Source organism: Capricornis sumatraensis, chromosome 20 (assembly GCF_032405125.1).
Source record: "Capricornis sumatraensis isolate serow.1 chromosome 20, serow.2, whole genome shotgun sequence".
NCBI classification, from domain to species: domain Eukaryota; kingdom Metazoa; phylum Chordata; class Mammalia; order Artiodactyla; family Bovidae; genus Capricornis; species Capricornis sumatraensis.
Genome location: NC_091088.1, coordinates 27,272,325 through 27,344,413, shown reverse-complemented (window position 1 = coordinate 27,344,413; position 72,089 = coordinate 27,272,325). Strand labels below are relative to the sequence as shown.

Genomic DNA, 72,089 nt, shown 5'->3' with positions numbered 1-72,089 from the left:
TCAGTTTTTTTTTTTCTTTAAAAAAAACTATTATGGGTTTCCTTTCCAAAGTGGAAATGCAGGGATAGAAAAATGAGTTTCGGTTGCCATGGAAATAGGAGTTGGCTGGGGCCTGCAGGAGCAGCAGCTGGAGCAGGGCTAGTGGCCAGGAGCCTGGCCCCATGACAGAGGGGGCTTCCGGCTGGGGATAAGACAACAACAGGCTTTAGCAGGAAGGAGAAGGAGGAAAGAGGACAGAAGAGGGGAGAGAGATTGTGTCTCCAGACACCACAGCCTATAAATTCTGCAGACATGTGGAGGGCTACAGAACAGGGGGTGGGGGGTGTGCATGCGTGTGTGGCTGTGCTGTACGCGTGTCTTCACAGGCCACAAAAATGAGAAGCAAAATAAATCCAGTGCCTGAAAAAGGACGGCTGAGAAAAAGCTAAGAGAGCTGAAGGGCTGGAGAGGAGAGGCCTGCCATTTAGAAGCCCTTCCAGGAGGCTGGGGAAATGCCTGAACAGGGACTGGCTCTCACACATTGAACTCTTTCACCTTTTGTCTTCACTCAGCTCCTCAAACTGAAACTGGCGTGGGCCAGTAACACAGCCGATAAAATCCCCACGAGGTTAGTGAGACTATGGGTGTGGGTAAGCTGGCTGTTCTGTTTCATCTGTACCTCTGGCTGGCTGCTTTTGTTCCAGGGAGAAGGTATCCAGGACTGTGGGGTCTTCCAGCCTGAGGCTTTAAAGTGGTCTGGAGGTTCTCAACATCACATTCTGGGAAGATGCTTTGGTAAGGCCTCGGGGACTTCAAGCCTCTCCTGGATCCCTCAGCTGGGCCCATCTGAGGGAGTATTTTGTCATTCCCACACCTATCCCAGTAACAGGAGCCACTCAGGCTCTTTCCTCCCATTACAGTGGGGGATGGTGGACAGGCAGACCTCACATTCATGAAGGGACTCCGAGTTAGGCTTTTGTCGCTATATAGTCCCATTACTATATGTGCTGTCCCTGAGAAACACAAAGAGGATCGTATGGTTTAAACTGACCACCATTCTGGTATCTAGTTTTATACTTCATTTTGCAATATATCAGGAGCTTCAAAAAGTACAAGTGAGCACAGAAAAGACTAAAACACTTAGGACTAAACTGAGATAAGGAGGTGAAAGATCTGTGAACTGAAAACGGCAAAACACTGCTGAAAGAAATGAAAGATAAAAATAACTGGAAAGACAGCCCATGTTCATGGATTGGAAAATTTAATATTAAGATAATACTTCTCAAAGTGATCTACAGATTCAACTGGAATCTCTACCAGAATCCCAATAACATTTTTTTTTTTTGCAGAACCAGAAAGATCCATACTGAAATTCATAAGGAATCACAAGGAACCCCCAAAGCCAAAACAATCCTGAAAAAGAACAAAGCTGGAGAACTTAGACTTAGGATTTCAAATCTTTCAAAGGTATAGTAAACAAAAGAACATGTGACTGCTATACAGACAGATATGTAAACCAGTAGAATAGAAAAGAGAGCCTAGAAATATACCCTGGAATATATATGGTCAAATAACCATTATGACCTTATTTCAACAGGGTGCCAAAACCATTCAGCTGGGAAAAGATGATCTTTTTAACAAACAGTGTTGCAAAAACTGGATATCCATATACGGAAGAATGAAGCTGGACTTTCACTTTATACCATATACAAAACTTACCTAAAATGGACCAAAGACTTAAACATAGGATCTAAAACTGTAAACTCTTACAAGAAAACATAAAGGAAATGCTTTATGTCATTGGAATTGGCAATGTTAGGGTTAGGGTAATGATTGCTTGGATATGACAGCAAACACAGAAGTAACAAAAAAAAACCTAGGTAAACAGAACTTCACAAAGGATACTGCTAGGTAAATAGAACTTCACAAGGACACTAGTGAAAAGGGAGAAGGGAATGAAAAGGGAGAAAGGGAGAAAATATTTTTAAATCACGTATGTGATAAGGGATTAATATCCAGAATACACACAGAATGCCTACAACTCAACAACAAAAAACTCAATCTGATTAAAACTTGGACAAAAGATTTGAATAGACATTTCTCCAGAGAAGATATTCAAGTGACCAATAAGCACACAAACAGATGATCAACATCCTTAATCATTAGGAAAATGCAAATCAAATCTATGAGATCCTATTAGAATGACTATTAATGAAAAAACAAATAATCAAAACAGAAAATAACAAGTGTTGGCAAGAATGTGGGGAAATAGGAACCTCTGAGCATTGCTGGTGGGAATGTAAAATGGTACAGCCACAGGAGAAAATGGTAGGCTGTTTCTCAAAAAATAAAACGTAGAGTTACCTTATGATCCATTATGGGTATATATCCAAAAGAGTTAAAAGCAAAAATATCTGTACACCCATGTTCATAGTAGTATTATTCACAATAGCCAAAAAGTGGAAGCAGGCCAAATGTCCATCAACAGAAAAATGGACAAACCAAATGCTGTAGGTGCATACAATAGAATATAATTCAGCCTTAAAAAGGAAGGAAATCCTAACATGCTGCAACATGAATGAACCTTAAAGACATTATATTAAGTAAAATACACCAGTCACATGAGGACAACTATTAAGTGATCCATCCTTACATGTAAGGTACCTCGGGTCATCAAAATCCAGAGACAGAAAGTGGAATGGTGGTTGTCAGAGGCTCGAGGAAGGAGAAAATGAGGGAGGAAATTAAAACTGATTAAACAGTTAAATCCAGTGTTTAATGAGTATGAAGTTTTCATTAGGAAGAAAAAGTTCTGGAACCACCTGGAGAGGGATTGTGGTGCAATTGTACTTAATGCCACCGAACTGTATACTTTCAAATGGTTAAAATGGTAAATGTTAAGCCCTGTATATTTTACCATAATTTAAATATATATATATATTATACATATATATATATATATATACACACACACACACACACACGTATATAAAAGTTGGAAGTGACATAGGGTCCCTTCGACCTCTGGGAAGTCCAGTTAGGCCCAGTAAGCTCTGAGGAAATGGCCTTTCCCCTGCTTCCTTTGTCTTGTCGAAACTCAGTACAGGTGCAGACAAGACCACAGACTGGTGTTGGGGGTGCAAGCGGGATAGAAAGATGAACAAAGACGAGGACTGTTGAGGGGAGGACTCGGGGGTCTCAAGCGATAAGGGCTGTTGGGCAAGAGTAGGCACAGCAGGGCTCTGGCAGTTGGGAGGTAGAGGGAGGGGGCACTTCCCGCTGGGCTGCTGGGCGGTGCCCCAGGAAGTGGTGCTGAAGCGGGGTGGAAGGAGTGAGGATGTGCAGCTGTGTGAACTGCTGGGGGGCACTCAAGGAGGATTGTCTGGTGGGCGTGTGGTGTGACTGAGAGGCAGAAGTTGAAAAGGAAGATGAAAACGTTGTGGAGCCACCTGGAGCTGGAGAGCAGGCTGGTGGGCAGGGAGAGGAGGTGACCTGGGAGAAGGGGACCCCTTGCAGGAACTCTGGCCACAGTCATCTGGGAAAGGAAGTGCTGCGACGCCATAAGGATGCCTTCATTCCTTGTGAAGGATGTTGGCCTTCATTTCTAACCATCTGGAGCCAGAATCAGATGGAATGTGAATGCCAAACTAACAATAATAACAATTTATATTGACAGAGGACATACTAAGTATGTCTTTTTAAAAAAAATTGGAGTATAGTTGCTTTATAATAGTGTTAGTTTCTGCTGTACAATGAAGTGAATCAGCTATATGTGTACATATATCCCCTCCTTCCTGGACTTCCTTCCCATCCCCCCAAATCCTACCCCTCTAGGTCACCACAGAGCATCGAGTGAAGTTCCCTGTGCTATACAGCAGCTTCCAACTGGCTATCTGTTTCACTCACGGCAGTGTATATACGTCAGTCCCAATCTCCCAACTCATCTCACCTCCCCTTTCCTTCCCCTGACCTGTGTCCACACATCCATCTCTACGTCTGCATCTCTAATCCTGCCCTGCAAATACGTTCATCTGTACCATTTTTCTAGATTCCACACATATGCATTAATATATGATCTTTGTTTATCTCTTTCTGACTTACTTCACTCTGTATGACAGACCCTAGGTTTATTTGCTGCTGCTGCTGCTGCTAAGTCGCTTCAGTCGTGTCCGACTCTGTGCAACCCCATAGACAGCAGCCCACCAGGCTCCTCCATCCCTGGATTCTCCAGGCAAGAACACTGGAGTGGGTTGCCATTTCCTTCTCCAATGCATGAAAGTGAAAAGTGAAAGTGACGTCGCTCAGTTGTGTCTGACTCTTTGCAACCCCATGGACTGCAGCCTACCAGGCTCCTCCATCCATGGGATTTTCCAGGCAAGAGTACTGGAGTGGGTTGCCATTGCCTTCTACACCTCTACAAATGATCTATTTCATTCCTTTTTATGGCTGAGTAATATTCCAAAACCATCCCAGAGAAAAAGAAATGCAAGAAAGCAAAGTGGTTGTCTGATGAGGCTTTACAAATGAGTGCCAAAGAATTAACGGTTTTGAATTGTGGTGCTGGAGAAGACTCTTGAGAGTCCCATGCACTGCAAAGAGATCAAACCAGTCAACTTAACAGAAATCAACCCTGAATATTCATTGGAAGGACTGATGCTGAAGCTGAAGCTCCACTCCTTTGGCCATCTGATGGGAAGAGAATACTCACTGAAAAGATCGAAGGCAAAAGGAGAAGGAAGTGGCAGAGGACAAGACGGTTAGATAGAATCACCAAGTCAATGAACACGAATTTGAGCAAACTCTGGGAGACAATGACAGACAGGGAAGCCTGGCGTGCTTCAGTCCGTGGGGTCGCAAAGAGTCAGACGTGACTTAGTGACTGAACAGTAACAACAGCAACGATATTCCATTGTATGTATGTACCACATCTTTATGTGTTCATCTGTCGAGGGACATTTAGGTGGCTTCCATGTCCTGTCTACTGTAAATAGTGCTGCAACAAATACTGGGGTGCATGTGTCCTTTTGAATTATGGTTTTCTCAGAGTGTATGCCCAGTAGTGAGATTGCTGGGTCATATGGTAGGTCTATTTTCAGTTTTTTAAGGAACCTCCACACTGTTCCTTATAGTGGCTATATCAATTTATAAACAACCCAATGAAAAAAAAAAGAAAGGGTGGAAAACCTAAACAGACATTTCTTCATAGAAAACATACAGATGGCCACAAGGCATATGAAAAAGATGTTCAACAGCACTAATTATTAGAGAAATGCAGATCAAAACTACAATGAGGTTATCATCTCACACTGATCAGAAGGGTCATCATGAAAAAATCTACAAACAGTAAATGCCGGAGAGGGTGTGGAGAAAAGGGAGCTCTCTTGCACTGTTGGTGCGAATGTAAACTGAAACTAAGTGCATCTTAATAACCCTAAGTGGCGGGCAGCAATCTCAGCTCCATTTTCAGCTGGGAAAACCGACGCCCCAGTAGTAGAGCAACCTGCCAAGAACACACACACGGCCAGGAAGTGGTGGGGCTGGTGTGTGAACCCAGGCCTACATGGGTCCCAAACTCCAACATGTATAAAAAAGGCCTCGGGAGCTACTTTAAAGAGAACTTTGCAGGTGGCTCAGTGGTAAAGAACCCGCCTACCAAAAGCAGGAGACAATGGTTTGATCCCTGGATTGGGAAGACTCCCTGGAGAAGGAAATGGCAACCCACTCCAGTACTCTTATCTGCAGAATTCCATGGAGAAAAGAGCCTGGTGGGTCACAAAAAGTCGTACACAACTGAGCATGCATCAGCAACTTGAACAACTCGTGCGAGCTAGTTTAAAAACACAAACTCCATTCCTAGTGGCCAAAGCTAGAATAACTTGAGCAACAAAACAAAGTAACATTGGATTATAGCCTGGGGTATGAGATAAAATCCACAAGTCCATACTATTACTAATAACAAGAAAAATTAATCAGTGGGAGAGAGTTCAACCTCCCCTGCACAATTCTAAACTCTGGCTTCCCTGGTGATCCAGGGGTTAAGAATCCACCTCCCAATACAGGGGATCCCTGGTCGGGGAACTAGGATCCCACATGCCACGGGGCAACTAAGCCTGCACACCAGAACTAGAAAGAAGCTCTTGTGCCATAAGAAAGATCCCACACATTGTAACTAAGACTTGACAGCCAAATAAATAAATAACTAATGTAGACACATGACCCTAAAGGAGGAGGGGCAGAACTGTACATAATAATCTTCCTTTCAAGAGAACGGTATGACAAAGGCAACCTCAGCCGGGTGATCCAGCAACAGTGGAAAGTCATGTGGATATCACAGACACGTGATGTGATGAAAAGAGGCACTTTATATCTGTGGGCTTTAATTTCACTTTATTTCCTCACCAAAACCTATAACCCGAGTCCAGCTGTGAGAAAAAATATCACACAAATTTCAACAGGGTGGTATTCTGACAGTACACTTGTCTGGTACCCCTGAAAACTGGCCAGGTGAGTCAGAACAAGGGAATTCTGAAACACGGTCACAGCCAACAGGAGCCTAAGGAGACGTGACCACTAGGGGATGACCCTAGAGGTCTGGTGGTTAAGAATCCGCCTTCCAATGCAGGGGACGCGCGTTTAATCCCTGCTTGGAGAACTAAGGTCACACAAGCAGTGCCACAACTAGAGAGCTCCCCACCCCCGAGCATCACCATGAAGACCCAATGCAGCCAAAAACAATAAAATGAAATAATGTAGGACAGTGGATGAGATCCTGGAATTTTAAAAAGGGCATTAGGTAAACACTGAGAAAATCTGAATAAAGTGTGGGTTTGGGTTATCCATCATGTATCAGTGTGGTCCATTAATTAGAACCAATGGACTGTGGGTTACCAAATGGTTAGTAGGGGAACCTGGGTATGGGGTGTATGGGAACTCTCTACTGTCATCACAAGTTCTCTGTAAATCTAAACTGGTCAAACAAAAACCCAAAGTCTACTAAAAACAAATTCCTGGGTTGACCCTCGGAACCCTCGGCTTTGTGGTGCGCATTTGCACAGCTGTAGCGGGGCTGTGAAGGAAGCCAGGCCCACCACCTGCCCGCTGACAGAAGCAGCGGATACAGCCAGAGCCCGCAGGGAAGGGGGGCCTTTCACTCCAAAGTCGTTGCAGGAACATCCTCCATCCGACTCGACTCCCTGAGGTGAGGGGCTGCGCCTGTCTCATTAGACTGGCAGGCTTCTTCAAGTGAGAGGTGGAGCTCCCCGGTCAGCCCACGTTTCCTCTTGAGGTGCTCCAGGAGACCCTTCTCTAAATGTACTTTATCTTCCTTTATGTAAGTCAAGGTTCTTTATGTGGGTGGGAAAAGAGGTTATGTGCAAAGTGCACATTAAAAACATGTGAAGGACAGTTAATTTACAGTGTTGGGTTAAGTCTCAAGTGCACAGCAAAGTGATTCAGTTATACATATATAAATAGTCTCTTATTGGGCCACACGGTGTGACTTAATTCGCCTACTAGGGACTGAACCCACACCCCCTGCATTGGAAGCATGGATTCTTCACCATGAGGGAAGGAGTTTTCACCATGATTACCAGGGATGTCCCAACAAAATGTACACTTAAAAAAATTTTTTTTTTATTTATTTGGCTGCATTGATTCTTAGTTCGAGGCATGCGAGCTCGTAGTTGTGGCATGTGAAAGCTAGTTCCCTGACCAGGGATTGAACCCAGACCCCCTGCATTGGGAGCTCGGACCACGAGGGAAGTCCCCCAAATGTACATTTTTAACAGCTGGAAAAAGGTCTCTTCGCTCTGGGTCTTCGTCGCTGTGCTCAGTGGCGGCGAGCTGGCGCTACTTTGTGTCCTGGTGCTCGCGCTTTTCTCTGGGGTGGCTTCTCTTGTTACAGAGTGTGGCTCTAGGGTGCACGGGCTTCAGTAGTTCGGTTCCTGGGCTCTGGAGTACAGGCTCAATAGTTGGGGCACATGGGCTTGGTTGCTCCACAGCAAGTGGGATCTTCCTGGACCAGGGATGGCACTCTCGTCCCCTGCGATGGCAGGTGGATTCTTAACCAATGAGCCACCAGGGAAGCCCCACTCCTAACTCTATGGATAAGCATAAGTGATGGTCACGAGCAGCACATTCCACAATGTATTGGGTTTATTGTCTTAAACCTCCTCTCCTGGCCCCTCTCTCTTCAACACACCTCGTACCCCAGCATAGACGAGTGATAACAGTAGTAACAGCTTAAAATTGTGATCCTGCCAATTCTGTAATGGAACAAAGCTCAATATCCTGGAAAGCTGCTTCTTGATTGCAAGAAGCTATGACATACAGGGACACAGCAAGTCATCCTGAAATGTGGGGGCAGTATATCAGTAGTATGCACACGGAATGTCTGTGATTACTGATCTGCAAGAGTTCTTAAAGATAGGACAGGATGTGCCTCTGTTCAAAGCAGGAAGAGCAAGGCCTGGAAATCAAATCAAAACTTGACAATGGGAGGGGTGGGAGAGGCCAACTGTATGAACGTAAACTGAAGGAATGTTGGGTAGAGAGACCTGGTAAACTTGTGAGGAGCTGAGACAAAAGGGTAAGAAAGAGCAAGCCTTTGAGAGGCTATCTTGTCTTTCATATTGTCCACAGTAGTGGAAATCTCTGGAGCCTCCCAGGCAGCTCAGAGCTTCCTGGAAGTCTTTTGTGATCAGGATCTTAAGATTGGTCCAGGGAGCAGTAGGAAGGCAAAGACTGGTTTATTGATTGGTCATGAGCAGGAGAACTAGGCCGGGAGCCATTCTGGACTCCTGTGTCCCTCAGAGGATATAAATATCTCGGGCCATCCGGACTATGAAAATCATTCATCTTGCTCACCTTGTTTGGATTCCATGAATACCAACCTCCTGGCTGGAATCTGGCATCCCCCGTGACTTTTCTACCGGGGAAAGAATGTGCTGACAGGCTGACATAAAGATTTCAGGCTGCTTCACGGTGCTTGTCCTGTCTCACATATTTGTGATCTGGCTTCCTCACCAGGCTGCTGGGAACTTGGTGAGTCTGTCCCTTTCAGCCTGATCAGCTTCAGGTGCACTAAAGGCTCTCCCTCTGTAACCTGCAAAGAATGAGTGGCGTCACCAGCCTCCAGCTTCCCCCACCCACCCCTCCACCCCGCCTCGGTCACGCTGGCCCTGAGGGGTTCTTCTCCTGACATCACCAGCCAGCTGCTCTTTGCCACGTCAATCATCCCGACCACAGCCATCTCCCCAGAGCCCAGAATGAGCTGTGGGAGGCCTGCAAAAAAAAAGTGCTAGAGCTACCAAAATAAGTTCTGTTGAATAGAAGAGAATAAGGAAGAAAGAAATCCTGGGCTTGGGGGGTAGGGTGGGGGAGATGCCAAGAACACTTGATAGAAAGCAGGCGGAAGGAACTGGCAGTGCTTAACCTAGAGCAGGGAAGATCCCAGAGGTCCAATGGGCTCCCAGTCGTCAGATATCTGAAGGACTGCAGTGATGCAGGGGGATAGATCTGTTCCCTGGGGCTCTGGAAGAAAGTACAGCAACTATGGAGGTGACAGGTTTCAACAATATAAAGTAGAGAAACTTGGTGGGGAGCACATCTTATGGCATGCAGGATCTTGGTTCCCTAACCAGGGATCGAACCTGGGCCTCCTGCCTTGGGAGCATGGAGTCGTAACGACTGGGGAAGTCCCCCCAAAGAGGAATTTTTAAAGGTAATATTCCTTTAATATAAATCCTTCAAATATCATCAAATAAGTTCTTTAAAGTTTTTCTTCTAATGTGGACCATTTTTAAAATCTTTATTGAATTTGCTACAATATTGCTTCTGTTTTCTGCTTTGGTTTTTAGGCTGCGAGGCATGTAGGGTCTTAGCTTCCTGACCAGGGTTCAAGTCTGAACCCCCTGCATTTGAAGATGAAATCTTGACCACCGGACCACCACAGAAGTCCCAAATATTATCACTTTTTTTCTTTCTTTTTTCTTTGTCAGGTTTGTGAGATGCAGTGTAAGTAATCAGGAACACAGATTGGAACCAGAACACCTGGGTTCATTTTCCAGTTCCGTCACTTTTTGCTGTTGGTGGTTAGTAGCTAAGTCGTGTCTGACTCTTTGAGACCCTGTGGACCCAGTTTTGTCACTTACTAGCTACGTAACTTTGGGCAAGTTACCTTACTTTCCTATGCCTGTTTTCTCCACTAATAATTGTACCTACCTCAAATAGTACCATGTGATTGTGCTGAGGACTGGTTAAATTATACATGCAAAGTGCTTAGAATAGCACCCAGTAAGCAGTATGTTCTTAGTAAGTGGTAGCAATTATTACTATTTTTATTACAATCTAATATCACTTATACTATTATGTACTATTTTTCTTTAAGCAGACACATTATTTCTATAAATTTATTTGAAAGGAAACTTTATATTACTGTAAAAGCAAAGCCAGAAGCACTTGCCATGTACAGATGGCAACTGTACAAATTAACAAAACAATGTTATTAAATCTCAGCTAGCTACTGTTGCCTGTTTTGAGGACCACTGCTTTTTCCCTAAGAAGGGAGACAAGTAAGTGTTACAAAAAACGGTCTGGTACTTCACTGAGACTTCTTTTGTTGACTGTGGTCAAAAGGAATGACGTGTTAGTCACTCAGCTATGTTCGACTTTTTGCGACCGCCCAGACTGCAGCCCGCCAGGCTCCTCTGTCCGTGGAATTCTCCAGGTAAAAATACTAGAGTGGGTTGCCATTCCCTTCTCCAAGGGATCTTCCCAACCCAGGGATCAAACATGGGTCTCCTGCCTTGCAGGCAGATTTTTTACCCTCTGAGCCATCAGGGAAGACTGTGGTCAGAAGGGAAAGTCTGGCAAGTTCAAGGTAGTGAAAAGCTGCAGCTCCTGCTCTGGGGAGAGACAGCAGCAAAAGGCTGGGGAGGGAGGCAGTGCAGGATCAAAGAGATGGTTTAAAAAGGAAATAACCTCTTTTTCTTGAATGAGGTTTCGTGATCTTCAGTGCCATGATGGTCTGTCACATGAAATCATCTCAACCATTCCCCAGTGGTATGATGGCTGTATTTTAGTTGCTAAGTTGTGTCCAACTCTTTGAGACCCCATGGGCTATAGCCCGCCATGCTTCTCTGTCCATGGGCTTTCTCAGGCATGAATACTGGAGTGGGTTGCCATTTCCTTCTCCAGGGGATCATCCCGACCCAGGGATTGAACCCACATCTCCTGCATTGGTAGGCAGATTCTTTACCACTGAGTCACCAGGGAAGCCCAGTGGTATGATCAGTTCAGTTCAGTTCGGTTCAGTTGCTCAGTCGTGTCCGACTCTTTGCGACCCCATGAATTGCAGCACGCCAGGCCTCCCTATCCATCACCAACTCCCAGAGTTTACCCAAACTCATGTCCATTGAGTCGGTGATGCCATCCAGCCATCTCATCCTCTGTCCCCTTCTCCTCCTGCCCCCAATCCCTCCTAGCATCAGGGTCTTTTCCAATGAGTCAACTCTTCGCATGAGGTGGCCAAAGTATTGGAGTTTCAGCTTCAGCATCAGTCCTTCCAATGAACACCCAGGACTGATTTCCTTTAGGATGGACTGGTTGGATCTCCTTGCAGTCCAAGGGACTCTCAAGAGTCTTCTCCAACACCACAGTTCAAAAGCATCAGTTCTTCGGTGCTCAGCTTTCTTCACAGTCCAACTCTCACATCCATACATGACCACTGGAAAAACAATAGCCTTGACTAGACAGACCTTTGTTGGCAAAGTAATGTCTCTGTTTTTGAATATGCTATCTAGGTTGGTCATCACTTCCTTCCAAGGAGTAAGCGTCTTTTAATTTCATGGCTGCAATCACCATCTGCAGTGATTTTGGAGCTCCCCAAAATTAAGTCTGACAGTGTTTCCAGTGTTTCCTCATCTATTTCCCATGAAGTGATGAGACCAGATGCCATGATCTTAGTTTTCTGAATGTTGAGCTTTAAGCCAACTTTTTCACTCTCGTCTTTCACTTTCATCAAGAGGCTTTTTAGTTCCTCTTCACTTTCTGCCATAAGGGTATGATCTGCTGGTGCTGCTGCTGCTGCTAAGTCGCTTCAGTCATGTCCGACTCTGTGCGACCCCATACACGGCAGCCCACCAGGCACCCCCGTCCCTGGGATTCTCCAGGCAAGAACGCTGGAGTGCATTGCCATTTCCTTCTCCAATGCATAAAAGTGAAAAGTGAAAGTGAAGTCACTCAGTCGTTTCTGACTCTTAGTGACCCCATGGACTGCAGCCTACCAGGCTCCTCTGTCCATGGGATTTTCCAGGCAAGAGTACTGGAGTGGGGTGTCATTGCCTTCTCCAAAGGGTATGATCAGTATGCTTCAAAAAGCAAAATTAGAAACACGTTGTAGACCACCATACTCACCAGTGCTCCCAGAGGACACCTGCAGCAGTTTCCAGTCACACCTGCTGTCTCTCACTTCTTTCTACCTGAAGGCATTTTTTGGCTACAGGATGTGTTCTTCAGACTGCATGCAGAAACTGGGGGGAATACTGGGTCACACAGTCTCTCTAAGAATCCCCAGAGAGGCTGAGCCCTTTGTCCCACAGTAACTCATTCATCAACACATCCTTTACTGGATTTCCTTTCTTCCCCAGTCCATTTCAGTCTCCCTGGGCTTTCTGGGATCACCTTCCAAATAAATTCCAGGCACCCAAATCCTGGTCTCATGATGTGCTTCGGGGAAACCCCAACTATGGCACAGTTTAACCATGGTGCTGAAGAAATGGCTGGGAGTACTCCATGGAGATTCATGAATTGGGAAAGAATTCAAGTAGGAGGACACTTAGTATCCTTCTGACACTTAGGTCCATGATTCTAGATCAAGAGTCAGCAAACTACAGCCCATGGCCCACAGGGACCCCTGTCCCTTGCCTGTTTTTATACAGCCTGTGAGCTAAGAATGGCTTTTACAATTTTAAATGGTTGGGGAAAAAATCAAAACAAGAATAACATTTTGTGGCCCATAAAAATGATACAAAACCCAGATTTCAACATCCATCGATGAAGTTTTATTGGAAACACAGCTACACTCATTCATTCCCATACCATCTATGGCTGCTTTTACTCCATAACTGCAGGGTTGAGTAGTTGCCACTTAAACCCTAATGGGTTTCAAACAAGTCAATCCTAAAGGAAATCAACCCTGACTATTCACTGGAAGGACTGATGCTGAAGCTGAAGCTCCAATACTTTGGCCACCTGATGCGAAGAGTCAACTCACTGGAAAGACTCTAATACTGGGAAAGATTGAGGGCAAGAGGAGAAGGGGGCAACAGAAGATGAGGTGGTTGGATGGCATCACCAACTCAATGGACATAAGTTTGAACAAGCTCTGGGAGACAGCGAAGGACAGGGAAGCCTGGTGTACTGCAGTTCATGGGGTCACAAAGTGTCAGATACAACTTAGCAACTGAACAACAACAGCAACAGCTGAAACTCTATGGTCTGCAACACTCAAAACATTTACAGCAGGGTTTGCTGATCCCTATTCCAGTTCATTATCCTGAGGGGACAAGAGGCAGACTGAGACCTTGTTGCCCCTGGGTGGAGAGCCTATCACCAGACCTAGTATTGAGGGGTTTTTTGGATCAGCCACTCACGTTTCCTTTTCTTACATTTCTGTGGCCTCCCTCTGCTCTCTGCAGGTACTTAGGACTCTTCTTCTGAGACATTAACGTTTTAACACCAGGAATAATTTTATTTTTAAAAGGACACGAGATCTTGTCTTCTCCCACACTCTGCCCACTGTCCCAGGTGGTTTCATCCGCTCTGGATGGCTTCATTCAGTAACTGATTTCTCCCCAAACCAAACCAAATCCCTGGACCAGGATCGTGTCCTGAGATCTCAGACCAACACTCAAGTCTGTTCAACATTAGATTCAGATCGGGTTGGGGAGGTGGGTTTTACCGCTTACCAGTGGTGTAACCTTGAGCAAGGCATATAGTTGCCCAGGGCATCAATTTCATCACCTGTCAAAGGTGAAACCCATCCTGCCTCACCTGCCAGGATTACTGTGCTAACTGGACGAAAGGAAAGCTGCCCACGAAACACTGCCACCTGGCCCCAGCCTCCTTCTCCAGCATATTATTACAGTATTAGACCTCTGCTTCCTCCACACGCCCCGCACACTGGCTCTTCTTGAGCTCCTTGACTTTGCTACCTGTTGGCCTTTGCACATGCTGATTTTCTTCTCTGAAACATTTTTTCCCCATCCCACCCTCTGTCTGGCTGCTTCTCAGCCTTTTTAACCCTCAGTCCAAGGCAGGCCCCTTCTGTATGCCTCTCCATCTTTGTGCTGGATTCTCTCACTGCATGTGCAGTAATTTCTAATTAGAGTAAATTCTCATTATTCACAGTGGTTATGTTCTCCGAAGCTGCCATGAACACAAAATTAGCAAATACTGAGCCACTGTTCCTAAAGGGAAAAACCTAAGGGTAGGTTTCTGCAAGCCTCTGGTCACATTTTCATCAACAGATCAATACCTAACCTTGTTTTATGTGTGTTTCTGTTTCAAGACCGCTAATTTAATATATATTGTTGATTCATTGACATTGAACTCACAGCCAGTACCACTACAACTCAGGCCTGAACAAAGCTTATCAAATACACATTTTCCCCATAAGGCACAACACAGCCTTCCTGGGCTTGGGAACACTAGATAGCAGCAATTCAGCAGTATGTTTGGGGGCTGATTTTTTTTTTTCCAAACATTTTTAATTGAAGGAAAACTGCTTCATAATATTGTGTTAGAAAGAAAGTTAAGTCACTCATTTGTGTCCAACTCTTTGCAACCCTATGCACTGTGGCCTGCCAGGGTCCTCTGTCTATGGGATTCTCCAGCAAGAGGATTGGAGTAGGTTGCCATTTCCTTGGCCTCTGCCATACATCAACATGAGTTGGCCAGAGGTATACATGCGTCCCCTCCCTCTTTAACCTCCTTCCCCTCCCACCCCATCCTATCCCTCTAGGTTGTCACAGAACCTCGGTTTGAGTTCCCTGAGTCATGCGGCAAATTGGTCTTGGGGGTGATTTTTAAACAGCAAAATCACCAACAAAATACACACAAAAATGCAAAAACAACAAAAAACAACCCATGGTACTAAACAGACCATAAAAGGGATGCTTGCTCACAGTTCTGAGAGTCGGAACAAGAAGGCAGTGTCATCTCGTTTCGACCTCGGGTGGGAACAAGTGTGTTGAGCGACTCGAATTTTCTGCCATCCTGTTCACGTCCATGAATGACCATGAGAAGTGCTGCAGAAACTGATCTGGGGGTTACAAATCAATTTTAGCGAGTGGGAGAATTCGCAAATACAGAGTCTGCCAACAAGGAGGATCCACTGTACTTCCTTCTCATTTCTCTCATTCACTAGAGTGTGAGTTCACTGAGGACTGGTTTGCCTCCTACCCACTGTTGGATCTGTAGCGCCTGGATTACAACCTGGCACACAGTATGCTTTCCACAAGAAATCCAGTTTAAATGAACCCAGGAGGCAGTTCTGTGAAAGTGCTCCACTGGAAGCAATGACAGCTAGTGTTTGCGGAGGAGGCACCATGAGCTGCCCTGTGTAACGCGCTTTTTCTATGTTCCCTCCATCAAAAAGGGAAACAGCAACTCATTGTACTTTTGCCATGGGCTCTAGAATCATACTGCCTGGGTTCAAACACAGGATCTGCTTCTAATGAATTATTTAACTCTGAGCACGTTCCTTGGCCTCTCAGAGCCCCAGCTTCCTTGGCTATCAAACGGGGTAGTTAGTATAGTTAACGCCTTGTAGGTCACGGTGAGGAGTAGCTGTGGCCCACACACAGGAAGCATTTAGCATCGTGCCAGGCACAGATGAGCACTTAGGAAACATTACCTCTTGTGGTCAATAGATTCCATGGCAAATCTAAGAGTTTTATACAATCATACCCATTTTGCAGATGAAGAAACTGAGGCTAAGGGTGATTCTATGAGTTTTTGAGGGCCAGACAGCCCAGGGAGGGCTGGCTCTGGGAACTCTAAGCCTAGGCTCACTGTAAACATAGCATTTACTAAAATGATGAGGGCTGCTCCAGGAGGCCCCTTGAACTTCTATGGGATCAGGGTAAGGACAAGCTCCCTTTTCCCCAAGAGTCTTCTCTCATATTCTACATCTGTATCTTTCTGTTCCCTGCCCACTTTCGAGTTCAACCCTTTCAGTACCAGCCCTGTTGGGAGGGAGGATGTTGGTTTGTTATCTTGGCTTTGACAGCTCAAAGGCGGAGATATTTCCTGCTTAAAAGACTCCCCGAAGAAGGAGGAGGAGGAGAATCAGCATTGTGGGCTGCAACAACCGTCTTCCTTTTCCTCCAACCCTTTGGGTCAAGGGTCCTCACCCTTGGCTGCTAGTTGGAATCGCCTGGGAAGCTCTGAAATATCCAGAGGTCCAGGCCCCAACCCAGACTACTTCCATCTGAGCCTCAGAGCGGGGTGGGGTGGAGGGCTACGGGGCATCGGCAGTTTTTTCATGCTCCCCCAAGCGATTCCAGCGTGCAGGCAAGTTGGAGAAATGGTGCTTTTGGATCAGCCCTCGGCTCCAACGCTGAAGTCGATTTGGGGAGCAGTAACTCTTTTCTCAGCCTAGGACTGGCTGCTGGGGGATTCGGGCAGGCTCTCCAGAGGAACCAGCCAGTGAAGGATGTTTGCGTGCGAGCGATCTGGCGTCCAGCTGTGCCCCGAGGCCCAGCTTGGAGACGGCGGGTCTCCGGGTCCCCGCAGGCAACGACACGTGCGGCCGCTCCGACCTGTCTGGTTATCTACCGAGACCGCCAGCCGACCTCGGCGGCCGCCCCGCGGCCCACCCCGACCACAGAGGTTCGCAGGAAACGCCCGGGGCTCGGGAATTCCTACCTTGGCTGCCGGCGCTGCCCTCCGGTCCCCGGAATCCTGCGACTCCGGTTCGATCTGTCGCCGGGGCTCCGCGGTCGCTTTCGTCTGCGCCCGAGAGGCGCCCACTAGAGCGCAGGCGCCACCTAGTGGGCGCGGGGCGGAGGCGCGGGGACCGGGCGGGGAGGTAGGAGAGCGGTCGGTCCCGGGCGGAAATGCTGCTCCGGCTGCCCGCGTGGGCGGTTTTCCAGCACGCTGCGCACCCTGGGCGCAAATCCCGGCTGGGTGGGATCACCTTCACTCCCTAGAGGGCACTGGAACCTGAACTTGCTGAACTTTCTCTTGGGGACACGGAGGGGCAGCCAGGCCCTGGCTGCTGGCCTGAGATCCATTCTGGGATTTTCCTGGCCGGACTCAGGGATCTTGCCTTTCATCCAGAAGCTTTCAGTACACCCCGATTTGGCAGAGTCGAATCTTTTAAATATATTGCGAGCATCAGAAGATGCAGGGGACTGGGCCTCTCTCAAACCCACGGAGGCCTTTGCCCTACAAGCGATTCGTTCTTTTAGCCCCGCCTCCAACCCCCACCCCACCGCACGCCACCCCCCATTTCCTATCCTCCCACCCCCTAGCAGTTACCTTTCTTTCCCTGTTCCCTCCAGTCTCTTTCGCTGTTATTAAACATCCAGTCTGTATCACACCCTGTGTATAGAATCCAGAGACACTGGCTCCTAAGGAGTTGTCAATGCAGGTTATATTTCTGACCTGGGCGCCTTTGACATTGACATTTCTTTGGTTGGAGCCATCCTGGCACTGCGGGACATTTACATCTCTTGATTCCTTGGCGCTAAATGCCAGTAGCCACCCTGAAGTCATTGTGACAACCAAAACCACCCCTTCATATTTCCAGTTGTCTCCTGGGTTGGGGGAGCACCGCCCTAAGCTGAGAACCTGTTAGCTCCTTATTAAAATCAGGAAAATGGTGAATTATTGAAAGTGTGTACATTTCATTTATTTTTTTCCCCTCCAACCCATGTTAACTGAGCACTTACTATGCACCAGACACTTTCCTATGAATAGAAGATACTAGGAAGGACAAAACACCTTGAAATCTCTGCCCTTATTGAATTCACCTTTATGTAACAAATTAACTTTGAGCACACACGCAGATGCAATACCATGTAACTAAGCTCTTGGCGGGATAAGTACAGGGTTTATTTATTTTTTAATGTAGCAATTGATAGGGCACCAAAGGTGGAGAGTGCCCTGGTGATGGAGGCAAGTTTGGCAAGTCTTTTAAGGCAGTTTATCTCTGGGGTGATAGTTGGAGGGAAGTTGACCAAAGTGGAAATATTAGAGACAGTTAGTGACAGTGAGACCTGGGTCATTCCCCCACCCCCACCTGCCTCTGCCTTTGGTCTCTCTGTCCTGGTGTCATCTGGTCAAAGTGGCCATCCAGGACAGGAGGGGGAGGGGGTATTGTTTGTGGGCAGCACCTGGAGTGACGAGGGTGTGTGTGCGTCTGTCGTAGGGGCCACCCCAGCCTACCCCGGGCCAGTTCGTGCCCTGGTCAAGGTGAATCTGTCAGAGAAGTGCTGACAGGCACCTTCCTATTCTGTCACTTTAAAGTGTCTCTGAGTCACTTTCATGCCTTGCAGGAGCTCCCTTCTCCGCCCCACACACCACCCTCCTGGGCCCCAAAGCTTGCCCAGGCAAGGACCTAGCTTTAGAGCATAACCTCTGCGATTCTGATGCCAGGCATCACCTGATGAGGTTAAAGGTTTCCTAAAGAATGTCTCCTCTGGGTTCTTCTAGTATTCTGTTCATTCCACTAATTACAGAGTTTTGGGGACTGTGGTTGTCAACCGGTCTGTTTTTACCCACAGGTTCTCCATAAATGATCTCCTTGAGGGCCTGAGCCATGTTTGATAGGTAGAAGTAGTGTCAATAAAAAAAATAATAATTTGTAACATATTAAAGTGAAGTCACTCAATCATGTCCGACTCTTTCCGACCCCATGGACTGCTGGTTACCAGTCTCCTTCGTCCATGGGATTTTCCAGGTAAGAGTACTGGAATAGGTTGCCATTTCCTTCTTCAGGGGATCTTCCTGACCCAGGGATCGAAGCCAGGTCTCCTGCACTGTAGGCAGATGCTTTACTGTCTGAGTCACCTGGGAAGTGTTGTAACATATTAGGCACTAAGAATTTTATTTGGCTATGCAGCTTGTGGGATCGTAGTTCCCCAACCAGGGATTGAACCGAGGCCCTTCGTGGTGAAAGCATGGAGTCCTAACCAGTGGACCACCAAGGAATTCCCAGCACTAAGGATTTTTTAAAAATTATTTTTAAACATTAATTTTGGCTGCGTTGGTCTTAGTTGCAGCATACGGGATCTTCGTCACATCATGCGGGATCTTTCCTCTCTAGCTGTGGTGATGGGGCTCCAGGGCCCGCGGGCTCCGTAGTTCTGGTGTTCGGGTTTAGTTGCTCAGTGGTTGCCGCACACAGGCTTAGTTGCTCCATGGCATGCGGGATCTTAGTTCCCCAACCAGGGAGCGAACCTGTGTGCCCTGCACTGCAAGGCAGATTCTTAACCACTGGACCCCCAGGAAAGTCCTGGCACTCAGAATTTTAGATCAACTGGTTTAATAATAATAATAATCCTATGAAGCAATCACTATTATTTCACCCATTTTATTGAGGAAGAAACTGAGGCCCATAACGCTTAAGTAATTGCTGTTGGGTAGGAGAGTTAGCAAGCGGTGTGGCCAAGACCTGAATTTGGATTGCCTGCCTGCACCGCCTTTGCCTTTGAGCACTTCACTACTGTTGACTGAGCACCTGGACAACCGCGCTGGACACCGTGTCTTAGATATGAGGCAGGATGGACAAGGGCCTCTCATCTGCATCCCTCTGTGCTCCGGTTCTGTCTATTCTTTCCTTCAAAGGGAGAATTTTCTTTGCTGCATTTTGGTTTTTAATAAAGTCATGCTGGGAGACGTAACCTATTTTTTTTAGTAGGTAAGAGCTTATTTGTCTTCTACAATGATGCTCCATTATAGAAGGTGAGGGGAAGCCCCTGGCAGTCTAGTGGTCCAGATGCAGGACTTGCACTGAGGGTTCAATCCCTGGGCAGGGAATTAAGATCCCTCAAGCTGGGCGGAGAGCCTCACTCACCAAAAGAGGGTGAGAATCCTCTATCCCTCGAGGTGGGTGGAGCTAGAAATGGGGGCCCTGGGGGCATGGGCAGGAAGTCGGGACCCTGGCAGAAGGAAGGGTAGAGAAGGAAGGAGGTGAGGATGCCAGAGACCAACAGGAAAGGGGCTGGTACCCATCCCAGGAAGGGCACTTGATCTTGTGAGGCTGGCCCTTGCACTGAATGGCAACTTGACTTTGGGGGTCCTAGTATGCTTATGGCAGAAGTAAGGTCGGTCACGTTCTGGTCACAGACTGCACGTGCAAACCCTGCCAGATATGAGAGGCATTAGCAGGGTGACATACATTCTGTGTCACTGACTCTTTCCAAAAGCCCAGGAAACGGAGAGTCAGAGAGGTTAAGCCACTTGCTGTAGGGGTAGCATGTGCACTGCAGAGCTGGTTTTCAGTCTCACGTCCCTCTCATGCTGAAATGAGATGCTTCTTTTTATTTGTTTATTTGGCCGCGTCAAGTCAGAGTTGTGGCATGAAAGATCGATCTTCGTAGCGGCCTGTGGATCTTTAGCTGTGACATGTGAACTCTTAGTTTCACCATGTGAGATCTAGTTCCTCGACCAGGAATGAACCTGGGGCGCCTGAGGAGTCTTGGTCACTGGACCACCAGGGAAGTTCCTGAATCTGATGCTTCTAACCCTAGTAGTCGCTCAGTCATGTCCAACTCTTTGCAACCCCATGGATTTTAGAGTGCCAGGCTGCTTTGTCCTTGGGATTGCCCAGGCAAGAATACTGGAGTGGGTTGCCATTTCTTCCTCTAGGGGATCTTCTTGACCCAGGGATCGAATTCACGTCTCTTGCACCTCTTGCGTTGGTAGGCAATTCTTCACCACTGAGCCACCTGGGCTATTAGCTGTCTTTCCACAAATGAATGATGAAATGAACTGAACTCCTCAGGACGGATTTGCCTTCTTCGTTTGGGCCAGGATATCAGTTCCTCCTCTACCAGCTAATTTTCTGCTCATCTCTGGGAAGCCGCTCCCTCTCCCCTTTTCCCTGTACTAAAGCACGGCATTCTGCCTCACAGTTTAATTCCCTGCAGAGACGTTGCCCCCTGCAGATTCTGTGCCCTTGAGAACATGATCCACGTGGATTGTGCTAGATGAGCTGTTTACTTCTCCACATCCGTTCTCCTTTTCTACCCTGCTCTGCATCCTGGGGGACTGACCTAAATGAGCAAGAGCCAAAGGCTTCTGTGTCCACTGGTTCAAGTTGGGTTTGGCAGACAGGAGACCTGGGAGGGACTAGAAGGAGAGAGGACAGTGAGGTTGGGCTCCCTTCCTGCAGGGTGCTTGGGCTGGCCACTCCCCTGCCTACAGCCAGAGCTTTCACGTTATCTTCATACAACCCCCTCTGCCTGCACATCCAGGCCTCCTTAACGGAAATTCACTAAGGTTCTGGAAAGCACACGGCACCCCAAATGGAACCTTGTACCATGTGGCTCAACCAGCAGCTGTCAAGGTAAATTAGGGGCAGGTGTGTTTGTTTGTTTATTCAAATGAAAAGCAGGAGAGAAAGGATTTTAAATGATCTGGAGTACTAGGACCAGATGGCAAATAAGCCCCTAGGCTCCTGGCAAAACAGTTTTTATTTATTTTTGTTTGCTTGTTTGGATGCTCTTAACATTTTTTTTTTGGTTAAATTAATATACAGCAAATTTGACTTTAAAAACATTTTGGTGTACAGTTCTATGAATTTGAGCACGTGTATAGATTTGTGTAACTAGCATCACAAACAGGACACAGAAAACCAAAAAAAAACCGCTTTCAAGCTATAACTTTGTAGTGACACCACTGATCTGTTCTCCATCTTTATATATGGTGTGTGCTAAGTCACTTCAGTCATGTTCTACTCCATGTGACCCTATGGAGTGTAGCCTGCCAGGCTCCTCTGTCCATGGGGATTCTCCAGGCAAGAATACTGGACTGGGTTGCCGTGCCCTCTTCCAACGGATCTTCCCGACTCAGGGAGGGAACCCACATCTCTTCTGTTTCCTGCATTGGCAGGTAGGTTCTTTACCACTAGTGCTCTCTGGGGAGACCCACATATCCTTGTACATACATATATATATGTACATATATACATACATATCCATGTACATACCTATATATAAATATACATATATATCTATGTATATATGTACATATGTATGTATGTATAGTTCCTTGCCTAATTGGCATGTGGGATCTTAGTTGCCTGACCAGAGATTGAATCCGCAGTCCCTTGCTGTGGAAGCACAGAGTCTTCACTGCTGGGCTACCAGGGAAGTTCTCTCTATCCTTACATTTTTGTCTTTCTGAGAATGTCATGTGAGTGAAATCAAGCAGTAGATAATCTTTTGAGACCGGCTTCTTTCACTCATGAATATCTTTGAAATTCATCAAATCTGTTACATGTAACTGCAATTTTCCCTTTTTATTGCTGAGTAATAACCTGTTATATGAAGGTTTATCTGTTGTACCACTCTTTATCTATTCACATTTGGGTTGTTTTTAATTATTGATTATTAATAGAGCTGCTCTAAATGTCCAAGTACAGGTTTTCATGTGAGCATTGGTTTTCTGGATTTCAAAAAGGCAAGGGAACCAAAGATCAATTGCCAACATCCGTTGGGTCATACAAAGAGCAAGAGAGTTCTAGAAAAGCATCTACACCTACTTTACTGACTATGCCAAAGCCTTTGACTATGTGGATCACAACAAACTGTGGAAAATTCTTCAAGAGATGGGAATACCAGACCACCTTACCTGCCTCCTGAGAAATCTGTGTGCAGGTCAAGAAGCAATAGCTAGAACCAGACATGGAACAACCGACTGTTGTTCCAAATTGGGAAAGGAGTACTTCAAGGCTGTATATTGTCACCCTGCTTATTTAACTTATATGCGGAGTACATCATGCAAAATGCTGGACTGGATGAGCCCAAGCTGGAATCAAGATTGTCCGGAGAAATATCAATAACCTCAGATATGCAAATGACACCACCCTTATGGCAGAAAGCAAAGAGGAACTAAAGAGCCTCTTGGTGAAAGTGAAAGAGAGTGAAAAAGCTGGCTTAAAACTCAGCATTCAGAAAATGAAGATCTATGGCATCTGGTCCCATCACTTCATAGCAAATAGATGGGGAAACAATGGAAACAGTGACAGACTTTATTTTGGGGGGTTCCAAAATCACTGCAGATGGTGACTGCAACCATGAAATTAAAAGATGCTTGTTCCTTAGAAGAAAAGCTATGACCAACCTAGACAGCATATTAAAAAGCAGAGACATTACTTTGCCAACAAAAGTCTGAATAATCAAAGCTATGGTTTTTCTAGTAGTCATGTATGGATGTGAGAGTTGGAGCATAAAGAAAGCTGAGCACCAAAGAATTGATGCTTTTGAACTGTGGTGCTGGAGAAGACTCTCGAGAGTCCCTTGGACACCAAGGAGATCCAAACAGTCAATCCTAAAGGCAATCAGTCCTGAATATTCACTGGAAGGACTGATGCTGAAGCTGAAGCTCCAATACTTTGGCCACCTGATGCGAAGAACCGACTCATTGGAAAAGACCCTGATGCTGGGAAAGATTGAAGGCGGGAGGAGAAGGGGACGACAGAGGATGGGATGGTTGGATGTCATCATCGACTCAATAGACATGAGTTTGAGCAAACTCAGGGAGTTGATGAGGGACAGGAAAGCCTGGTGTGATGCAGTCCATGGGGTCACAGAGTCGGACATGACTGGGTGACTGAACTGAACTGATAGGTTTTCATTTCCCTTAGGTGATGTTATGATTGAACATGTCCCTCCCCACATTCATATGTTGAATTTAATCCCCAGAGTGACTGCATTTGGAGATCGGGCCTTTAGGGTTTCCTTGGTGGCTCAGGGGTACAGAATTTGCCTGCAGTGCAGGGGATGCAGGAGATGTGGTTTCGATCCCTGGGTTGGGAAGGTCTTCTGGAGAGGGAATGGCAACCCACTCCAGTATTCTTGCCTGGGAAATCCCATGGAGAGAGGAGCCTGGTGAGCTGCAGTCCACGGCGTCACAAAGAGTCAGATACGACTGAGCATGCGAGCATGCACCGAGGTAATTAGGTTAGATGGGGTCCTAATCCCATTGAACTGGTGTCCTTATAAGAGAAAGGGCCTTCAGAGTTCTCTCTCTTTGTGAGCGGAGGGGAAAGGCCATGTAAACATACAGCAGGAAGGTGGCTGTCTACAAATCAGGAGAAAAATATCCCTCCAGAAACCAAACTTGCCAACACCTTGCTTATGGATGTCTTAGCCTACAGACCTGGGAGAAAATGTCTATTGTTCAGGCTACCAATTTGGTGGCATTTTTTTATGGCCGCCTGAGCAGACTGATATGGGTAAATAGTCTATGGTCAGTGTATGTTTAACCATATGAGAAGCTGCTGGACTGTTTTGCAGAGTGAGGTTACCAGTTTGCATTCCCACCAGGAACATATGAGAGTTCTGGTTGCTCTGAAGCTTTGCCAACATATGATATCCGTAGTTTCTCTTTGTAGTTTTTTTAACCAGGGATTTAGTTTAGTTTCCCAACCCTGGATTGAACTGGGGACCTTGCATTAGGGAGTCTTAACCACTTGCTTGACCACCAGCAAGTCCCTATCTGTTCTTTTTTTAAAAAATATTTATTAATTATTTTTTTTGGCTGCATGAGGTCTTAGTTGTGGCACGTGTATCTTCACTGTGTAACATGGGATTCTTCATCATGATGCTTGGGTTCAGTAGTTGCAACACACAGGCCTAGCTGTTCCAAGGCATATGGGATTCCAGTTCCCCGACCAGGGATCGAACCTGAGTCCTTGGCACTGAAAGATGGACTCTCAGCCACTGGACCCCAAGGGGAGTCTCCTTATTTGTTCTCTATGTTGATATCTTCTGCATGCTATGTTGTATAGGTAGTACAAGTTAAGAAGGCATTTTAAAGCTGAAAATGCATTGAAATTATCCTACTGAAGTCCCATCCATTATTGGGTGGTCCATATCCCATTTCTCTTTCCTTGTCTTTCCACTGCCTCATTCTGTTCCTAGGGCAATGTCCCCTAGGCAGAGCCAGCTAGTGATCTGGTCAATTACAGTCTTCATCAGGGGTGACTCCATTTCTGAAAAAATTAGGGAAGAGGTTAGGTGTGGGCAAGACTGGCTTCATGAGCCTTTATGCTTCATTTAAAGTTCTACTCTCACTGTCTTGAAATTCTTAGCAAGTTTTGAACAAGGGCCCACATTTTAATTTCACATGGGCCCCATGATTGTGTAACCTGTCCTGGGTGTGGGCGTCATGGGCAAGGCAAGGCTTCTCACCAGATTCACTCCGAAAAGGGCCCTCATCTGTTCTCACCAACCACACCTCTAAACTAAGCCAAGCCCAACCTGAGGGTTTTACCTGTCTCTTCGCTGCTCCTACTGCCTGTCTTTTGTGCTGAGTTGGTATAAGCATGATTAATCTGGAGGTTTCATGAGAGAATCATTGGGTTAGCATCTCAGTATCGCAATGAGCATTTGCCTTAATTAGGGCTTCTAATTAATCAGAAGGCAAATGCAACCTCCTTCTCCCACCCTGACACCTCCAGACTGTACTTTGGGGTTTATACGCGAGAGGTAAATTGACAACATTAAATGTCTTCCTAATTGTCATTCTGCCAGCCTGGTTGGCAAAAAGCTCATTCAAAGGCAGGTGATTTATAGGGAAAGCTTACCACATTCTTGTGGATCACTGAGTGCCTAAGTCCTGGAAGATAAATGGCATGAACCAAAGGCGGTGGGGGCGGGGCAGGCAGGGACAAGGACTGGGAAGATTCCAGAGCTTGCAGGCAGCATCCTGAAGTGGCTGCCAGACACGGAGTTGACCTCAGGCCATTGACCTGGACTCATAACCACTCTGGACTCAATTATTTCACCTCTCAGTTCAGCTCATTTCAGTCGCTCAGTCGTGTCCGACTCTTTGCGACTCCATGAATCGCAGCACGCCAGGCCTCCCTGTCCATCACCATCTCCCAGAGTTCACTCAGACTCATGTCCATCGAGTCAGGGATGCCATCCAGCCATCTGATCCTCTGTCGTCCCCTTCTCCTCCTGCCCTCAATCCCTCCCAGCATCAAAGTCTTTTCCAATGAGTCAACTCTTCGCGTGAGGTGGCCAAAGTACTGGAGTTTCAGCTTTAGCATCATTCCTTCCAAAGAAATCCCAGGGCTGATCTCCTTCAGAATGGACTGGTTGGATCTCCTTGCAGCCCAAGGGACTCTCAATCAAGAGTCTTCTCCAACACCACAGTTCAAAAGCATCAATTCTTCGGTGCTCAGCACTCTGGCATGGGGCTGTTTGATTGTGAAAAGTAAATGAGAGGACTTGTGTGAGATATCCAAGGCTGGCATGTACCCATCCCTCCATCAGTGAATGGGAGCTAGTGTCACTTTCGATGGCTTTGTGCATACTTGGAAAAGAGTGCACTCTGTGCTTCTCTGAAAAGCTACTTCATAGACCTGCCTGATCCTCTTTCTAGCTTCCTGGGAGCTGGGCCAGAATATTGGGCTCCTTTTGGAGTTAGGAAAAGAAAAGCAAGATGATCAGAAATAAAATAGAAGTCAAATATAGAGTGTTTGGCTTCCCTGGTGGTTCAGTGGTTAAGAATCCACCTGCCAATGCAGGGGACGTGAGCTGGATCCTTGATTCGGGAAGATCCAACATGCCTCAGAGCAACTAAGCCCATGTGCCACAGCTACTGAAGCCTGAAATCCCTAGAACCTGTTCTTCAAAATAACTGCAATGACAAACCCACGCATGCAACTAGAGAAAGCCTGCTTGCAGCAACAAAGACCCAGCACCACCCAAAAAAAAAAAAAAAAAAAAAACAACACCCAACTTAAAAATATATAGAACATTCGTTCACAGCTTGGAAAACCTTTACTCATATGTCCATATTAAAGAGCAATGACAGGCCTCCCAAATTGATGACACATATGATGGTGCATGAAGATGGTCTGATGGGAACTTTAAAATAAATGAGAATGGTCATAGAGTGGAATCTGAGGGACCCCAGTTCAAAACCCACCCCTGCTATTTGCTGGCTGTTAGACCTTAAATAATTTATCCAGTCTTTCTGAATCTCAGTGTCTCCATCTGTTAAATGAAAGTTAAATAACACAACCTCCCTCTTGGGATGGTTGTGAGGATAAAACAAGATGATGAATGTAAATTGTGCTTGGCACAGAGTAGCACTTGGTACCTGCTAATTTGCTTATTTATTTGTTTGTTTATTTTTCTTCCAGTTGTATTGAGATATAACTGACATAGGGCTTCCCTGGTGGCTCAGTGGTAAGGAAGCCGCCTGCAGCGCAAGAGGTGCAAGAGACTCAGGTTTGATCCCTGGGGTGGGAAGAGTCCCTGGAGTAGGAAATGGCAACCCACTCCAGTATTCTTGCCAAGGAAAATTCCATGGACCCTGGAGTCTGGCGGGCTACAGTTCATGGGGTCGCAAAGAGCCCAAGACAACTGAGTAACTGAGCATGATTGATAGCACCATATGAATTAAGGTATACAGCCTAATGTTTTGACTTTCCTATATCATGAAATAATTAGCACAATAAGTTCAATGAATATCCATCCTTTAAAGAACATCCATCCTTTAAACAACATCCTTTAAAGATACAACATTAAAGGAACAAAAAATTGTGCGTGTGTGATGAGACCTCTTAGGATTTACTGTTACCAACTTTCATATTTAACATTCAGCACCGTTAATGCTGGTTCTTCTCATTACTTACTTGTTTGGGTAACCCCTGGAACCCACGATCTTAGGACTTCCCTTCTCATTCTTCTTCAACCCTGCGTGGAGGTGGCATTCTAGGGTGGGGATGGCCTCCAAGTGGGGGGTCTGTGAGCCTCGGGAACTGAATATGACCCTGGGACAAGGAGGAAGGGCACAGCTAGTTGCTTAGTAACAGGGCTTTCTTTGTGTGCGAAGAGAGGCCTGGTGTTTACAGGTAACTAGGTGGGGGGGGTTGTAATTTGTAAAGAAGTTACAGGTTAAACAAAAGGGAATTCTTCCGATGGAATGAATAGGGCTTGGTTCTGAGAACTAGTTGTCTTAGCCGGAAGGGCCCCCTTCCAGGCTCAGCCCACCCCACAGATGAAGAGGGAGGAGGGGGTTAGGGGGCGGCGTTGTCATTATGCAGATTGGACTGGTGTCTCCCGGTGACCATGGAAACCAAACCCGTTCTCTTTCAGCTGTGCTGTGAGGAAGGGTTATTTAACTCTGGCCCCGGCGGATCAGCCGCACAGACCCTACTCACCGCAGGACCTCCCAGGGAGCTCGCCCTCTGCGTCCGACTGAGATGGGGTGCCACTCCAGCAAGAGCACCGAGGTGGCGGGGGAGTCCCAGAAACCCGCAGAGCAGCCCGAGGGAGAGGAGCCGAATCTGGGGGCTGGCCCAGAGGCCGCGGAGGGCAGAGACACCTCCTTGAAGGATGGCGCCCCGGAGCAGAACTGAGATGCTTCGCTCTGGATTCGAGGACCCTCACCGCATCCCTGGAACTGCCTTTGGCCAGTGAAACTCGAGAGAAGCCCCGTCCTGAGAAGCTCCAAGGAGGAGGAGAGGGAAACCCCCGCCTTCGGGATCCAGGCTTCACAAGTCACTTTCACCAGGCTTTGCTCTGGAGCTGTGAGGGGTCGCAGCCCCGGTAGCCCTACTTCCCCAGCTCCCCGATGGACAGAGACGATGAAAGAAGTCTTCTCACATGATGGGACTTTTTCCTGAGCCCCCTGGCTGACTACTCGGACTCTGACCCATCTCTGCTGCTGAGATGTGATGGTCCTGTGACCGACGCCCCCATCCTTCCACGTTCTTCACTTTTCTGAACTCTGAAAGCTCTCTGGCCATAGTGTTGATGGGGATGTGTTTCTTGTTTTGTCTTGTTTTATCCCTCCCTCTCCTTTTCCTAATAGCTGGCTAAATAGCCAGTGCCCCTCACAGGAAGTTTTAGGGTTTGGCTCCGTCCACACTATTTGTTTGAGCACTTCAATATTTAACTTGGAGAACTGTTAATGAGTTATGGGAACAATCAGAATCAGACTGGGATCATGGCAATGGAAGACAACAAGGCCTTGATCATCCAGTAAGTGGAACCCTGAGTACTGGTGGGAAGGAAGGAGGAGGGTTTCCCATTCCTGGTGTTTTAATCCCCAGAAAAATGCCCCTCTGCTGATGTTCCTGTATCTCTTCCCATCAACAGTCTGTCAGCTTGAACCCTCGAGCGTTTGAGCTCTCTGTATCCAGCCTTCGGAAATGTTTCGCTGTTTACTCACATGTCTGTCAGCCTCTCTTTTTCCCCTCCTTGCGTGTGTTTTCTTTTTAATGCGACTCAGAAGCATTTTAATTTGAAATCAAACAGGCATGTTTGCAAATAAATGATGACACAACACGTTTGAAAGACAGGACTGGGGAGCTGCAATTAGAGGATCAGCGGGAAAGGGTGGGTGTAATTCAGTAGAAGTAAGTGAGAAGCGGGGCGATGAGCCTGTACTTGGTTTCAGGCATCACGGTGAGGATTTACACGAGTGGTTTAATGTAACCAGCACAACCATCCCCATTTAATAGATGAGAAGGTTGAGGTAGTGAGAGATTAAATAACTTGCCTGAGCATGGCCAGCCAGGATGGGGCAGAACCCAGATTTGAGTCCCAGATTTGACTCCCCCCCAGCAGCTGAATTCACCTGTGCAGAGTCCTGCCTAAAGTGTATGGGGTCTTTCCCACAAGTAAATGGAAATCCATGTCCTTTTCCAGCCTGTGTGTAGTTGGGGCCATTTCTCTTTATTCAATTTACTACTTGCCTGTGGGGGAGGCAACTGGTCAACTAGGATCACCCCCCCACTTGCAGGCTGGGCTTTGTGTGCTTGCTCAGTCGTGTCCGACTCTTTGTGACCCCACGGACTGTAGCCCCCCAGTCTCCTCTGACCATGGGATTTTTCCAGGCAAGAATACTGGAGCGGGTTTTTTCCTCCAGGGGATCTTCCTGACCGAGGGATTGAACCCGTGTCTCCTGCACTGGCAGGCGGATTCTTTACCACTGTGCCACGGGTGATGCTTTGAGGGCCTTTTATTTACTACTCTGGGAGTGTGGGTTGTGTTGGGCGATGAGAAGCAGGGAGATGGAAGAATGGAGAAAAAGAGGCAGCATGCTACTGGAAATGACCCTTGTTTTGGCCATCAAAACCTCAGAAACTGAATAGGATTGTTTTGAGAATCTGGCAGTGGGGGTAAAGAGAAGAAGGAAGGACCAGAAGTAAAGCAATTTGGCCTGCAACTTGACTACAAAAACGCTCCTTTTGCTTCAGCAGAGCCTGACGTCTTTCAAGGAGGGAGCAGGAGAGATGGGGCCTCCTCAGCTGGCCCGAAGCCCTGCTCTTTCCCGGGGGTAGGAAACTTGCAGTGGGCCAGGAAACAGGCCTGGGCTTGCAGCTGGGGATCAGGAAGTTTGGGGCCTCTTTCTACAGCTTTCTGGGCATAGGCCAAGCTCTGGTAACTGCTTTCAATTTTTTTTTTTTTTAATACAGTTCTGTTTTTCTCCCTCCTCCCTCCTAATGGAAATTCACCCTGCAAAACAGGATGGTGTCTGGTCAGAAGCTGCTCACAGTGTCCACCCTCAGGACTCTTGGAAAAAGTTCAGCTGGTGGTGAGGTTGGAAGGCAGGGTGGTGCTTATTTCCATCAGCTCCTGAGGGGCAAAACTCACTCAACTTCTTACCAACTCCAAATGAACGGGACTCCAGGTCCTTAGAAGTTCAGAAACAGGGTGGTTTGTTTGGCTTCCTCCTGGGATGGTGCAAAATGCTCTTTTAATTTAATGCGAGATCTCTGAGGGTTTTAAAAACAGGATTCTTCATCCACCTCCAGCTGTGGCAGGCATGTTGCAATTTGCCAGGAAGTTAATCTGTAACAGGAAAAAGGACCCAGTTTCTTTTTAACAATATTCCAATTGTGCCACGGGGGCCCAGTATCACCGGTCTATCTCCCTCTGAGGCTCAAGTGCCTGGTATAAATGGCGAGAATTATGTCTACCTTTAAAGGAAGGTCTGCATAGACTCAGCCCATAACTTGAAAGCCATTTCTCTGGCCCACTTCCACAACTACTCGAAGAGGAGTATTTTGCTTACTAGTCACCTTTCTACCCACTTATCTCTCCATCTATTCATCCGTCCTCCCATTCATCCAGTCCATTCAGTCCATCTATCTGTCATTTGTCAGTTTGTGTATCTATCTATTTACCTACCTACGTATGCTGTTTACCTTTACCCTGATGCTGCAAAAGACTGAAGGCAGAAGGAGAAGAAGGTGACAGAGGATGAGGTGGTTGGATGGCATCACTGATGCCATGGGCATGAACTTGGGCAAACTCCGGGAGATGGTGAGGGACAGGGAAGCTGGGCATGCTGTGGTCCATGGGGTCACAACGAGTTGGACACGCCTTGGCAACTGAACAACAACAACCGATACGTTCAGCTCTTCCCTTGGATTTTTCGGTTCTACGAGTCAATCAACTTCCCATTTCAAACCAAATTCATTCATTAAGCAAATATTTATTGTTTCTACCACTCAATCACTTATTCCTTGCTCTATCCGTCTATTAATCCAGCAGTTACTGGGAGACTGTGCTGCTGTGCTGTAGTTAGCTGATCAGTTGTGTCCAGCTCTCTGCAACCCCATGGACTTTAGCCTGCCAGGCTCTTCTGTCCATGGGGATTCTCTAGGCAGGAATACTGGAGTGGGTGGCCATGCCCTCCTCCAGGGGATCTTTCCAACCCAGGGATTGAACCCAGGCCTCCTGTATTGCAGGTGGATTGTTTACCAGCTGAGCCACCAGGGAAGCCCAGGAATACTGAAGTGGGTAGTCTATCCCTTCTCCAGGGAGTCTTCCCAAGCCAGGAATCAAACCAAGGTCTCCTGCACTGCAGACAGATTCTTTACCAGCTGAGCTACCAGGAAAGACCTACTCAGAGATTCCTCTGTGCCAAACACATCATTGTTAATAACATGTTGAGGTAGTCCTTGTGGGAGCACCGCCTGGAGCGGCAAAGTCAGAGAGATCTTTCCAGCTTTGATGAGTCCTATATGGAGACTTTATGAGTAAGTAGGAATTGGCACGACTGAAGCGACTTAGCAGCAGCAGCAGCAGCAGCAGCAGCAGCAGGAATTGGCTAGAGAAAACAGGGTAAGTGTTTCAGGAGAAGGGGAACCTATGAGCTGCAAGGTTGTGATATGCAATGATGTGGGAGTGAAGGGCCCATCACACAGTGACAGGGAGGTGAGGCTTAATAAGTGAAAAGGACCACAGATCATGGAGGGCCTTGTGGTTCATACTGAGAGGCAAAGTGTTCATCCTAATGGTGATGTGGAGTTCATTGGAGGACTTTAGGAAGAGGAATGATGCCAAGACATCACTTGCTTTTGATTGCTTTGTATCTTGCCTTCTGGTAACAAATCCCATCTTTTCCCCTTGGGGAACCCTTTTCTTATCCACTCTTGGTTTACATGATGTGGTGGGGCTGATCCCACTCTCAGGTACAAGGCTGAGCACTGCTTCTCCCTGGTCAACGCGACTAATTCAAGGAATGGCATCCAACCCAAATCAGTACAGTGAGTCTTCTGGGAGACTTTTTGTTGGCACAGTTATGAAAGACGTATTCACTTTCTTTTGGAGTTAATAAAATAGTAGGGTTTTAGCTTGGCACCTCTTAATGGCATTTTCCCCACCGGGCTGGAGAGGGTCTGCTTGAGATTGAAGCCACAGAAGGGAATGGAGTTCTGAGAAGGAGAGATGTATTCCCAATGAGCTTGTTTGGGCAACTAGATCCAGCCATGTGAGAAGTTATGACCACCCCTAAGGATTTACACAAACCAATAGATTCTCAGTCCCCGCCCCCCCCGTCCCCACCAAGAGTGATTTGAATTTGATTTCTGTCATTTTCAAAGAATTATGAGTAAGTCAGCTCAAATCAGATTTGCACTTTAGGTAGAGTAACCTGGTAGCTATTTGAAGGATGCAGTTAGAGGAGTAAGGCTAGAAATGGAAACACCAACTAAGAAACAATTGCCTGCCCTAGGAAAAATGCATCAGGTATTCCTATTAATAGCTGGGACTTCCCTGGTAGTCCAGTGGCTGAGACTCTGCACATCCAATGCAGGGGCCCTGGGTTTGATCCCTAGACAGGAAACTACATCTCTTCTGCTGCAACTAAGAGTTCACATGCCACCACTAAAGATCCTGTATGCTGTGATGAAGACTGAAGATCCTGGATTCTGCAACTAAGACCCAGTGCAGCAAAAAAGAAGAAAAACAACCCCAAACGATTTTGCAACCACAAAATCTCAGTGGCATGCAGGCATAAGCTTTTTCTTCAAACTCATGTGCCTATGAGTCACGGTGGTTCAGGCAATCAAGGCTACCTGAGGAGTGTTCACACGACCATAGCAGGAGCATACGGGGCTGAGCCCAGTTGCACAGCTACAGTCAAGTCTAATACTATTCCACTGCCCACGGCGAGCCATGCGGCCAAAACCAACATCGACACGATGGGGAAGTGCTAAGCAATAATCAACTCTGACAGAAAAGCGAGAATGAAGAGAACAAACTCAAGCAGTATTTAGGGGTTAAAATGAACCAGTTTTAGCGGTTGATTTTACATGCGGTGAAAGGGGAGAGAGAAATCAGGGTTTCTGCTTGGGTGATGGGGCTGGTGGTGGTGCCACCACATGAAAAAGGGACTCTAGGAGGAAGGAAAAGTTTATCTATTTTTTTATGACTTTAAAACAAACAAACAAAAACTGCACCAAGAGGCTTGGTGGGATCTGTTTCTCGACCAGGTACTGAACCCGGAACTTTGGCAGTGAAAGCGCAGACCCCTAACCACTGGACCACCAGGGAATTCCTGAGGGACAGATTTAGAGAAAAGATGAGTTTTGGAATGGTTGAGTTTGAGAAGCTTATAGGACACAAAAAGATAATTCTTCAGCTTGGTGATGGATGCTATCTAAACATACTGTGGTGATCATTTTGAAATATACCTGAATGTTGAATCATTACTTTGTACATTTGAAATGAGTATAATCTTATATGTCAGTTATACTGCAATAAAAAAATAACAATAGGAAACCCTTGTATCACTCTTACTGTGTCCAGGCATTCCAAATGCTTCACACATAGGACTTGTTTAACCCTTTCAATCACTCCATTCTCTTTCTGCATATTGAAACACAGGAGTAAGTAATTTACCCCAGGTCTTTCAGCTTTCCCAGACAGAGCTGGAACATGTACAAGGCAGTTTCGTCCCAGAAGGTGAGACTTGGAGAACTCCTTTGAGAATTGTGGCGATCCTCTTGGACCCTCAGAACTGGTATAAAGATTACTTTAAAGTGAAAACATTTGAGCACAGAAGGTGCAGAAATTGATGCTGTGTAAATTTCCTTTAGCTGCCTGAATCAGAGCCATTACAAAATACAGCTGCCATTAAACCTCCTCCTAGGCAGTTTCCTGTGAATTTAGCTGCCAAGACGAGGGACTGTCCATTCTCATTAGCATCAAAAAGCCCAACAGAACCTTTCATACTCTCCCACTGAAGCCCTAAACCCACTGCTCTTTGTTAAATTGGTTTGTACGCACATTCCTGGAGAAGGAAATGGCAACCCACTCCTGTATTCTTGCCTGGGAAATCCCATGGACAGAGGAGTCTGGTGGGCTAGTCCACGGGGTCATAAAAGAGTCAGACACCTGAGCAGGCACGCACACATGTCTATACCTTTCCTGTGGGTTATTTCAAGAGTTTTCCATGACTGGGAGCTCCCACAAGCTTGTATGAAAATTAATGTTCTGTTTTCTCTTGTTAATCTGCTTTTTTTTTTTCTCTCTCTTTCTCATTTAAATTATCAGGCCCCAACTGTTGGACAGAAGCTGGAAAAGTTTTCTTCCCAAGACTTTTGGCAATAAAGATGGGATGTTGGGATTCTCCACTCTCAGGGGACTGCTGCTGAGATCCCAGGACCTTTGACCATGCCAGCGAAGGTAAGCTTTATTTTACCAGTCAGAATCCTGGGTCTCCGCCAGACTCTGGCCAAGCAAGGACAGTAAGAGCCTCTCCCTGCCTTTCCAAAAGAGATTTTCCAAATTTTTGATTTACAGAAGAAAGTTTTTGGTTAAAGCCAGTTCTTTGCTGTTTTTAAACAAGGGAGGAACAGCCAAGAAATCACCCAAGCGAAGATTAAAGGGACCAGGGAAACTTACCAAGATTAGGAGACTAGCCACCTGGGAGATGAGATGAAGGGACTGCCAACCCTGCTTTTGTCAGAGACCTCAGCTTTGAACCACTGTTCTCAAACCCTTCATCAAATTCTCTAGGGTGGAGACCACCTGAGACAGGATTAAGGGAGTGCAGGCCCTGCCCACACCCTGATCTTGAGAGGAACCCCACCCTTAACTTGTTCCCAGAAAGTGCGTTAGTCCCTCAGTCGTGTCTGACTCTGCGACCCCCCCAGACTGTAGCCCGCCAGTTTCCTCTGTCCATGGAGTTCTCCAGGCAAGAATAGTGGGCTGTGTTGCCATTCCCTTCTCCAGCGGATCTTCCTGAGTCAGGGACTGAAGCTGGGTTTCCTACATTGCAGGCAGATTTCTTTTTTTACCGTCTGAGCCAACAGGGAAGCCCCTTGCTATAAACTCCTTATCAAATCCTCCTGGGTTGGGACTTACACTTTTTGGGGGCAGGCACCCACCATGTCCCCCTTTGCCTGGGAAAGCAGTAAAGCCATTCTTTCCTACGTCATTCCCTCCCAGTCCACTCCTCCTATCCCCGAGTTCTTTGGATATTGGGGCTTTTGTTACAGGTAGCTGTTCGGTCTGTCTTTTGTGCGACTGTTTTGTCTTGTGATAGCTAAAAGTGTAGCTATCACGGTGTAGCCTGCCAGGCTCCTCTGTCCGTGGGATTCTTCTTTCCTGAGAACCTGGTTTTGGAAACTGAAAAGTTTACTCTGGTTTTCTACCTGCTTAAGGGTAGAAATGGGGCTTCCTAGGTGGTGCTAGAGATAAAAAGCCTGCCTGCCAATGCAGGAGACTTAAGAGTCGCAGATTGGATCTCTGGGTTGGGAAGATCCCTTGGAGAAGGAAATGGCAACCCACTCCAGTATTCTTGCCTGAAGAATCCCATGGACAGAGGAGCCTGGTGGGCTACAGTCCATGGGGCCGAAAGGAGTCAGACACGACTGAAATATGGGTGGTCTGGGTACCACATCTGGAGTGCGGTTCTACTGACCATTAGCAACTCTCAGGGAATTCATTGAAATCTAAAGCTTGAAAGGTCTCATCCTGTAAGGACTCTTGTCTCTCTCCCCACTGCCCGTGTTCATCACTATGGCAATGAGATGCTTCCTTCCTTCCTCCTTGACTACCTTTGGGTGTGAAGGTTGATACCTTCTGTGTCCTCTTTGATTTTTGGCCCTGTGAAGTAAAAAAAGTGAAGAAAGTGAAAGTCGCTAAGTTGTGTCCAACTCTTTGCGACCCCATGGACTGTAGCCCGCCAGGCTCCTCTGTCCATGGGATTCTTCAGGCAAGAATACTGGAGTGGGTTGCCACGCCCTCTTCCCAGCCCAGGGATTGAACCCAGGTCTCATGCACTGCAGGCAGATTCTTTACCATCTGACCCACCAGGGAAGATACTTATGTTTGAGTCATAGTTGAAATGAGTATACTTTCTGAAGCTGAGTTACAATCTAGCGTCTTTGTTTGGAAGATACCTCTTGGGCTCGAAGTTCTCCTTTCTGGCTTTGCTTTCAAGGCCTCTCTATCCTCCCTACTTGATCCTTTTCCTCTCTGGGAACTTTTCAGTAGACTAACTCCTTTTCTCTCAAACCCCACTGACTTACGTTCTGCCACCAAGGCACTAACTCTGCCTGCCTCCTTTCTTCTTGGTGTGACTTTTCTAAGGATAATAGTGCCTTTGGGAAAACATAAATCTCCCAAGCTGGATTTTCTATCTTTCCATTTTAGCCCTCCAACTCCCTAGAGTCCCTGGAACTTCAGGTAACCCTTGGTCCTCCTCAGGGGTTCTCAAGGGACTCTTAAAAGCAACTACATGAGGCTGAGAAAGAACAAACAGGCTAATGGCAAACAAAATTTAGTCCATAGCCTCCTTAAGGTTATATTAATATATCAAGAAAAAGAGAAGAAATCTTAAAAATCTCCTCTACAAATATTGGACAAAACTTTAAGCCCCATATTGAGGAGGTGACAGCTTGTTCCATCTGCCAGAAGCACAATTCGGATAAAAATATAAAGTGGAGCAAAGACGAGGACCAACTTTTGTATGCAAACATGTGACGTTTGTGTTATTGTGTGTCATAGTCAGTTTGGGCTGCTTTAACAAGATATCATAAATTGGGAGGGTCACACAGCAAATATTTATTTTGCACAGTTTCAGAGGCTGGAAGTCTAAGATCAGGATACAAGTGTTCTGGGATTGTGGTGAAAGGTCATTTTCTGGCTTGTAGGCGTCTCCCTGTATTTTCACGTGAGAAAGAAAGAGGAAGGAAATGGAGAAAGAAAGAGTGAAAGAAAGAGAGAAAGAGTGGGAATTCCCTGGTGGTCCAGTGGTTAGGACTCCAAGTTTTCACTGCCGAGGGCCTGGGTTCAGTCCCTAGTTGGGGAACTAGGATCCCACAAGCCAGGTGGCACTGGTTAAAAAAGAGAGTGAGACAGAGTGCATATGCGCAAGAGAGCTTTGTCTCCTGTTTCGTTTTCTTTTTCTTTTTTTTTAAATTTATGTATTTATTTGGCTACATTGGGTCTTAGTCACAATGCACAGGCTGACTTGCCCCACACTATGTGGGATCTTAGTTCTCTGACCAGGGTTGAAACCCATATCCCCTACTTTGGAAGGTGGATACTTAGCCACTGGACCATCAGGGAAGTCCCCTTGCCTTTTTTTTTTTTAATTAAAAAAAGTTTTATTTTTATTTTAAGTTTTTTATTGGAGGAGAGAGTAACGTGGAAACTTATATTACCATATGTAAAAGAGATAGCCAGTGGGAATTTGCTGTATGACTCAGGTAACTTAAACAGGAGCTCTGTATCAACCTAGAGGGGTGGGATGGGAAGGGAGATGGGAGGGAGGTTCAGAGGGAGGGGACATACGTATATCTATGGCTGATTCATGTTGACATGTGGCAGAAAACAACACAATTCTGTAAAGCGATTATCAATTAAAAGATAAAAAAAGATAATTACAATATTGTGCTGATTTTTGCTATACATCAACATGAATCAGTCGTAGGGTCTAAAGTACAGAGCGAAGTAAGTCAGAAAGAGAAAGACAAACATTGTATATTAGCGCATGTATATGGAATCTAGAAAGATGGTACTAATGAAACTATTTGCAGGGCAGCAATGGAGTTGACCTGACTTCTTATTTTTACATAGAGAATAAAGATACTTGGACCTGTTAATAAACATGTTCTTTTGCCACACTGGGAAACTGTACTATAAGGAAGCATATGGCTCTAGAAATTGTGAGATGGTGTATTCATACTTTTGCTTATCAACTACTGAATGCTGGAATATCACCATTGTTTATTTCCTAGGTTTTTTTTTTTTTTTTTCGCCTGGTCCCTGGATTTCATTAAGATGAAATCACTGATAATTATGTAGAAGCTACTTGCCTAAGCTGATCACTGGATTTCATTAAGATGAAGTCACTGATAATTACATAGAAGCTACTTGCCTAAGCCCAAATCTTTGAGATTCACATGAACTTGATTACACAATCAACAGTATGTTCAAAACCATAAGGAAATATCCTGATGCCCAGGTGACGAAGGCTGGGGTGAATGAATCTGCACACTTATTTCAAGCTGTTAACCAATTTGTGGGTCATACAGTGGTCCCGCACATGCAAGAAGTTGAAGAGCTCCTCTGTGCAGTCCTCCTCTGCCTGTGACCTGCAGGCTACACGCTCATCTCAGAGCTCTAGCTGTTCATGAGCCTTTATGCATTTCTCCAGCTGCTCGCCTTGCCCTCTCACTGCTGTAAGGGGTCCACTCATTCCTCCTCCTCCTTGGGGTCTCCAGGCCCAGTCAGCAGGTCAGCATCCTTCGCACATCCTCTAGCCTCCTGTCCAGCTGCGGTTCTGGACTCAACACGAGCAGCAACAACAGCATCTGTTCCACCACAGGATCAAAAACTGTTTCCTAGTTTTCTCTTAAAAAAAGAAAATCTAAGGATTGAGAATTATAATCAGTATATGTAAGAGACACTACTAGAAGTAATAAGGATGAAGGAAAAAAATCTATGCAAAATGTACCAGGAAAGTAGGATATGTTTTTGATTAAAAAAAAAAGTATACAAGGTGTTAAGGCTATGTTTCTGCTAAGGAAAAAAAGAGAGTAATTTCATCCCAAAATAGTTGTGTCAAAGTTGTTCCAGAATAAGAAAGAGGAAAATGTAGGACAAGAACTGAATGGGTCTAGAAACTTGTAAAAGGTTTGTGGGAGAGAAAGAGAGACAGGGGAAGAGAGACAAAGAGAATATTTAATCTCATGTGGTCAAACTGGATAAGTAAATTTGTTATAAGATTTTAAAGTGAACTTTAATATTGACAGCACACTAATGCAAAACTAGAGTCTGATTTTTCTCTCTCTTAAGGACAAAATGTGTTGAATTGTAGGCCTGTTTTCAGTAAGAGATTGTAAAAAATTTTCTCTACCTTTTGATTAATCCACCTAGGAAACAACTCTGAATCTTACCACAATAATTTCCTGTGTTGTCTTTATCATGTCCTCAATTATTTAAGAGAAACAGTTCTTCTCACATTTTATAAGAGCTGTTTTTTTTTTTTTTATAACCATGTTGCTCCCTCTGTTTACTTTTGAAAACTTCTTATTGTTATTTTGGTTAAATTGACAATTAACTATTGTTGCATAGAGATCTGTGCTTCTGGTTAATGAAGTGTTTAAACACTTTGACATTTTTGACAACTTCCCCAAATCAAATTCTAAATGAAATCTTTTTGACCTTCAACTGACTTTGAGATTTCACAAAAGGTTCCTAGAACATCTCAAAGAGTGTTTTTTTCCTCTCTTTGTAAAAAGAAAGATGTTAAACTAATTGGGTTTGTTTGATGTGTTAAACTGCATGAATAAAATTGTCAAATAAAAAGTGATGCTTAAGCTTCCCTAGGCTTTATTTGTATGGATAAATACTATTAATGTATGTATTCAGAAACTGTATGAAGTTTCTAAAAATGTATCAGTACCTTCCATGAAATATCCTGGCATACTATTAGCAGTTACAATTCCAATTATTATTTAAAATGTTGTATATCACAGAAACAACCAAATTGTGTTACTTTTATAATGAAATTTCATCAAATTTTAAACCATGGTCATGTTAAGTCTCTTATTATTTACAAATAGTGCTTTATGATCAGATAAAATCCAGAATGTTTCATCTTCAAAAAAAGGGACCATCTCAGGCTCATAGAAAGGGCTATGGCATGTACTCTGGGGTACAGACTTCTGATGGTATTAATAACTTTGAGATGATTACACTGGACTGGGTAGAGAACTCTAGTTGCAACTGCTAACCCAAGAGCAAGTAGAACAAGAATTAATTACATGAGACTGATTGAACTCATGAAAATTTATTATAATTTTTATGACATTTTTAGGGGAATATTGCTGGTTCTTTAATATTACACCTTCTGGATACAAGGAACCCCTTTCTCATTTCTCTTAAGATATCTATAACTTAAAACAATTTTGTATATTAAATGTTTGTAAACAAAACTGAAGCACTTCTCTTTTTCTCCCTTCTTGATCTTTCCAGAATTCAGATACTTCTTTTCAAGTGTTGTTATATTCACGGCAATATAGTTACTTGCATAAGTTAAATAAGAACTTGGCTTCCATTTAATTATATAGTTGGAAAAATTGATCATGCAACCAAAATTTTTACTAGAATGCCATATTTGAGAATGATGTACATAAAATCAAATACTACCAGACAGTTTTAAGGAAATAGAATTGACTTTATGGAGTCATTGCTTATGAAGCTTTCTTGAAATAATTGGGTTATTCTCTGAATTACGGGATTCCCAGCCATACAGGTGAATAAGGAAAGTCACTTTCTGGAGGGTGCAGGAAAGAGGATATCCTGGGAGCTTTGAGAAGAGAGGATTTTATCCACACCTTTAGGCAGAGTGGATAGTTGATGGCAAGTTCTTGGCTTGACTAATCTAAAGTACACTTTCAGAAGTCCAATCTGAGATTTTTTATGAGAAGTTCTGAAGCAGGAGGGAAGGGGCAGGGCACAAACTTGAAAAGATGGGACATAGACCAAGGACATGACATAAACTGACTAGAACCAAATGGGTCCAAGATGGAGAACAGGTTGACTTCCACTAGACCTTGAGCCTCAGTATGCTGCTGCTGCTGCTAAGTCACTTCAGTCGTGTCCGACTCTGCGACCCCATAGACGGCAACCCACCAGGCTCCTCTGTCCCTGGGATTCTCCAGGCAAGAACACTGGAATGGGTTGTCATTCCCTTCTCCAATGCATGAAAGTGAAAAGCGAAAGTGAAGTTGCTCAGTTGTGTCCGACTCAGCAATCCCATGGACTGTAGCCTACCAGGCTCCTCCGTCCATGGGATTCTCCAGGCAAGAGTACTGGAGTGGGGTGCCATTTCCTTCTCCAGAGCCTCAATATACGCTCATCTTAATGCATCAGCAAGCTAAATGACACACCCACCAGTGCCATGACAGTTCTGAGGTCAACTAGAGACCAAAAAGTGAGTAGTGGCCCATTCCTGAAAATCCCCACCCCTTCCCTGAAATGGTTGGAATAACCCTCTCACTCTTTCTTTAGCTATAACATTACCCAGCCCATAGAAACTAACCATGCCATATTTCAAGGCTGCGCTTGCCTTCTGAGATGGCTTATGCTCTGTCTGTGGAGTGTGTTTCTCTCTAAACAAATCCACTTCTTAACTATCACTTTGTCTCTCACTGAATTCTTTCTGTGATGAGACATCAAGAACCTGAGTTTCATTAAGTCCTGAGACCAAGTACAATCTCAGTTAAAAGACCACAGGTTCCCGTCCCAATCTCAGTAACACAGTTTTGTTTCCAGCAAAGTAAACTTTAATAGAACTGTGGCATTAGTTGCCATTCTTGCTGCATTTATGTAAATAAGCAGGTCAAATTTAATGAAATCAGACTTACTATGCAATCAATGGAGAAGGCAATGGTACCCCACTCCAGTACTCCTTCCTGGAAAATCCCATGGACGGAGGAGCCTGGTAGGCTGCGGTTCATGGGGTCGTGACTTCGCTTTCAGTTTTCACTTTCATGTACTGGAGAAGGAAATGGCAACCCACTCCAGTGTTCTTGCCTGGAGAATCCCAGGGACGGCGGAGCCTGGTGGGCTGCATAGTCCAGTCTATGGGCTCGCATAGAGTCGGACACGACTGAAGCAACTTAGCAGCATGCAATCAATAATGATCTTACTTTGTTTTTTATGAAAATAGGTGGTTGTAGGAGAAATTACATGTTTCTATGGAAAACTATAACCCACTCTTGTGGGTTTTCAGATACTAGTCCCATTCCTTGTCTTTGAGCTGTTTTTCTTCTTTTTGTAAACTGGATCCTGCTGTCGCTTGCATTTTGTCAGGAGTTAATACTTCCAATTTTCTCCCACTCTCCTGACTTGACATGATTGAAAACTAAAACTGCCCCTTTCTGGAAACCCTGAAAACTGGAGCTGGACTTGATAGACATTCAAAGGGTCTATGAGGGCAGGTCACTCAGAGTTCACTGGAAAACCTATGTCTTCACGCTCTGCTACAGGAAGTTACCATAACACGACTCTTAGGGGAAACACTGACTGATACCGCCCACCCCGGCCAGGCACCACAGTAACCATTTCCGTGAGTTATTTTACGACAGGAGGTCCTGGTTGGGAACACAGAACTAACAAGCCACTGCCAACCAGAAGAATTCTTGAAAGGTCAAAAAGAGATACCACATGTCCTACCAACATCCCAGAATCCTCCTCCCTGGAATCCATCTTGGTTGAGCAATGTGTGTGCCACCAGGAAGGACCCTGGGTCACAATGATTGGGCAGAGACAACTGGAAACTAATCCCATCACCAGGGAACCTGAGAATGCAAGCCACACGGCAGAGCAGTCTTTCTGGTTTCCTTTACCCTCCTGCTTTCCACCCAGGCTCCCCTTCCCGATAAAGTCTCTTGCTTGGTCAGCACCTGTGTCTCCTCAGATAATTCATTTCTGAGGGTTAGTCAAGAGCCCACTCTCAAGCCTTGGTAGGGGTCCTCCTTCCTGAAACACTGCCACTAAACATCTTCCCTAAAGATGCTTCAAATCCAACATCTAGAAGTTGGAACTGAGCTGGACCCTGTGGGGCTGTCTGGAATACAGAGCTCTTTCTGTGTTCCCCATTTCTTGTGTTCTGAACAGGACTTTAGTCTCCCAGGTTCCCCTCGAATTCCAAAGAGCAGATCCAAGCAGTTACTAATTAGGAAAGTGAGGGAATGAAACGGCGATCTGTGTGCTAAGTCGCTTCAGTCATGTCCTACTCTTTTTGGCCCCATGGACCATAGCATGCCAGGCTCCTCTGTCCACAAGATTCCCCTGGCAAGAATACTGGAGTGGGTTGCCATGCCCGTCTTCAGGGGTTCTTCCCAAACCCAGGCATCAAAACTGAGTCTCTTACATCTTCTGCACTGCAGGCTGGTTCTTTACTACGAGTGCCACCTGGGAAAGCCCAGAACAGAGTCTTAGTTCCTCTTCAAAAGATACACATAAGATCTGAGTTGTGCAGAAACTAACACCCTCAAGTACTGGACCCCAGTTGGATTGGAACCCAAGACTGATGATGGAGGTTCTTGAAACATCACCATATTATCTTGCCACTAGCCAATCAGAAGAAAGTCAGGCACCCTGTAGCCTTCACGCCAAATATTGCCTTTAAAAACCCTTGGGGAACCTGCTGCATAGCTCAGGGAGCTTAGCTCGGTGCTCCCTGGTGACCTAGACGAATGAGGGGTGAGGTGGGAGGGAGTCCCGAGAGGGAGGGGATATATGTATACGTACAACTGGCTGACTTCATTGTACAGCAGAAACTAACACAATATTGTGCAGCAACTATATCCCAATAAAACAAAACAACCCTTATCTGAAAGCCTTTGGGGATTTCGGGTCTTTTGAGTGTGTGTGGTCTGCCTGTTCTTCTTGCACGGCCCTGCAGTAATAAACCTTTCTCTGCTCCTAACTACAAACGCTGTGCGTTGGGCAGACAAACTTGTGTTCAACAACAGAATCTCAGCTGGCTGCCTCCTGAATGCAGAGACTGCATTTATAGTTTACTTCAATCATTTTTCTTTTTCGATTTCGCATTCGAATCCCTGTTCTTCATTCCCTTTGGAGGTCTTTCACCTTGCAACTTCTCGCTTAGCTCTCCACAGCAAATGACCTAGTTTCTTTTCTTGTGTGTGAAACTTCTAGGGGAGTTTCAGATGAGGGAAATGTGGAGATTCTTTCGGATCCCCAGAATTAGTATAAACACGAATTTTACTTATTTATTTAGGCTGCGTTGTGAGGCACATGGGATCTTAATTCCTCAACCAGGGCTTGAACCTGTGCCATCTGCAAGTGGAAGCGCAGAGTCTTAAGCACGGGATCACCAGAGAAGCCCTGTTAAAGTGAAAACATTAAAACATGTAAAGTGAGCACAGTCATACAGAAAGAAATCTTACCTGAATTTTCTTTATCTGCTCAAAGCAGAGCCTCCTGAAAATATAGGAGCTATTGACTTCCCTCCTAGGGAGTTTCCTAAAAATTCAGTTGCTAAGAAGACAGACTGCCCATTACCATTAGCATTGAGAAGCAGTAGAAACTTCCATATTCTCTCACTGAAACCCTAAATAAAATCCCCCTCTTTTGTTAAATTGAATTGATACATATGTACACTTTCCCTTGGGATTTTCCATGAGTTTTCCATTATTGAAAATTCCTGTATGCACGTTTGAAAATAAACTTTGTCTTTCTTTCTGTTACTCTCTATTTAAAAAAAATTTTTTTTCAGTTAAATTTTTCAGGCTCCCAACTGCTGGATCCAAGTTGAAAAAGGAAAAGTTTTCACCTCAACAGAGTCATCAGAACACACAAACCTCGAGGGGAGGAGCTGCCTGAGGCAGAAGAGTAGGGAAGAAAGAACTCTTGGAAAAACCAATATTTAAAGAGCAAGTTGGATAGAAAAGCACAGAAAAGCCAGAAAAGGATGAAGGGTTAGACTGATGGGAGATGATGATCAATGCCTCCAAGTGCGGACACTTTCCAAAGGCCAAGCAGTGTGCTCAAAGACTTTACAAACATTACCTAATTTGCTCCGCAAGGCCATAAAACTCACACATGATGGGTGAGACAACAGATTTGTGCAGGTCAGGTGAATTATTCAAACTCACACAGCTACTTAGGTTAAAGACCCTGATGCTGGGAAAGACTGAGGGCAGGAGGGAAAGGGGATGACAGAGGATGAGATGGTTGGATGGCATCACCAACTCAAAGGACACTAGTTTGGGTAAATTCCGGGAGTTGGTGATGGACAGGGAGGCCTGGCGTGCTGCAATCCATGGGGTTGCAAAGAGTCAGACATGACTAAGTGACTTAACTGAACTGAACTGACTTAGGTTAAGACAAGAATTTGAACTCTAGCATACATGCTTACTCGCTTCAGTTGTGTCTGACTCTTTGTGACCCTATGAATGATAGCCCTCCAGGCTCCTCTGTCCATGGGATTCTCCAGGCAGGAATACTAGAGGGGGTTGCCATTTCATTCTTTAGGAGATCTTCCTGACCCAGGGATCGACCCCTAGTCTTCTGCAGTGCAGGCAGATTCTTTACCAACTGAGTTACCAAGGAAACCCAAACTCTAGAGGCCGTGGCTTTAACCATGGGAGTGGGTTGAAGAGCTTCCCCTGCCATTTATGTCCAGAACCTTGGGATATAATCTGATTTGGAAATAGGATTTGAAGAAGTAGTCAAATTAAACTGGGTTCATGCTGGATTAGAGTGCGCCCTTCGTCCAATGACTGATGTCTTTATAAGGGAAAGAAGATCTGGATATGGAGACACAGGAGAATAAGACCATGTAAAGGTGGAACATAACTGAGCCCTCAGGAGACTGAATGAGAGGTATGGTAGTTTCATGACAATGTCTGTTTGGGTGTGGTGGGGAGAAAGATCAGAGTTGCTTCGGGGGAGGGATTTATGACAACAGGTTTTTTTTTTTTTTGTAGAAATCTTGCTTTTAGGCTCTCAAATTAATTACACGAGGAGGCCATTGGACTGAGGCGGCTGTAGTGGTGTGGTGGCCCACATAAGTGAATCAAAATCTAATCCTGTAACACTCCAAGTTTAAGACATAGAAACACTACGGATGACCAGTCACAAACAGCCAAATGGGCTTTAAACTACAGCCAGTCAAATAATTGCCTTCCTTTGCTTCTTCATCTTCTCTGTGGAGTCTTTCCCTTAATCTTCGGTCAGTAGAGTATTCCTGACCCCTTCCTGTTTGGTGCAGCCTGGTTTTAATTGATTTTTTTTTTCAGATTAACTCTTGAAATTTTAATATGCCTTGGTTTATCTTTTAACATGGCAGATAAGAGATTCCAAGAACTCAAATGCCTTGTTACTCAGTTGCTCAGTGGTGTCCGGACTCCGTATGGGCCCCTGCAGCACGCCAGGCTTCCCTGTCCTTCACTATCTCCCGGAGTTTGCTCAAACTCAAATGCCGTGAACTCAACCTAATTCCTATTGCCAGCTATAAATTGGCACTTGCCTTCTACCTCTACAAGGACTGAATTATAAACTGCCAGCTGCTGACCTTCAGCTCCCCCTGAAAGGAGTTCAGGGTGGAGGAGATCAGGAATGAGGCACTCTGAGCTCTGGGGAAAACTGGCAGGACAGAACTTCAGATAGTTAGATACTTTCAGGAGAAGATTTTATGAGCCCAATTCTTGTATCTCCCCCAATCTAGAAAAGCACTAAAATACTTCATGGCGACATCTGGTGCTCATGACTAGTAGTAACCTTCACGAGACAAGCAGCAACCTTCTGTAAAAAAATGTGTGCTTGAGAGAATGAATCACCCAAATCACACATATGCTGAGCATCCCCCCTACCTCTTTGGAGTGGTTTCTCAGAACTATCTGAAAGGCAGTGTTCTGAGTTATAGTCCTCATTTTTCACTAAATAAAACTTAACTAACGACTCTCTACGGCATGTTATGAGGTGGCAAACTTTAATCCTCTTTCCAATGAATTTTTTTAATGCCCTGGCCTAATGTCCATCTGCAGCAGATGGAGGATATGACAAAAGAGGAATGTCAAAAATGCAATCCTCCTAAACCCCACAGCACAAGATGCCCAGTTTTATTTTTATTTTTTAAATATAAATTTATTCATTTTAATTGGAGGTTAATTACTTTATAATATTGTATTGGTTTTACCATACATCAACATGAATCCGCCACAGGTTCAAAAACCAGTCTACGAACTAAAATTAATCGAAAAGGAATTTCAGTTGTTACTGCCTCGCTTAAAGAACCTTGAGAAAGATCCATTTCAAAACCCACAGAAACACATATTAAAATTCCTTTCCCTCTCCTACTCAATTCTCCTACACCCAAAACTGCCCTTGAGGCTCTTGTCGAATGCCCTCAAAACTCTTTCCCAACTTCCAGTTCCTGGTACTTTTCTTTTTTTCATCCCTCTCCATCTTCCTCCTTATTCTTTATTCTGCAGATCAATTTTGCCTTGCTATTTTATTTTGTGTTAAAGTTTCTTTTCTGCTTGGCTCATTACCTGGAAATTCTCCATAAGGAAAAAGAGGCCAGGAATTAAGCAAGTTAGATTCTCTCTCCTATCTTCTCTCTTTTGCAGAATCACCTCCATGTCAATATCACAGATCTCTGACACCAGTAGGCAAAGAAAGAATTCTTCAGTGTGGGAGTATTGAGAATGCTCACGCTTTGATCAACATATTTCTGTTACACAATTACATAATTCTGCTTTGTCCTAAGATTTCTTTCTTCCTTTTTAGAACTTATTAAGCATCAAATTCATTTGTATATACTTGTTCGAAAGTGCATATGAACACACACGGCACACACACGTTGTCAATCCCTTTCTTTTTCTCCCTCTCTCTCTGGGCCCCCAATGATTAAAAATTTTGCTTTCTTTCTTTGTGCCACTGTGGAAACTAGGAAATCTTCCAAGAGAATGTGAATGAGGCAAAACATTGATAAGACCTATTTCAAGTCCTGCTTTACACACTAATGATAGTCCACTTCTTTTTTCTTTTTTAATAAAAAACAAAACAAAGACTGTGATCAGAGAAAAAGAAAGGCATTACATATGATAGAGAGGTCAGTGCAGAAAGAGGATATAACATTTGTAAGAATTTATGACACCAACGCAGGAGAACTTAAATTTTAAAGCAAATGTTAACCAATCTAACATTTGTCCATGGGTTTCTCCAGGCAAGAATACTAGAGTGGGTTTCCATTTCCTTATCCAGGGAATCTTCCAAACCTAGGGACTGAACCTGGGTCTCCTGCATTGCAGGTGGATTCTTACTGACTGAGCTACCAGAGAAACCCAAAGAGAGAAATACCAACGCATTAACAGTTGGGGACTTTGATACCCTACTTTCATCAATGGATAGATCATCCAGACAAAAAATCAGTAATGAAACATTAGCCTTAGACAACATATTATACCCCATGACTTAGACAAATATAGAACATTACATTCAAAGCAACAGAGTACACATTCTTCTCAAAAAGTACGAAAAAGAACGAAATCTTGTCATTTGCAACAACATGCTGCTGCTGCTGCTAAGTCACTTCAGTCGTGTCCGACTCTGTGCGACCCGGTAGACAGCAGCCCACCAGGCTCCTCTGTCCCTGGGATTCTCCAGGCAAGAAGACTGGAGTGGGTTGCCATTTCCTTCTCCAATGCATGCACGCATGCTAAGTCACTTCAGTCGTGTCTGACTCTGTGCGACCCCATAGACAGCAGCCCACCAGGCTCCCCCGTCCCTGGGATTCTCCAGGCAAGAAGACTGGAGTGGGTTGCCATTTCCTTCTCCAATGCATGCATGCATGCTAAGTCGCTTCAGTCGTGTCCGACTCTGTGCGACCCCATAGACGGCAGCCCACCAGGCTCCCCCATCCCTGGGATTCTCCAGGCAAGAACACTGGAGTGGGTTGCCATTTCCTTCCCCAGCAGCAACATGGGTGGACCTCAATATAGTCCACTTCTAAAAATATAATTATAATTTGGTTACCTTCCTGACAGCAGATGGAAGACAAGCAGCTGTCTTCAAATATTTGAACTGTTCCTTTATAGAAATACAGTAGCTTAATCTATGTCATCCCTGAGGTGGAAACTAGAAATAATGAGTGGAAGTTACATAAAGACAGATTTCAACTCAATATAAAGAACTTCTAAAATATTTAAAGATATTCCATAATGAAATATGCTATTTGAAGAAATGATGAGTTTCCTATTTTGGCAGATGTATAAAAAGACATTTAAGGACTTTCTTGAATGTCCAGTGGTTAAGACTGCCAGCTTCCACTGCAGGAGGTGTGGGTTTGATCCCTGGGTGGGGAACTAAGATCCCACATGCTGTATAGCACGGCCAAAATAAATTTAAAGAAAAAAAAAAAGACACTTAAAAAAAAAAAAGGGCATGGGACAATTCTTAGCCATGATTTTAAGGGTCTGTTCAAGCATGGAATAGGATTTGGAGTAGGGTGGAAGCAGTATACAGCAATGGTTAAGAATCTTCATTCAAAGCCTCATTTGACCACTGACCAGTTATGTGGCCTTGGAGAAATTATTTACCCATTCTAATCCTCAGTTTTTTCATCTGTTAAATATTATGTAATATTATAATATGTATATGTCATATATACATATATAGTAGAAGATATACATTTATAGAATATTCATGAAAATATAATATCAAGTTGTTTGACAGATTAAACAAGATGATGGAAAGTATATGACATAGAGTTAGATAATAAATAATAGTGTCTGTTATTATTTCCATTATATCATTTACATGTATTTATCAGAATGTATTCCCAGGTATATTGGTATATTGGTAAGTATTATGAGAATGAAAGTTTGGTGTTTAAATCAATTTGGAAATACGTTTCTCATAGAGTTTCAACAAGTTCCTTAGCTGTAGGATTTTTTCAGTTCCTTTAATGTCTTGATGTACATCATAACATTTAAAAGGAGCAATAAAACATAAAAGATTTTTTCAAGCTCTTTGGATTATGGTATAATTTTGTTTCTGGGTATCTTCAGAAGACAGTGTTCCATGGAATTCACCTTGGGTGACTTCCCTGGTAGCTCAGATGGTAAAGCATCTGACTACAATGCGGGAGACCCAGGTTCAATCCCTGGGTTGGGAAGATCCCCTGGAGAAGGAAATGGCAACCCACTCCGGTACTCTTGCCTGGAAAATCCCATGGACAGAGGAGCCTGGTAGGCTACAATCCATGCGGTCACAAAGAGTCGGACATGACTGAGCAACTTCACAAGGCTAGTGAGACAGATCCAACTAGATCTAACTAATCTCCCTTCCTACTCAAGTCTTGATGTTTCTCTAATTCTTCTGCTTAAGGACTCTTAAAGGTTTTCTTCACTACCTCCTCAAAGCTCTTGACTCTTAAGTCTGGGAATTTTCAGGGAGAAATGCTTCTCAAGGTCTGAGCATGGTTTGAATGAATGATAATATAAGAATGCATTTTACATTGCTTTCAACGTAAATGGCCTCGCTGGGTGCCCATGTGAATGGAGATAATAGGACAACATCTTAAGACTGGGTCCCACCTAGCATACTCCGGTTTGGCTTTTGAGTAATGTCACAGAGGACATGAAGGATGGCTACTTTGGCAAGGCACAAGAATGAAGGTAGGAAATGGAATCTCTCGGTCAAGAGACACTGAGTTCAGTATCCCATGGGTAACTGGGTCTCAGAAAAAATTTATTGAATACTGACTAGATTTTCATCTGCCTGGTGTGGAAAAAAACAATGTTTCCTTCTACCTATCCTAGCTTCATTGGCTGGGGACCTGGCAATTAGACTAACAAAAAGATAGATTAATGAGAGAAAAATCACCAATTGTTTATTAATGTGTACCTCATACATCATGCATACACCCAGGAGTACTCAGTGATGAGTAACTCAAAGGCGTGATTAGAACTTGGGCTTATCTAGCATTTCAAGCAAACGTACATAATTTTGTAGAAAAGTGATGAGACAAAGAAAAGGACTGATCTTTTAGGGGTGGTACCTTTCCAGAAGGCAAATATACGAGAAAACTAATGATTGATAGGGGCTTCCTCGGTGGCTCAGTGGTAAAGAATCCGCCTGCAATGCAGGAGCCACAGGAGACATGGGTTCGATCCCTGGGTCAGGAAGATCCCTTGGGGGAAGGCATGGCAACCCATTCCAGTGTTCTTGCCTGGAGAATCCCCTGGACAGAGGAGTCTGGCAGACTATAGTTCACGGAGTTGCAGAGTCGGACACAACTGAAGCGACTTAGCACAGCAGTGATAGATAAGGCTTAGCTAGTAAGATTTGTTGGTAGAGACTTTTTCTCAGGGGCATCACATCTCTGATGATAAGACTGTTTTTCCCTTCTTGGTATGGGAAGGAGTCGGGGAACACCCTCAGGAGGGGAATTTATGTTCTGCATCCTGTTAGACTAAGGGAGGGCAGACAACTTATTTTGTGTCTGTTTTTTGTTAATTATCTTTGGCTCAAAATAATTCTTATTGTCAGAGTGGAGCCCTGGGGATGAGCTATAATGTAAACTCTATAAGGGAAAAAGTCTATAATAGTACCTGACATGTATTAAGTGATCAATAAATGCAGTTTTAAAAAATTATTTGTTGAATAAATGAATGGAGCAACATATCCACTTGAATGTCCTAAAGGCACGTTAACCTTAATTTGCCCACACCAAACTTGCTCTCCTCTCACTGCCTGCTCTCCTAAATCTGTTTCTCTGACAGTGTTCCCTATCATGGGAAATGGTGCCACTATCCATCCTGCTACTCTGCTCAGCTGGTAAAGAATCTGCCTGCAGTCCAGGAGACCCTAAGTTCAATTCCTGGGTTGGGAAGATCCCTGGAGAAGGGATAGGCTACCCACTCCAGTATTCCTGGGCTTTCCTAGTGGCTCAGATGGCAAAGAATCCACCTGCAGTGCAGGAGACCTGGGTTCGATCCCTGGGATAGGAAGATCCCCTGGAGGAGGGCATGGCAACCCACTACAGTATTCTTGCCTGGAGAGTCCCATGGACAGAGGAGCCTGGCGAGTTACCGTCTGTGGGGTCAGAAAGAATTGGACATGACTGAAGCAATCTAGCATTCACACAGGATCACCTATGTGATCCCAACAAAACAAAACAAAAAAGAAGCTTTCTTCAGTGGTTTCCATAGAGATCAAAATTTGTATGTGGTCACCAAGACCCCGTAAAGACTGTCCTCCAGTTTCCTCTCCAGTCTCCCATTCTTACTTTTTTTTTACATCCCAGCTACATGCAACTTCTTTTGCTTCTTCAAATGCATCCCATTTTCTCTTGAGATCTTGGATGTGCTCCTCTCCGGCCTTTTGGACGTTGTAATTCTAACCCTGCCCTCTCGGTTTCTTCTATTCTCACTTCCCCTGGGAAGCTTTCCCTAACCTCCCTGCCAAGTCGATTCTCCATGGATCTGTCCTCTGCATCACTGTCGCAGCTGTACTTTCTCATTCATTTATGAGGCCTGTTGTCAGTCTCCCAAGCTAGGTCTCCATGAGGGCAAACACGGTTTTCTGTGATCTAAAAGGCGCTTATCCTGCGGTAGCACTTGATAAGTATTTGATAAATAGATGCATGGACAGACTTTTAAAATATTTTGAACTAAGCTTCCCTGGTGGCTCAGACGGCAAAGCGTCTGCAAGCAAGACGGGAGACCTGAGTTGGATCCCTTGGTCGGGAAGATCCTCTGGAGAAGGAAATGGCAACCCACTCTGGTGCTCTTGCCTGGAAAATCCCATGGATGGAGAAGCCTGGTGCCAGCTACGCTCCATGGGGTCGCAAAAAGTCGGACACGACTGAGCGACTTCACTTTCGCTTTCAAGGTTTAATACACATATGGAAAAGTGAGCATATCATATATGTTTAATGAATTTCCATGAAGTGATGGGTGGATTTGTAAAAAGTTTCTTTTAAATGGTGTCTAAAGATAACTATAGCAAGTGAACACTAGAGGGCAGTAGAGGCAAAGGAATGCCGACTCAGCTCCCTTAGGCTGTGATACAGGAGAGCAATGGATGCCCTGCCGGTTCTCAGAGGTGCAAAGGATTCTGGGAAACTCCATGGTCAACCAGTTCAGCCTCTGGAGGCAGAAGGCCAAACGGGCCTCCTTTGCGATGCTCAGCAAGCAGGAAGATGCCTTAGTATTGCCGTTGTTTCACTGTGCTTGTCCGGTATCCTTTAGGTACGAGGATGGCATGAATGGATAATCTTAGGAATACCCAGAGATGTGAAGGAGACAGATTTGTCCCAGCCGTCGCATAAGGAGAGTCTCAAAGAATTGGAATGAGCTGCGATAATGATCTGGCCGTCTTGTCACCCTGAAGAGTAGGCATCTGCTCCTCCTAATCTTGTAATGCTGTTGTACTTATGACTTCTCTGTCTCTGCTTCGTTTTGAATGCTTCTCCCTCCATTTTCCACTTCCACTACTTCCTCTTCATTTCTGCTGCCTACTTGCAGCCCTCCACCCCCAAATACCTTACACCAAAGTCTGTTCTGAGCTCCTGACTAGTGGTGACCAGGTCGTGATCAAGTAAGCATCCGCTATCCCCCTGGTTGTAACTGACTTTGTGTCCAGCCTGCTGTAATCAGCAGTGTGGACAGTATAGACGGTCACACAACACTAACCACCGCAACTTGATGGAAGGAAGCCCTTGTGACCTCTTTCCTCAGGAAAGTGCTGACTTATTCTCCAAAACACTTGGAAATGAATTAAAAGCATGTGCCAACCCAGGAATACATCAAGTCTGCATATTGTCACCCGGCTTGTTTAACTTATATGCAGAGTACATCATGTGAAATGCTGGACTGGATGAATTACAAGCTGGAATCAAGATTGCCAGGAGAAATATCAACAACCTCAGATATGCAGATGATACCACTCTAATGGCAGAAAACAAAGAGAAGCTAAAAATCCTCTTGATGAGGGTGAAAGAGGAAAGTAAAAAAGCTGGCTTAAAACTCAACATTCAGAAAAATAAGATCATGTTATCCAGTTCCATCACTTCATGGAAAATAGAAGGGGAAAAAGTGGAAACAGTGGCAGTTTTTATTTTCTTGGGCTCCCAAATCACTGAGGACGGTGACTGCAGCCTTGAAATTAAAAGATGCTTGTCTCTTGGAAGGAAAGCTATGACAAACCTAGACAGTGTATTAAAAAGCAGAAATGTCACTTTGCTGACAAAGTTCTATAAAGTCAAAGCTATGCTTTTTCTAGTAGTCAAATACAGATATGAGAATTGGACCATAAAGAAGGCTGAGTGTCAAAGAATTGATTCTTTTGAATTGTGGTGCTGAAGAAGACTCTTGAAAGTCCCTTGGACAACAAGGAGATCAAACTATTCAATCCTAAAGGAAATCAACCCTGAATATTAATTTGAAGGACTGATGCTGAAGCTCCAATACTTTGGTCACTTGATGTGAAGAGCTGACTCATTGGAAAAGAGCCTCATTCTGGGAAAGATTGAGGGCAGGAGGAGAAGAGGGAGGGGAGGAGAAGAGGATGAGATGGTTGGATGGCATCACTGACTCAATGGACGTGAATCTGAAGAAACTCCAGGAGTTGGGGATGGACAGGGAAGCCCGGCATGCTGCCATCCATGGAGCTGCAGAGAGTTGGACACGACTGAATGACTGAAGTGATGATCCACCCAGCTAAGCAGCTTCAGGCTACACTTCCTTTAATCATTATCTTTATTAGTTATTGAGTATACTCTACCCTCCATTCATTCTGGTCTAAAGGACTTTGAGGCTCACACTTTTGTTTGAGTCTATATTAGGCCATTTGCAAACTGTGTGTCTTTGTGATCTCAGGAGGTCTTGGCCTGTGGTGGTTTAAAACAGGATTCTGGCTCCCCTGCCAGAGATTGAAGTCAGGCCATGGCTGTGAGAGCATTGGATCCTAGCCACTAGACCAAAGGCCAGTGACAAGACCTGGCCTGTCAGCTGTGTAGAAATGAATTTTCACAGAGAGAAAGAAGTGAAACAAATGAAGTGCTTGTTAGGAAAAGGGGGACAGTATTGGTGGCTGGACATAGGGGCAGGCTGCAAGAGCGTGGTGCCCTCATGGTACTTTGAATCATTTTCCTGGGGCATTTCTTCCCTTTGGACACCCATGGGTGTCCTTTGGCCTATCATTTTGCTTTGCCTGGTTCTGAGTTCATATCGGGTTTATCTCAGGCTCCTCCCCTGTGTGCATGTGCTTCTAGCCAAGATGGATTCTAGTGAAGAGCCCTATAGGTAGATTGACATCACTCCCTTTTTGACCTCCAAGGAGCTTTTCTGCCTATACAGTCAGGAAGATCTCCATGACCTCAAGAATGAGAAATGCGTGGACTCTTTTATCTGGGCAGGGCTCGGCTCTTCCTCCTCTTCATCTTGGAGCATCTGTTGACAGGGGACAAGCTCCTGCAGCTCAGCCTAGGACCCATCTATGTCCTGCCTCAGTTAGGCAAGTCACTTAACTTCTCTGAGCCTCAGTTTCCATTTCTGTACAAAGGGGGTGATCATTACTTATCTTAGAATTGAGGTGAGAGCTCTTTCCAAGCTGCAGACCAGGGCATCAGCTGTATATCAGAGCCACTGTGGTACTTTAAAAATGTACAGATGTCCAATCCCTACCTCGAGAAATGTTGACTTACTAGGGCTGTTTTGCTGCTTGGGTGGCATGTTTAAAATATGCCATATGTGATTTCATTGCATATGTTAAGCGGGAGAATCCCTGCACTTCACCAAAGAGAGATGGTATTTTTATTATCTAATAAAGCCAAAGAGCTGACGCCATGACTCCTGCCCACTCAACTATCCCCTGGTCTTCATTCTTGGCAGAAACTAGCCTGCATTAAAGTACTAAGTTGCATCAGGGATCCCATTTCAAAGCATATAGACCAAGACAAACCCCTCGAGGCCAATGACCTTGGGCAGGATGAAAGTAAGGGGTAGGGCGTGTAAATGATGAAGGGGTATACATGCCTAAAAGCAGACATTTACAGATCAGGTGAGTTGAAGTCCAAGTTCAGGGCAGAACTGTGGAGGGAAAAATAACTCCAGAGAAAGTCAAACTGAATGCAGGTGAGTTCAGTCCCTTCTCTTGGGAAGGAGGAGCTTTAACATCCCCTGAAGCCCTACCACCATGCCGTTTCTAATGAGCTGGCTCAGAAAAACCCGATTTCCACCCATGAAAACACAGATTAAATAAAAATCAATTCCAATTTAAATGCATTCCAACCTTTTCATATTATAGTTGTAGAGCTAATTGCTCTGAATTGTCATATGCTGTAAGGCAGAAAGGCATCATTAAAGCACTAAAAATTCTTTCCATGAAATGGATTTGTGCCAGAGAGAGAAGGCCACTGATGAGTTCTGCTTAAGTAGGTTTCTTTGTATATGGGTTTATTTTTAAGGTATCCTTGGGAATAACTGTCACATTTGCAAGAGGGGACACTTTGATGAAACTTGTGCAGTTCTTTACAAACAGTGACTGCAGGGGTCTGTGCTTTAGAGGGTTCATTGATCTATCCCTTCATTCATTCTTCTTTCATTAATTCCTTTTTATAAATTTGATGGATATTCTGTGCATATTCCAGATATACATACATCTATATACAGATTCCAGGCTTTGTGGACCCTAGGGATCCAGTGGTGAGCAAAAGAAGACATAGTTTTATTCTTCATGGTGTTTATAGCCTAGTAAATGTGCTAATCAAATAAGTGTGGAATTCCAACTATGTTGAAACAAAAAATGGGGGAATTTGACTGAGGGATGTCAGGGAAAGCTTGCTCTGAGAAAAGCATTGTGTGTGTTGAGATCTCCAGATCTCAAAGAATAGTAGGTATTAACCATGGTAAGGGGTCAGCATGTGCAAAGGCCCTGTGGTGGGAGGATGTTTGACTCCTGGGAGAAGAATATCAGTGTTCTGGAGCTGAAAGAGAAATAGGCATGGATGTAAGAGGTTAGAGGCAGAATGAGAGACCACACTTTGCTGGACATTAGGCCACAGTTATGCTGCTGATTCTTATCTTGAGAGCAACAAGGCCCCTCTGTTGTTGTGCTTCAGTCACTAAGTTGTCTCCGACTGTGACCCTGTGGACTGCAGCATGCCAGGTTTCCTTGTCTTTCACTATCTCCTGCAGCTTGCTCAAATTCATGTCCATTGAGTCAGTGATGCCATCCAACCATCTTATCCTCTGTTGCCCCCTTCTCCTCCTGCCCTCAATCTCTCCCAGCATCAGGGTCTTTTCCAGTGAATTGGCCCTTTGCATCAGGTGGCCAAGGTATTGGTGCTTCTGCTTCAGCATTTGTCCTTCCAATGAATATTCAGGGTTGATTTCCTTTAGGATGGACTGGTTTGATTTTCTTGTAGTCAAAGGGACTCTCAAGAGTCTCCTCCAGCACCGCAACTCGAAGGCAAGACCCTCTGACATGGCTTTAATCAACATGGGATGTGACGGAGGAGGGTATGAGTGCTATGGCCACAATGCAGCAAAACCAGTTAGGAGGTTATCACTGTTCCCAGAGATGAGGACTGCTCAGAGCAGACTGGGAACTTCTCCCAAGACCAGCATGTGGGCAGTTTGTTCCTCTAGGAGCTGGGGCCAAGTGCACTCTACAATGCCTCTTCCTTCCCTCGGCATTCTTCACAGCATCTCAGGACTACACAGCAAGTCTTCACCAGCTCCTCCCTTTGCCAAGAGGGTTGAGAAGAGAAAGGGCTTTTGCAAATGTATCTGGTTTTGTGCTTGTGGAATTCATTTGAATTTCCTGAAGACATCCTGGTGAATGTGAGCCAAAGGGATTGAATAATAGTCCAGAACTGGTGAGTCGAGCTCAAATAAGACACAGTCGCTTGCTTTTTCTTTTTCCAAGTATGTGTGCATACTAAAAGTCATCCACTAAGAGATACTAGATGGAAATTTAGGAACATGATGTGATTGGCTGTATTTTAACCTGCGTTAGTCTCTTTTGTCTATATCATTAAAAAAAGACTTTACTGAGCTATAACTCCCCTACCATAAAGTTCACACTTTTAAAGGGTTCCATTCAGTGCTTCTTGTTTTTTTTCAAAATATAATATAATCAGAGGGCTAGGCAAATATCCATTAAAAATAGTGCCATTTTTCCTTTCATTGAAAATTTTTATTTGTTTATTTTATGAGCTTCAAACATATATAAGTTGAGAGGCTAAGAGATGAAATTCCTAGTGCTTAGTACCCAGCTTTGGCAACTGTGCACTCAGGCCAACCTTGTTTATCTCTCTACCCTCCTTCTCCACTGGGTGATTTTGAAGCCAGTCTCAGAGGTCATGTCATTTCAGCTGCAAATATTACACCATGAATCTTTTGTTTAAGAAAATAAGGAGAATATGTTATTATCAACCAAAAGTATTAATAAAAATTCCTTAACTCATCACATATCCAGTGAGATTTCCCGGATTGAGTCCTCTTTCTCTCTCTTTTTTCCTGCCTCTCTCCTTTACTCCCTCCCTCCCTTCCTTTTTTCCACCCTTCCTTCTTTTTCTTTTCTCCTTTCCTTTCCTTCTCTTTAACAAATGTCTTATTTGGGAGGCAGCTGTGTTCACTGCTATATCACCAGTTCAGTTCAGTTCTGTACACAAATGGCTTGTTTGAATTAGAATCCAAGCAAAGCTCATTCATTATCTGTGGTTGTTATGTCTTTTTAATTTAGAAGTCCCTCCTCTCCCTCTTTTCTTTGCAATCTATTTTTGAAGAAATTTCTCTATTTCCCTGATCAAATTTCCCAAAAGTATTTATTTAAAAAATATTTATTTTTAGTACCAGACCCAAGTAGGAGGGAGTTTGGCACATTTGGAGACGCACGTGTATCCTGGTTCAGTTTCCGACTCTGTCCCTTACTTGGTGAGGCCCTGGAGAACTGCTCCTCTCCCTCAGTGGGCACAGAAGGGGCATTATGTTGAAGACTAAGTAAGATAATGCATGGAAAGCGCAAGACACACAGAAGGTTCTCTATAGACCCTCCTCCTCTTCGTTTTATTTTTATAATTTATACTACAATGTATGTTATCTATATTTATTATATTAACTACACAATAAAGTTATTTTTATACAATTGTGTAACATGTTGTTTCTTCCCAGATGGTGCAGTGGTAAAGAGTTCACCTCCCAACATAGGAGCCGCAGGAAACACAGGTTCAATCCCTGGGCTGGGAAAATCCTCTGGAGGAGGAAATGGTAACCCACTCCAGTATTCTTGCCTGGAGAATCCCATGGACAGAGGAGCCTGGCGGGCTACAGTGCACGGGGCTGCAAAAAATGGGACATGACTGAGAGACTGAGCATGCACACATACATGTGACATGTTATAAAATGAGGTACGTACACATAATGATTTACATATAATTATAAAATATGTTTTATGATTCTTTTTAATTTTCATCATTATTTTACTTTCACTTGGAGACTGAAGTCATCAGTCCTCAGTCCTGGCTTGAGAGATTGGTGAGCAGTTATTCTTTGGATTTTAAAGGAGGGCCGGAGATCTGGGAAGTGTAGTACGGAGGAGTATAACTCGAAACGGATTCCTCTGCAGAGGTGGGGGACTTCTTTCTCTCTTTTTTCTGACATCACCCCTCATTTAAAAAGAACTTATTTATCTGGCTGTGTTGGGTCTTCGTTGTGGCACATGGGGTATTTGTCGCAGTGTGTGGCTTCTCTCTAGTTGTGGAGCCAGCTCCAGAGCTCAGTAGTTTACCCGCGCAGGCTCAGTTGCTCAATGGCACTTGGGGTCTTAGTTCCCCGACCAGGGACTGAACCCATGTCCTCTGCATTGCAAGGCAGACTTCTAACCACTGGACCAGCAGGGAAGTCCTGAGCTGGGAGGATTTCTTCATTACTACTCACCCTGACACCACCTTTTACCATGTTCTTGGACATGTCTCATGTCTATTGTCGTTAGATTCCACAGTTTCCTGAGACAGGAAAAGGCAGGTGATAAACAAACCCACGCTGACCTATTAGCCATCCATATCTTGTCCCTTCAGAGAACATTTAAAACAAAAACCTTAGAAGAAGATAATATTTAATTTAGACAAAACCATCTGGGAATATTGGGGAATATTCAGGCCCTGTGAGATTTGGAGGGAGAGAAGACTTTTAATGCAGTGGGCAGTCAGATCCTATCACAAAGATGATCTTTGCATGAGACCTACAAAGATAATTTAGTTCAGTCACTCAGTCATGTCTGACTCTTTGTGACCCCATGGACTGCAGTACTCCAGGCTTCCCTGTCCATCACCAACTCCCGTAGCCTAATCAAATTAATGTCCATCGTGTCAGTGATGCCATCCAACCATCACATCCTCTGTTGTCCCCTTCTCCTCCTGCCTTCAATCTTTCCCAGCATCAGGGTCTTTTCAAATGAGTCAGCTCTTCACATCATGTGGCCAAAGTATTGGAGTTTCAGCTTCAGCATCAGTCTTTTCAATGAACATTCAGGACTGATTTCCTTTAGGATGGACTGGTTGGATCTCCTTGCTGTCCAAGGGTCCAAGAGTCTTCTCCAACACCACAGTTCAAAAGCATCAATTCTTTGGCACTCAGCTTTCTTTATAGTCCAACTCTCACATCCATACATGACTATTGGAAAAACTATAGCTTTGACTAGATGGACCTTTGTTGGTAAAATGATGTCTCTGCTTTTTAATATGCTGTCTAGGTTGGTCATAGCTTTTCTTCCAAGGAGCAAATATCTTTTAATTTCAGTCACCACCTGCAGTGATTTTGGAGCCCCCGAAAATAAGTCTCTCACTGTTTCCATTGTTTCCCCATCTATTTTCCATGAAGTGATGGGAACTGATGCCATGATCTTAGTTTCCTGAATGTTGATTTTTTAAGCCAACTTTTTCACTCTCCTCTTTCATTTTCATCAAGAGGCTCTTTAGTTCCTCTTCACTTTCTGCCATAGGGGTGGTGCCATCTGTGTATCTGAAGTTATTGATATTTCTCCCAGCAATCTTGATTCCAGCTTGTGCTTCTTCCAGCCCTGCATTTTGCATGATGTACTCCGCATAGAAGTTAAATAAGTAGATGACAATATACAGCCTTGACATACTCCTTTCCTGATTTGGAAGCAGTCTGTTCCACATCCAGTTCTAACTACTGCTTCTTGACCTGCATACAGATTTCTCAAGAGGCAGGTCAGGTGGTCTGGTATTCCCATCTCTTTCAGAATTTTCCACAGTTTGTTGTGATCCACACAGTCAAAGGCTTTGGCATAGTCAATAAAGCAAAAGTAGATGTTTTTCTGGAACTCTTTTGCTTTTTTGTTGATCCAGTGGCTGTTGGCAATTTGATCTCTGGTTCCTTTGCCTTTTCCAAATCCAGCTTGAACATCTGGAAGTTCATGGTTCATGTACTGTTGAAGGTTGGCTTGGAGAATTTTGAGCATTACTTTGCTAGTGTGTGAGATAAACACTGTATTTTGAACATTCTTTGGCATTGCCTTTCTTTGGGATTGGAATGAAAACTGACATTTTCCAGTCCTGTGGCCACTGCTGAGGTTTCCAAATTTGCTGGCATATTGAGTGCAGCACTTTCACAGGATCATCTTTTAGGATTTGAAACAGCTCAGCTGGGATTCCATCACCTTCATTAGCTTTGTTTGTAGTGATGCTCCCTATAGTGCACTTGACTTCATATTCCAGAATGTCTGGCTCTTGGTGAGTGATCACACCATTGTAATTATCTGGGTTGTGAAGATTTTTTTTGTATAGTCCTTCTGAATATTCTTGCCACCTCTTCTTAATATCTTCTGCTTCTGTTAGGTCCGTACTATTTCTGTCCTTTCTTCTGCCCATCTTTGTATGAAATGTTCCCTTGGTATCTCTAAGTTTCTTGAAGAGATCTCTAGTCTTTCCCATTCTATTATTTTCCTCTATTTCTTTGCACTGATCACTAAGGAAGGCTTTCTTATCTGTCCTTGCTATTTTTTGGAACTCTGCATTCGAATGGGTATATCTTTCCTTTTCTCCTTTGCCTTTAGTTTCTCTTCTTTTCTCAGCTATTCATAAGGCCTCCTCAGACAACCATTTTGCCTTTTTGCATTTCTTTTTCTTGCGGATGGTCTTTATCACTGCCTCCTGTACAGTGTCACAAACTTCCGTCGATAGTTCTTCAGGCACTCTGTCTATCAGATCTAATCCTTTGAATCTATTTGTCACTTCCACTGTATAATCATAAGGGACTGGATTTAGGTCATGCCTAAATGGTCTAGCGGTTTTCCCTACTTCCTTCAATTTAAATCTGAAGATAATTGCCTTTCTGTAAATTCACCCATCCATTCCTCCATCTATCCATAATTTATTCATCAGCCAACATTTACCTCCTATGTGGATAAACAGAGTCTCTGGTATCTATTTTAAATTCGGTCTAATGCCCATGTGGTCTCTTGACTCCACTCTACACCCATTTTCAAAGACGCTCTGGCTTGAATATGAACTCAAGGGCATCTGGGTGACAGAGAAGTGAGATGACCCTGATTCCTTCACAGAGTCCAGTGCGGGACTCTGTGATTTTTCTGTCACGTGTTCAAATACAGCTTCCTTTCTTGGCTACTTAATTATTGCAGCTCAGAAGACCATAAATCTAAATTAAAGTGAAATGTAATTGTTCTGGCAGTTTTCACAACTGGTAGAATCCAGCTGATAATCATAGGATTCCATGCGCATCTCTAAGTAAGGATTTGCTGTCAGTGACTGCAGGAAGGAAAAGAAAACGATCTTTTTTCCCTCCACATTTGCCCTGCAGCCAGGCTGACACAACAGAAATGGAAAACAATTGGTACAGGCATAAAATCCTATGACAAAAGGAAACTCGTGAAATAGAAAAATGGATTTCTTGGGAGAAAAACATAACTTCCTCTGACAACATTGTATTTAGGAAAAGAATTCTGTAGTCTGAGGATACTAAGGTCATTAAAAGTTGCAGGGTTTTGGGGGGAGGTGGGCATGGAGGCTCTTAATAACCTACCAACTCCCCAATTTTCTCCTTCAAATCTATATTAAAGTTAATCATCAATTGAAAGCCAGGAATGATATTGGAAAATCATTCTTTTACAAACGGAAACTATTATAATTTAAAAGGGTGCAAATGAAACCATACATTTTCAGAAGGAGATCAATGAAAAGCACTTTATTAGAAAATATAAATCACTTTTTAATTTCAGATGCAACAAGAAAAGAACTCATTTTTTCAGTTTCATTGAAATTGATTGGTACACCTGCAGAGAAAAGCAGCTTTATCATCTCGTTATCAGCCAATTAATATGCAGGTCTAAATGTGAATACTATTCCAGTTAACTAGAAATGGATGATTTTATTGAAGTCTTAATAGACTAGGAAAAGCTGCCTTCCACCCTGCTAAATGAGGTCAGCTGAGAAAAAAATCAGAAGAGCATTACTTGGGATGGGTGGAATCTAAAACAATTTCTCTAACTCTTCAACCACAGAGATATGGAAGCAAAGTGGCATATCTGAAAGCAGAGGGACCTGTTTTATAGATGAAAAATCAGAATATTGACTTGTCTTTTAATTGGAAAAGAGAAATATTTGGGTTTAATTCTGAAGTTTGACATTCTCACTATTCAAAACATGACAGTCCTTAGTTCTTACTCTCATCTCAGTTTTAATCTAAAGGCAAGCAAAATTGTAAAATGGATGAAGTCTATTTACCATTTCCCATTTTTTTTTTCCTTTTTGTGCTCATTTTCTGCCCAGAGATGTTCTCTCAAACACATAGAAGACATGGCATCCTCAAGTTCTCTGTAACCCTTCCCCTACCAAATCAACTAAGTGACCTTGGGGTAAACTAATTCACACCGAGTGTTGCTATCTCCAGTGATATTTTAAAGGAGTGTAATCTGAAGCAGAGTTCAGCAAACTTTTTCTGTAAAGGGCCAGATAGTAAATGGTTTTCATTTTGCAGGCCATAGAACTTCTGTTGCGAGTATTCAACTCTGCCATTAGAATGCAGCCATAGGCAATACACAAATGATGTAGTGTGTTCTTTTTTTTTTTTGATGTAGTGTGTTCTAATAAAACTTTATTTACAAAGCAGGTAGTGGGCTGAATTAGGCCTGTGGGCTGTAGTTTGTCAATCCCTGATCTAAAGCAATGAGGCTGGTGTGGAGGGAAAAAAACCCTGTTGCACTGCTGGTGGAATGTAAATTGTTACAGCCACTAAGGAGAACAGTATGGAGGTTTCCTAAAAATAGAACTACCATATGACCCAGCAATCCCACTCTTGGGCATATACTCAGAGAAAACCATAATCCAAAAAGACACATGCACCCCAGTGTTCATTGCGGCACTATTTACAATAGCCAGGAAATGGAAGCAACCTGGATGTCTGTTAACAGATGAACGGCTAAAGATATAGTACATGTATAAAGTGGAATATCACTCAGCCATAAAAATAATGAAATTGGGTCGTTTTCAGAGATTGGATGCACCTCGAGACTGTCATACAGAGTGAAGTAGGGTGAAAAAAGAAAAACAAATATATTAATGCCTATATGTGGGATCTGAAAAAATTGATGTAGACAATCTTATTTAAAAAGAAGAAATAGAGACACAGAAGTAGAGAACAAATGTAATGATACCAAGGGGAAAAACGGGGTGGAGGAAAGAGTTGAGAGGTTGGGATTGACATATATACACTATTGAGACTATGAATAAAATACATAACTAATGAGAACCTACTGTATAGCTCAGGGAACTCTGCTAGGTGCTCTGTGGTAACCTGAATGGGAAGGAAATCTAAAAAAGAGGGGACTTATAGCTGATTCACTTTGCTGTACAGCGGAAACTAACACAACATTGTAAAGCAACTTTACTCCAATAAAAAGTAAAAAAAAAAAAAAAGAGTGGCTCTCCCACTTCCATTTTGAGGTCAGTAGTAGAACATTCTTCTAAGAGCCTCGTCACTCTCCTGGTGCCTTTCATCCTTCCTTGCATGGTGTATTACTGTTAGGGGCTGAGAAGCCAGAAAAGTAAGGCTCTTAGCATTCCAGGAGCTGGTCCTGATGAAGGCTAAAGACTTGCCTATTTGCGTGTTCCTCAATGGTGAATTTCTCCACATGCCTTTCAACAGCTCTCATTCATAGAGAAGCCAGCCTAGTCAAGTCATCGCTGAGAGATCAAGCCCTGAGCCTTTGGAGTAGCAGCACTGACTGCAAGACCCTAGACTATCAGATAAGTAACCCTGGGGAATATCAAATAGTGAGAACTCCCACAAGGAAACCACTCGAATACAAGAGCTGGCATCACCTAACCACGAGTAGCACCCTGTGCAGGATGCCTCATCTAAACGACAAACAAAACAAAAATACAAACCCAATCATTAGCAGACAGGATTACCACTTCACTCAGCCTTTCCCATAAGAGGAAAGGCAAACAAACAAACAGCTCAGCACAAATCTCACCTTATACAAAGCTTACACAAACCACTGGAGCAACCTTAGGAGGGCAGAAAGCAAAAGGAAGAAAGAATTCAACCTTGAAGCCTGGGAAAAGTAGACCTCAAACACAATAAGTTTAAAAAAATAATGAAAAGGCAGGGAAATACTACACAAATGAAGGAACAAACCAGAAACACAGAAGTCCAAATAAATGAAGAGGAAATAGGCAAACTATATGAAAAAAAATTCAGAATCATGATAAAGATGATCAAAACCCTTGAAAACAGAATGGAGAAAATGCAAGAATCCTTTAACAAAGACCTAGAAGAATTAAAGAATAAACATACAGAGACAAACAACACAATTACTGAAATTAAAAATACTCTAGAAGGAATCAAGGGCTTCCCTGTTAGCTTAGCTGGTAAAGAATCTGCCTGCAATACAGGAGACCTGGGTTCAATCGCTGGGGTGGGAAGAAATGAGTCAACTCTTCGCATGAGGTGGCCAAAGTATGGGAGTTTCAGCCTCAGCATCATTCCTTCCAATGAACACCCAGGACTGATCTCCTTGAGGATGGACTGGTTGGATCTCCTTGCAGTCCAAGGCACTCTCAAGAGTCTTCTCCAACACCACAGTTCAAAAGCATCAATTCTTCAGTGCTCAGCTTTCTTCACAGTCCACCTCTCACATCCACACATGAACACTGGAAAAACCATAACCTTGACTAGACAGACCTTTGTTGACAAAGTAATGTCTCTGCTTTTTAAGATGCTATCTAGGTTGGTCATAACTTTCTTTCCAAGGAGTAAGCGTCTTTTAATTTCCTGGCTGCAACCATCATCTGCAGTGATTTTGGAGCCCCAAAAATAAAGTAAGCCACTGTTACCACTCTGGGACAATATCAAATGCACCAACATTCGGATTATAGGGGTCGCAGAAGAAGAGAAAATAGAGTACGAGAAAATTTTTGAAGAGATTATAGTTGAAAATTTCCCCAGCATGGAAAAGGAAATAGTCAATCAAGTTCAAGAGGCACAAAGAATCCCATACAGGATAAGCCCAAGGAGAAACTCTCCAAGACACGTACTAATCAAACTAACAAAGACTAAACACAAAGAAAGAATATTAAAAGCAAGGGAAACCCCATACGTTTAACAGGTGATCTTTCAACAGAAACTCTGCAGGCCGGAAAGGAGTGATAGGATATATTCAAAGTACTGAAAGGGGAAAATCTACAACCAAGATTACTGTACCTGAAAAAGATCTCATTCAGAATCAATAGAGAAAGCCTGCTCACAGCACTAACATAAAACTTACATATTCTTCACAAAGTATAATCCCTCCTTCCTTGAAAAGAGTAAACTTCTTTAAACCTCTTCTAGCAGTTAGATTCTGAGTCAGAGGGCTGACTTGAAGTTCCATTTCTGCACACCAACTTTGTAACTTTGGGTAAACAACATTACTTTTGAACCTCTGCTTCTCTGTTAAAACAAAGGAAAAAAAAGAAGAAGAACTGTTGATAAAAACAGGCTGTCTCATTTAATTTCATGGCAACCCTATGTAGACATGCTTTAAAAACAATAAAGCACCTACATAAGTAAAAAACAAAACAAAACAAAATCGATGGAGAAATCAAAAGCTTTTTCAGACAAACAAAAGTTAAGAGAATTCAGTACCACCGAACCAGCTTCACAACAAATGTTAAATGGACTTATATAGTCAAGAAATACAAGAGAAGAAAAAGATCTACAAAAGCAACCCCAAACAATTAAGAAAATTGCAATAGGAATATATATATCAATAATTGCTTTAAGTGTAAATGGATTGAATGCTCCAACCAAAAGACATAGACCGGCTGAATGGATAGAAAAACAGGACCTGTATATATGCTGCCTACAAGAAACCCACTTCAGACCTCAAGACACATATAGACTGAAAGTGAGAGGATGGAAAAATATATCCCATGCAAATGGGAAGCAAAAGAAAACTGGAGTAGCAGTCTTCATATCAGACAAAATAATTAAAATACAGAGTATTAAAAAAGATAAGGAAGGACACTATATAATGATCAAGGGATCAATCCAAGAGGAAGGCACACAATTGTAAGTATCTGTGCACACAACATAGGAGCACCTCAATACATAAGACAAACATTAACAGACACAAAAGGAGAAATTAACAGTGACACAATCATAGTAGGAGACTTTAACACCCCACTCACACCAATGGACAGATCATCAAAACAGAAAATTAATAGGGAAACCCAAGTCTTAAATGATACATTAGATGAGATGGATCGCAATGATATCTTCAGGACATTCCATTCAAATGCAGAAGAATTCACCTTCTTCTCAAGTGCACATGGAACATTCTCCAGGATAGACCACATCTTAGGTCACAAATCAAGCCTCAGTGAATTTAAGAAAATCAAAATCATGTAAGCATCTTCTCTGACCACAATGCTATGAGACTAGATATAAATTACAAGAAAAAAAAAAGTAAAAAACACAAAGACATGGAGATTAAACAGTACATTTCTAAATAACCAACAGGTTACTGAAGAAATCAAAAGGGAAATAAAAAAATTTCTATAAACAAATGACAATGAAAACATTACAACTCAAAACCTATGGGATGCAGCAAAAGCAGTTCCCGGAGGGAGGTTTATAGCAATACAGTTCTACTTCAAGAAACAAGAAAACTTCAAATAGACAACTTAACTTTACACTTAAACAACTGGAAAAAGAAGAACAAAAGATCCCAAAATTAGAAGATGGAAAGAAATCATAAAGATCAGAGCAGAAATAAGTGAAAAGGAAGTGAAAGAAACAATAGTAAAGATTAATAAAACTAAAAGCTGGTTCTTTGAGAAGATAAAGAAAATTGACAGACCTTTAGCCAGACTCATCAAGAAAAAAAGAGAGAAGATTCAAATCAACAAAATTAGAAATGAAAAAGGAGAGGTTACAAGAGACAAAGCAGAAATACAAAGGATTATAAGAGACTATTATGAACAACTATATGGCAATAAAATGGATAACCTGGAAAAAATGGACAGATTCTTAGAAAAGTTTAATTTTCCAAGACTGAACCAGGAAGAAATAGAAATTATGAACAACCCAAATAAAAGCACTGAAATTGAAGCTGTGATCAAAAATCTCCCCAAAAACAAAAGCCCAGGACCAGATGACTTCATAGGGGAATACTATCAAACATTTAGAAAAGAGCTAATGCCTATCCTTCTAAAACTCTTTCAAAAAGTTGCAGAGGAAGGAACACTTCCAAGTTCATTCTACGAGGCCACCATAACCCTGATACCAAAACCAGACAAAGACAACACACAAAAAAGAAAACTACAGGCCAATATCACTGAAGAACATAGATGCAAAAACCTCAACAGAATTTTAGCAAACAGAATTCAGCAACACATCAAAAGACTCATACACCATGATCAAGTTGGGTTTATTCCAGGAATGAAAGGATTTTCCAATATATGCAAATCAATCAATGTGATACACCATATTAACAAATTGAAACATAAAAACCATATGATAATTTCAATAGATGCAGAAAAAGCCTTTGACAAAATTCAGCATCCATTTACAACTAAAACTGTTCAAAAAATGGGCATAGAAGGAACCTACCTCAACATAGTAAAGGTCATATATGATAATCCTACAGCGAGCATTATTCTCAATGGTGAAAAACTGAAAGCATTCCCCCTAAGATGAGGAACAAGATAAGGGTGTTTACTTTCACCACTTAAAAAAAAATAATTTATTTATTTTAATTGGAGGCTAATTACTTTACAATATTGTGGTGGTTTTTTCCATACATTGATATGAATCAGTCACAGATGTACATGTGTCCCCCATCCTGAACCCCCTCCCACCTCCCTCTCCATCCCATCCCTCTGGATTATCCCAGTGCACCGGCTTTGGGTGCCCTGTTTCATCCATTGAACTTGGACTGGTCATCTATTTCACATATGGTAATAACATGTTTCAATGTTATTTTCTCAAAGCATCCTACCGTCACCTTCTCCCGCAGAGTCCAAAAGTCTATTCTTTCTATCTGTGTCTCTTTTGGTGTCTCGCATATAGGGTTGTTGTTACCATCTTTCTAAATTCCACATATATGCGTTAATATACTGTATTGGTATTTTTCTTTCTGACTTACTTCACTCTGTATAATAGGCTCCAGTTTCATCCACCTCATTAGAACTGATTCAAATGTTTTCTTTTTAATAGCTGAGTAATATTCCATTGTGTATATGTACCACAACTTTCTTATCCATTCTTCTGCTGATGGACATCTAGGTTGCTTCCATGTCCTAGCTATTGTAAACAGTGCTGCAATGAACATTAGGGTACATGTGTCTCTTTCAATTCCGGTTTCCTCGGCCACTTTCACCACTGTTATTCAAAATAGTTCTGGAAGTCCTAACTACAGCAATCAGAGAAGAAAAAGAAATGAAAAGAATCCAAATTGGAAAAGAAGAAGTAAAGCTCTCACTACAGATGACATGATACTGTACATAAAAAACCCTAAAGATAGTATCAAGAAATTACTAGAGCTAATCAGTGAATTTAGCAAAGTTGTGGGATACAAAATCAATACACAGAAATCACTTGCATTTCTATACACTAACAATGAAAAATCAGAAAGAGAAATTAAGGAATCAATCCCATTCACCATTGCAACAAAAAGAATTATATATCTAGGAATAAACTTACCTAAGGAGACAAAAGAGCTGTGCACAGAAGATTATAAGACACTGATGAAAGAAATCAAAGATGATGTAAAAAGACAGAGTGATATTTCATGTTCCTGGCTAGGAAGAATCAATATTGTGAAAATGACTATACAATGAAATGCAATCTACAGATTCAATGTGATCCCTAACAAATTACCAATGGCACTTTTCACAGAACTAGAACAAAAAAATTTCACAATTCATATGGAAACACAAAAGACCCTGAATAGCCAAAGCAGTCTTAAGAAAGAAGAATGGAGCTGGAGGAATCAACCTTCCTGACTTCAGATTATACTACAAAGGTACAGTCATCAAGACAGTATAGTACTGGCACAAAAGCAGAAATATAGACCAATGGAACAAGATAGAAAGCCCAGAAATAAACCCATGCAACTATGGGTACCTTATTTTTGACAAATGAGGCAAGAATACACAATGGGGCAAAGAAAGCCTCTTCAATAAATGGTGCTGGGAAAACTGGACAGCTATGTGTGAAAGAATGAAATTAGAACACTTCCTAGCACCATACACAAAGAGAAACTCAAATGGATTAAAGATCTAAATGTAAGACTGGAAACTATAGAACTCTTAGAGGAAAACATAGGCAGAATACTTGATGACATAAATCAAATCAAGATCCTCTATGACCCACCTCCTAGAGTAATGGAAATAAAAACAAAAGTAAACAAGTGGGACCTGATTAAACTTAAAGGCTTTTGCACAGCAAAGGAATCTATAAGCAAGATGAAAAGACAACCTTCAGAATGGGAGGAAATAATAGCAAATGAAACAAATGACAAAGGGTTAATTTCCAAACTATACAAGCAACTCATACAACTTAATACCAGAAAAACAGACAACCCAATCAAAAAGTGGGAAAAATATCTAAACAGGCATTTCTCCAAAGAAGATATACAGATGGCTAACAAACACATGAAAAGATGCTCAACATCACTCATTATTTCAGAAATGCAGATCAAAACTACAATGAGATATCACCTCACACCAGTCAGAATGGCCATCATCAAAAAGTCTACAAACAACAAATGCTGGAGAGGGTGTGGAGGAAAGGGAATGCTCTTACACTGTTGGTGGAATGTAAATTGATACAGCCACTATGGAAGACAGTATGGAGATTCCTTTAAAAATCTAGGAATAAAACCACCCTATGACCCAGCAATCCCACTCCTAGGCATATACCCTGAGGAAACCAGAATTGCAAAGGACACATGTCTTTACAACAGCTAGAACATGGAAACAATCTATGTCCATCATGGTACATATTCACAATGGAATATGACTCAGCCATAAAAAGGAATGCATTTGAGTCAGTTCTAATGAAGTGGATGAACCTAGAACCTATT

At 43.7% G+C, this 72,089-nt stretch overlaps 1 protein-coding gene across 1 annotated transcript; it reads left to right on the top strand.

Annotated features, from left to right (window-relative positions):
• The first annotated feature begins 28,399 nt into the window (after window positions 1–28,399).
• CHD9NB (CHD9 neighbor) lies at window positions 28,400–29,404 on the top strand. Its single transcript, XM_068993309.1, has one exon. The coding sequence runs from the start codon at window positions 28,436–28,438 to the stop codon at window positions 28,589–28,591; it is 156 nt and encodes a 51-aa protein (XP_068849410.1). The 5' UTR covers window positions 28,400–28,435; the 3' UTR covers window positions 28,592–29,404.
• The last annotated feature ends 42,685 nt before the right edge of the window (window positions 29,405–72,089 follow it).

Coding starts and splice junctions, on each gene's coding strand:
- CHD9NB (XM_068993309.1), top strand. CDS start 28,436: ATGGGGTGCCACTCCAGCAAGAGCACCGAGGTGGCGGGGGAGTCCCAG.